This window comes from Lactuca sativa, chromosome 5, assembly GCF_002870075.4.
Source record: "Lactuca sativa cultivar Salinas chromosome 5, Lsat_Salinas_v11, whole genome shotgun sequence".
NCBI lineage: Eukaryota > Viridiplantae > Streptophyta > Magnoliopsida > Asterales > Asteraceae > Lactuca > Lactuca sativa.
Window position 1 is genome coordinate 188,358,964 of NC_056627.2, and position 72,089 is coordinate 188,431,052.

General features: G+C 35.2%; 2 protein-coding genes and 2 pseudogenes across 2 annotated transcripts; 1 reads left to right on the forward strand and 3 right to left on the reverse strand.

The window, feature by feature from the left end:
* Positions 1-1,873, reverse strand: part of LOC111882914 (F-box/FBD/LRR-repeat protein At3g52680-like) — a 2,691-nt pseudogene extending 818 nt beyond the window's left edge.
* A 32,232-nt stretch (positions 1,874-34,105) lies between these two features.
* On the forward strand, positions 34,106-41,449 carry LOC111882913 (protein XAP5 CIRCADIAN TIMEKEEPER-like; annotated as a pseudogene).
* LOC122198270 (urease-like) lies at positions 35,067-36,829 on the reverse strand. The gene is made up of 7 exons (XM_052764403.1): positions 36,659-36,829; positions 36,320-36,388; positions 36,195-36,231; positions 35,954-36,059; positions 35,764-35,878; positions 35,577-35,687; positions 35,067-35,501 (listed from the first exon to the last, which is right to left on the reverse strand). The coding sequence occupies exons 2-6, from the start codon at positions 36,349-36,351 to the stop codon at positions 35,645-35,647; spliced, it is 333 nt and encodes a 110-aa protein (XP_052620363.1). The 5' UTR covers positions 36,352-36,388; positions 36,659-36,829; the 3' UTR covers positions 35,067-35,501; positions 35,577-35,644.
* A 1,015-nt stretch (positions 41,450-42,464) lies between the features above and the next one.
* Positions 42,465-44,786, reverse strand: LOC111882912 (putative F-box/FBD/LRR-repeat protein At1g78760). Its single transcript, XM_023879283.3, has 3 exons — positions 43,725-44,786; positions 43,056-43,202; positions 42,465-42,839 (listed from the first exon to the last, which is right to left on the reverse strand). Exons 1-3 carry the CDS (start codon positions 44,610-44,612, stop codon positions 42,654-42,656), a joined length of 1,221 nt encoding a protein of 406 aa, XP_023735051.2. The 5' UTR covers positions 44,613-44,786; the 3' UTR covers positions 42,465-42,653.
* Between the last annotated feature and the right edge of the window lie 27,303 nt (positions 44,787-72,089).

Genomic DNA, 72,089 nt, shown 5'->3' on the forward strand with positions numbered 1-72,089 from the left:
CCACATCTATGCGTATATCAGGAATTTAAAATGCATATAAGACACCTAGGAAAGTGTGAAAGTGAGCCCATCTGCTTCAAGAGTGTGATGCATAAAAAAAAAATTAAAAACACCATTTGATATGCGAATACCTTTTTAATGGTCAACTTGAGTGACTCCAATTTGGGACAATTTTTGAGAATTCGGATGAGTTCACTGATGGTGAAAGCACCCATTGTTGTGGTTAGCACCAAAGTCTTCAGATTAGGTAGAGCCAGATCACATGCAGATTTAAAGAACTACGATAATTACAAAAAGTAAGGGTTTGAAGGTATTCTTCATGGTAAGATTTAAATCGGTACTCAAATGATAAAGATTTGATGAAAACCAATGATACATTCAGGCATCTCCAGTTATCCTACTCCTTTCTAGAAACTTTGTAAGGAATACGGAAAGAATCAAACGAGAACACCTAAAAGGTTGAGAACGCGAGAACAAGTATATTCATTCGTGATTCCATTATTCATTTGAGGAGAAATGATAATTTTTATGCACAAACAACATGAATATGTTTTTTCTCTTCAATTAAAATTAAAGGCGTAAAAATTTATCATTTCTCCACAAATGAATACATGGAATCGCAAATGAATATACTTTGTTCTCGTGTTCTCAACCTTTTTAGTGTTCTCATTTGATCCTACTCCTATATATATATATATATATATATATATATATATATATATATATATATATATATATATATATATATATATATATATATATATATATATATATATATATACCAAATTTGAAAAGAAAAAACGTAGACTGAGAAGGGTCATGCTGAGCAATTGGTTGCAATGGAATTTCCACATATTGCAGAAACTACCCTCCAAAAAAATTTGAACCAAAATGAAGAAAATTGAGCTGAAAGAGAACAAACGTTTACCTCACACAAGAAGTAAAGGTGCACCCACAAAGATTTGACATGAGAATTTCCATGAAACAACACAGGTACAATATTGCTCCTGCCCGATACAGGGTCATAAACAACTTTCTTCATGGAGTCTAAACGGTCACAGAAAACATTACAAGCCATAGAACCTGTCAAATTCAAATCCACCAGTTTTGGGCAAGAAATTTTAATGTCACAGCAGTCCCTATTTTCACAGTTAATACTCAGCCTCTTCAGCTTCGGACATGAAATACAAAGAAGATCAAGTTTGTGTAGCTTGCAGTCCAACAAATTCAGATCCTCGAGTGATGGACAACTTTGGAGAAAATCTTCTACCAAAACTCTGTCGTCCAATAAGTCAACCCAGTTCAAAACAAGAACCCTAAGTGCCGGAAACCCCTTAAACTTAGGCAAAGATAGACCAGGACTGATGACCCACTCCAACCTTAATACCTCCAACGAACTGCACGTCACCAGACAATGGGGCAACTCGATAGCTTTGGTCTTCTCCTTAGGGGAAAATGTCAAGTTAAGCTGTTTGACGTTTCTCGTAACTACCAGATGAATCCACCTCTCGACTGTTGACATACTGTATAAATTCTCACAACATAGACGAAAACTATCCAAATCTACGGTTTTGCTTGCTAAAGCCCAATAAACAAACTCTTTGAATTCGTTTTTTTTTGAATTCTTCTCTGCAAGGTACGTTTATTTCTAGAGAGGGAAGTGCAGTCCACAAAAACCTCCATCGTATGGATAAAATGCTGCTTCGTATTGCTTCTTCTGTGGATGAAAGACGTGAAAGAATCAAAACAAGAATAGCATCCGGCATGTTACTGATAAAATCGACCCCATCTTCGCGTTTTGATGCCTTTGGCCGCATTGATTTCTTCATGCCCTAGATGTGAATCATAAAGGGAGTAGGTTTTACAATCGAAATATCTCTCTTCGGTTCTTGTAGTAGTAGTTAATACAACAATTTTAGTAATATATATATATATATATATATATATATATATATATATATATATATATATATATATATATATATATATATATATATATATATATATATATATATATATAAAACCCTTACGACATCATCTTCAACGATAAAGATCATTCATTGTCTTTTTTTTATTAATTTCAAACCTTAAATTATTTGGATGATGTCATCCTAAAGTTAAATTAAATCAACACTACAAGAAAATAAAGTATTATCGGCGACAACCATTGCCGTTAAAAGTGGCATGTGTCGCCGCTGATAATCTAAATGTCGCCGCTAATAACAGTGGTCGCCGCTAAATGCATGTCGCACGCTAACAATAGGATGTCGCTGCTAAAGGTTAGTGGCCGCTAATAACCGGTTGTCGCCATTAAAGGCATCGCCGGTATTGTTATTTATTTATTTTTTATTATCTCTCTTTGGTTTCATTTCGTTGTGGCAACAAACAAAACCAATCGTCAAGTGCAGCACTACATTCCGGATCTTATAACATTGTTTGAAGCATTTTCAACTACAAATAAAACAACATAGTCTTATAAGTTAAACCAACATTATAACATTCTATATACAAAATATATATTCCACATAAACTAACAATTACCAAATTACACATGTTGCATATAACACATTATGGCATTATACTATAATTAACAATTACCAAACTACAAAATACCATTAAAGCATTGTACTTTCATATACTAACAATTACCAAACTACACATATTGCATATAACGCATTATAACATTGAACTTTCATAAACTAACAATTCCTAAACTACAAAATACCAATATATCAAACTATAACCAAACTAACAATTACCAACATATAAACTATTACCTAACTAACAATTACCAATATTTGAAACTATTACTAAACCAACAATTACCAACATTTGAAACAATTACCTAAATTAATAGTTTTCTCACCTGTGATTGTGGCGGTGGATGTGTCAGTGGTTGTTCCTGATCGTACATCGACACAATTGTAGAAGGTTTACACCCGATTCCTCTGATGTGGCCTCGTCGAACACCCAATATTCTTTCAAAACAATTTGTGTATCCTTTGGTGTTAAACCGCTGGCTTGTGAAGAAGCTTGAGTTTGTTGACTGATCTCAAGGAGTAAAGCATTCTGTATTTTCAAAAAATGATAAATATCATAAAAATTAGATTAATAAATACCCCTTGACGATATAAACACTTATATAAAAATACAAATTAACCACTTACGTATTGTTGCTCGACTGTAGGATTACTAAATACCCCTTGACGATCAGTATTAGCCTGACAAAATGCTTCAATTCGAGTGATGTCCTATTTAACATTAAAATTTAGATTAACTATAATTTAAATAAACAATTAAATGTACCATAGTTTACTTCTTTGAAATGCATTGCTATACGAGCATGACCCCCCTCTGTTTACAACTACTTGTTGTGCACAGACTCCTTTGTTTGACGCCGAATCCTTTGAAAATTCTGGCGTTTGAAAATGTTCAACTGCTTCTGCCCAATTTCCACGTAACATACCATGGGGGGAGGGGGGGTTGGCTAATGCCCTTGGGGTATCTGTAAGCCTCCCCGACATTCTGAAAATAAGTATGCGCTTTATTTTTCGGCCTCTATAAACTCTTTGTAAAGTCGCATCAATGCCCTACAACAACTGAGCACGCTCGGGATCCAAGTTAACCTAATCCAAATCAAACTTATTCTACAAATACAAAAAAGTTAGTTAATTAAATATCAATCACAATTAAACTTAAAATAATATCCAAGTTACCTTTAGATGCACGGCTGTGACATTCCTTAAAGCGGGGGAAACATTCTCCCAACCAGATACGTTTAAAGGGATATATACCTCCCAATCTCACGGGTAAACCAATTACCACGGTTCCCGGCAGGGGAATATGTGAGCTCTCTGTCGAAATCCAAATCTACGGGCTTTCCCTTATTTGCCCGTATCAGCTTTGATAGTTGGATGTTTTTGCTAGGCCTCTTCTTTTTTTAGGAAGCTCAGCTGAAAAATATAATTAAAAGTGTTAGTCACAACCAAAGCCTACTGGAGGTAATAAATATATCATAATGTGACTTACATATACAAAAATAATACACTTTCTATTATAGCACCCTACTTTGTTTTTTTTTTCATCTAGAACATTATAGTTTCCAAATGACATACAAATACACAAACTACATATGTAATTTTCTATACATACAAATACACATATAAAAAAAAAAAAATACTTGCCATTATAGCATCCTACTTTGTTTTTTTGTTTTTTTTTTTTCATTTTTTTCATTATAGCATTCTAGTTTCCAAATTGCATACAATACATACACATATTACATATACATACAAATTGTAAAAAATGAACATATTAAAAAAACTTATACATACATTTCAATTACAAATGGTAAAAATTAACATATTAAAATACACTTACACATACATTTCAATCACAAATGGTAAAAATTAACATATTAAAATACATTTATACATACATTTCAATCACAAATGGTAAAAATTAACATATTAAAATACATTTATACATACATTTCAATCATTAATGGTAAACAAATGTACATATATAAACATATTGACTTATACATACAAATTCATGTACACATATGGCAAACGAACACACGTACATAAACATATATATAATTTTTTCTGTTTTCACCATATATACATGCATTTATACATACATTACAAATATACATACATTATACATACTTACAAAAACACATACAAATATGTGACATCCCCAATTTCACAGCCAGAAAAGACCAATTTGTTTATGCTTTATTTTATAAAATCAGAGTAATCCTTTGATTAAAAGAGTTGCGGAATTCGTTCCCAAAACAAAATATAATAAAAATTATCAAAGCATTTCTTTAAAGAAATGTATTTTCATTTTATAACAAAATCTCGGGATGTCATGTTCAATACAGATCAAAAGCATAAACAGAACAAAATAAACCTTACAACTGTTATTCATAACTACCGACCTATAATCCAAAATCTCTCGTTAAGTCCACCAACTTATACTCTTGTGCCATTAACTGTAATGCAAAAAAAACTAAGTGGGTCAGGCTTGGGAGCCTGGTGAGCATATAGGATTTTCAACCCACAATAATATAATTATTATATTTAATTATCAAACAATCAATCCAATTACCCACCCCCATTATCTTTCTCTATTTCATAAAGATTTACCCTAAGAACCAATTACCCTTCTCCCATTTATTCCTAAGAATTACCCTAAGGAACTGGCACAAAGTCTAGTGTTGCCTCGGTTCTTAGATTACCTCTGGTGAACACTAAATTCACACTAATTAATAAACACCTAGTTCGAGAACACCTAATGAACACTTAGTCCCAATATCCCTGATGAACCTAATCATCTAAGGAACACAGAGTATGAAAGCTCTTAATTCCAAACTACGTAATAATAATGTATATCTCGATCCTACAAAACCACTAATATTCCAAACAACATAATAATAATGTATATCTCGATCCTGCAAAACCACTAATATTATTAACACATATAAACCATATTTCTAAAACAATTTATCCCATCCCATCGATCCCCACATACTGACCCTATACAATGATCTTACAAGATCTAGCCTAAGGAATCGATATGAACAACAACTGACGAAGCTGCTTCGGAAATTCCCTAGCAGCAAACGAGGATCAATAAAGACATCAAATGAGGGGAATGGAATAAGTTTCACCACGAACCTTCGTTCGTAAAAGAAAGAACCACATGACAGTTAAGTCAGGGGTAGTTATCTAGATAACAATGCCTAGGTGTGGTCCGACTATCATGAGATATTATACCTCCAGACTCAACCTATCCCAGCATCGAACTTTGCCTAGCAGTGGCCTGAATACATGAGGTACTTCACCCCCAAACACACCCTATCCAGTAATATAACACCAGACATACGTAGCAGTGGTCTATTACCGACACACTTTATTAGGCAGTCTACGAAGTTCCCTTAATTACTTCGTGAAAGAAAACACTGGCATATGAAGCTCGGTCGATCACTTCATAAAAGAAACGATGACTCCAAAGCTCTCTCAAAATTAAAGTATGGGGAAATACTACTAGAGTACTCCCGTACACTCCCATAACCGACACACAAAATTGTCAAAAAGACTTTGTACATGATAGTACTTCTGGCACATTATAGTACTCTGGTATGCGAAAGACTCGTACCCGAGAACATAATAGTACCCTGGCACAAGCAGCACCCAAGACACAGAGCTTTGAAAAGTACTTTGTACATAAAATGTACTTCTATACGTAGGAAGTACTCCACCGATCATCAATCTCGCAACGCACGTACTGTTAATAAGAGACTACCCAATGTCCAAACTTAATTGAACTAAACATCCCATTTAAGTCTTAACCCATCACTAGGCAAACCTACAATACATATGTAACAGCCCGGATTCCCAGGTATTATTCATTTATTCATTTTTGATGATTTGTGAGGAGACTCGGCGAGTCGGAGCCTAGACTCCCCGAGTATGATCACGGATTTGGACGCGGGTTCGCGCCTGGACTCGGCGAGTCCAAGGAATGGACTCGGCGAATCCGTGCTGTTTAATGAAACCCTAATTTCTTGGGTTTGGAGCCTATTTAAAGGGCCTTATGGCCGTCATTTGTGCTCACCAGTCCCCTGAGTGAAACCCTAGTGAGCTTGAGCGTTTGGAGTAAGTCAAGGAGCCATTATTGACCTTGGAGGTGTTATCTAGCAAGGGAAAGGAAGCAATAGCCAAGGGGAAACAAGAGGAGCCACTTCCTGAAGATTTGAGGTCCAGAACATCACGTTTGAGGTACTATCTTCGAGCCATTCTCTGTTATGTTGATGTTCATGTTGATTTAGGGCTTATTGAGCCCTTTTGTGGCTAGATCTAATGCTTCCTTGGACCCTTAAGCGAGTTAGGTTCTGGATCTGGACCCTTGGAGGTCCAGAGTGTCCCTTTGTCCAAGCTTTTTATGAATCCATGGGGGTTTTGGATTGGGGTCTTTGTGCTTGAGGTCAAAACACCATTTATGAGGCATGGGGTGTGTTATGAGCACCAATACATGAACTTTATGTGATGAATGTGCTTGGGAGGGCCAGATCTATGAGTTGTTGGAGCGGATCTGACCTCAGAAGTGAGATTGAGTTGGTGCATGGCATGGACTCGCCGAGTCCGAAGAACAGACTCAGTGAGTAGCATGAATTTTGTCCTTAACCACTCAGCGAGTGGTCTTGCCGAGTTAAGGGTCGACTCAGTGAGTCAGGGAGAGTTAAAGAGGGTTGACAAGTGGACTGAGTCGAGCTGGAACTCGCCGAGTTGTTCTTGAGACTCAGCGAGTTGAGTCGTGGTGGCCCCGCGATTCATGCCAGGTGGAACTCGTCGAGTCAGGGGAGTACTCGACGTGTCAAAAGAGAATCCTAGAGAGTTGGTGACCATGTATAGACTCGCCGAGTCGCTCTAGTGCACTCGCCGAGTCCGGTCAAAGTTGACCGTTGACCAGAGTTGACCAGTGTTGACTTGATAGGGGTAGTCAACCTTAGTGGTAAAAGTGTTAATTAGAGATGTATGATGTTATAGGAGGATTATAGCTCGGAGGATCGAGCACGAGTGATTTCCAGGATTCGCGAGTTATCGAGATATACGAGGTGAGTCTTCTTACTATACTTTACCTTGAGTAGGTAATGAGAGCTATGTGACAGAGTATGTGTATGTTATTTGTTGTACTGCATGATGTCTATGTGATTTATGTTGTGCATGTGTATAGAGTTGGAACCGGAAGGCTCCCAGAGTTAGAACCAATGGGCTCACAGAGTAGGGTCTACGGACCCACAGAGTTATAGCCTTGAGTGGCTAATATGTGTTATATGTGGTATTTTGGGGAACTCACCAAGCTTTGTGCTTACAGTGTTAGTGTTGTTTGTTTCAGGTACTAGTGATGACCGTGGGAAGGCGCCGGCTTGATCTGTACACACGCATGGGATTTTTATGATATGTGATCTTGGGATTTTGTATGATGTGAATTGGAGATTTAAACTTGATGTTTTATGAAAATTAAATGAAAAATGTTTTTATATTCTGCGAAAAATTATTGTGAAATTCACGGTGTTACAAGTTGGTATCAGAGCCTTGGTTTGAGGGATTCGAGTACACCTTCGGGCGTATTTGAACTCAAACTGAGGATTTGAGAAGTATGTTCAAAAAGAGTAAAAGATTTTTGAGAAACGCAGAGCAGAGTTGTGTGTGTACGATCAGTCTGCGCCCGAACGGTGATTTCCCAAAATACCCTCATGTTATGTGATATTGATACTGATATGATGTATTCGCATGCTAGAGTAGGCTAGGTATTCCTATTAGGACTAGAGTGGCCTGATTTGTGATGTCTTAGCCTAGGAAGAGGTGAGCTGCTATGAGATGCTTGAGAGTGAGTAGGTAGCAACGAGGGGCTTATGAGAGATCTTTTTTATGGTAGTCTATGCATGATAGAGTACTTCGAATTTGGGATCCGAAGAGGAGGACTTGGGGTGTATTCTGATACGGTGCGGACAATAGTATTGGGCCCGTACTACTGAAAGCACCGGAGCGGTGTACAACCCAAGTAAGAATCTTTGGAATACCAAGGATGAAGGAGGAATGAGTTGTCGAGTGTGAGTATGCTCGAATTCAGAGGTAGATCATGGTGAGGACACGTTTGATGCCTGAGAGCAGTGATGCTAGTGATGAGGAGATCCGCCGGATCATCCACGAGGAGGTGGCTACGGCCATTAGGGCAGAGATACCGGAGATGTTTGGGTCTATTAAGACCACGCTGATTGAGACCTTTGACAAGTGTTATGCCGCTCTTTCTGAGGCTGCTGTTGCAGCGGCCACCGCAGCTATTGCTGCCGCAAGGCCGCAAGGTGGTGATGCGTTGCTATTCCGGGAGTTCAGCAACACAAAACCACCAGAGTTTGATGGGACCCAGGATCCGGTGGTAGCTATGAGGTGGATTTCTGACATAGAGGGGTGTTTCTTCACTTGCTCATCTCTTGAGCATTTGAAGGTTCGGTTCGTGCTGAACCAGCTTCGCTTGGGAGCGAAGGACTGGTGGAAGTTTGTGACGGCGCATTTTACGCCTGCTGAGCTTGCGGCAGTGACCTGGGAGAGGTTCACTGCCATGTTCTGAGATGAGTACGTTCCCCAAGTGGAGAGGGAGCGTTTGGCCCACGAGTTTCTAACCCTCAAGCAGGGTACTGAGTCAGTTACAACGATTACCAGGATGTTCCATGAGAGGGCGATGTTCTGCCCTGATCACGTGTCCACTGAGCAGGCACGTATGAGCCGATATTTGAGCATTTTGAGGCGAGACATTTGAGAGTTCGCGGCGAACTCCTCGTACTGGACATTTCCTGAGCTTCAAGCAAATGCCCGGAAGAGGGAGATTGAGCTAGAGACTCAGGCCAGGGAGGAGGCGGAGTCTCATGGGAGGGATCGGCGACTGGCACAGTCTTAGCCGGCAGCCAAGCGGGCCAAGCCCGCTGATCCCAAACCAGGGAGACAGAAGGGCCGCACTTGTGGGAAGTGTGGCAAGGGTCATGATGGAGTCTGCAGAGCGGGATCTTGCTACAAGTGTGGCAAGGAGGGGCATATGGCCAAGGACTGCCCCAAGGGGTTTGCGGTGTGTTTTCACTGCAATCAGACCGGACACCGGAAGGCAGAGTGTCTGCAGTTGCGAGGATCATCTCAGGGAGCACCTCAGGGATCTGCCCTTGCCGCCATCAGAGCTACAGAGAGTCGGCCAGTGAAGGCCGAGGCGCCGAGGGCACGAGGGAGAGCCTTTCAGCTGACTGCGGAGGAGGTCCGCGCAGCGCCCGATGTCGTGGCTGGTATGTATTCTTTCATGCACTTATTTTGATGTTGAGATATTATGCTTATGTTATGTTATGCGTAGGTACTTTTCTTGTGAATTATGTACCTTCCTTGGTGTTATTTGACTCGGGTGCGAGTCGGTCTTTTGTATCTTTGGCTTTTAGTCAGCATATCGGTGTTAGTCGTGAGGCGTTGAGTCGGCCTCTGAGAGTTTCCATAGCTGATGAGAGGGTGATATATGCCACAGAGGTTCTACGAGGTTGCGTAGTCGAGATTTTCGGTGTTGAGTTCCCGATTGATCTGGTTCCTATTGTGATGGGTGATGTCTGTGTCATTGTGGGCATAGACTGGTTGAGCAGATTCGGTGCAGTTATCGACTGCGAGCGTCAGCTGGTGACCATACGAGACCCTAGTGGGGGAGTTCTTTCGGTGTACGGCGAGGGTACACGTTCAGGATCAACGTTTTGTTTGGCCGCTAGGGCAAGGCAGTGTCTACAGCAGGGCTGTAAGGGTTTTGTGGTGTATGTGATGGATACACAGGTGGATTCCGAGAGGCCGAGTTCAATAGAAGAGGTTCCGGTGGTGCGTGAGTTCCCGGATGTATTTCCCGAGGAGTTGCCGGGTGTGCCTCCTGTGAGGCAAGTGGAGTTCAGTATCGATTTGGTTCCGGGAGCTGCACCTATCGCTAAGGTGCCCTATCGTCTTGCACCTCCAGAGATGCAAGAGTTATCCTCGCAGCTTCAGGAGCTGTTGGGGAAGGGATTTATTCGACCGAGTAGCTCACCGTGGGGAGCGCCTATCCTGTTCGTCAAGAAGAAGGATGGTTGACACCGGATGTGCATTGATTACCGAGATTTGAACAAGCTGACAGTCAAGAACCGTTACCCGTTGCCAAGGATCGATGATTTGTTCGATCAGTTGCAGGGAGCATCTTGGTTCTCCAAGATCGATTTGAGGTCTGGATATCATCAGGTGAGGGTGCGGGATGAGGACGTCCAGAAGACAGCGTTCAGGACGCGTTATGGACATTATGAGTTTGTGGTGATGCCTTTTGGACTCACCAATGCCCCGGCGGTGTTCATGGATCTCATGAATCGAGTGTGTAGGCCGATGCTGGATCGGTCAGTGATTGTGTTTATCGACGACATTCTGGTATATTCGATATCTAGAGAGCAGCATGAGGAGCATTTGAGAGAGGTTCTTGGAGTTCTGAGGTCGGAGAGGCTTTATGCCAAATTCTCCAAGTGTGATTTCTGGTTGCGGGAGGTCCAGTTCTTAGGACATCTCGTTAACCAGGAAGGGATATTGGTCGATCCGGCCAAGGTTGAGGCGGTGATGAGTTGGGAAGTGCCGAGATCACCCTCCGAGATCAGGAGTTTCCTAGGGTTGGCAGGGTATTATCGGAGGTATATTAAGGATTTCTCCAAGATCGCAGTGTCACTCACCAGATTGACCCGGAAGGGTGTTGCTTTTTCATGGGGCCCCGAGCAGCAGGCCTCCTTTGAGACACTTCGCCAAAGGTTGAGTGAAGCCCCGGTGTTAGCTCTCCCGGAAGGGATGGAGGACTTTATGGTATACTGTGATGCATCGATTTTGGGGTTAGGAGCGGTGCTGATGCAGAGGGGGCATGTGATAGCATATGCATCGAGGCAACTGAAGCCTCATGAGACGAGATATCCCACCCATGATCTAGAGTTGGGGGCAGTGGTGTTCGCCCTCAAGATTTGGCGTCACTACTTGTATGGGGTTCGGTGTGCGATATACACGAACCATAAGAGTTTGAAGTATTTGATGGATCAGCCCAACCTAAATATGCGTCAGAGAAGGTGGTTGGATATGGTCAAGGATTATGATTGTGAGATCCTGTACCACCCAGACAAGGCTAATGTGGTAGCCGATGCATTGAGCCGCAGGGCGGAGAGCATCCCGCTGCGGGAGGTATGTTTCAGATTGACCGTGATAGCTCCAGTGTTGGATGCCATTCGTGAGGCACAGGCCGAGGCTGTGCAACCTGAGATGCAGAAGAGGGAACAGGTTGTTGGTTTGGTTTCAGAGTTTGTTACCGATGGTCGGGGGCTTATGACATTTCAGGGGCGTATATGGGTGCTGTTTGTGGGAGGAACGCGTACCATTTTGATGGAGGAGGCTCATCGGTCGAAATTTTCGATCCATCCGGGGGCCACTAAGATGTATTTGGATCTGAGAAAGGAGTATTGGTGGCCCTGTATGAAGAGGGATGTCGCGTGGTTTGTTGAGAGGTACTTGACCTGCCGGATGGTTAAGGCCGAGCACCAGAGGCCGCATGGTAAGTTGCATCCATTGGAGGTTCCCGAATGGAAGTGGGAACATATCACTATGGATTTCATCACCAAATTGGCAAGGACTGCCATGGGATTTGATGCAATTTGGGTGATTGCGGATAGGTTGACGAAGAGTGCTCACTTCCTTGCTATCAGGGAGAGTTCTTCAGCAGAGAAGTTGGCGGAGGTGTATGTGAGGGAAGTGGTATCTCGGCATGGGGTGCCGATCTCGATTGTTTCAGACCGTGATGTGCGTTTCACTTCTAGATTCTGGAAGAAGTCTCATGAGGAGTTGGGTACTAGACTGCATTTTAGTACCGCATATCATCCCCAGACAGACGGTCAGAGTGAGCGGACGATTCAGACGCTCGAGGACATGCTCCGAGCATGTGTGTTGGATTTCGGGGGTAGCTGGGATGCATATTTGCCCTTAGCAGAGTTTTCCTACAACAACAACCATCATTCGAGCATTGGTATGCCACCCTTTGAGCTGTTGTATGGGAGGAGGTGCCGGACCCCCATTTGTTGGGGAGAGGTTGGACAGCAGGTGATGGGCAACACAGAGATCATGCTTCAGACGTCAGAGTAGATTCAGCAGGTTAGACAGAGGTTGTTGACCGCTCAGAGCCGACAGAAGAGTTATGCAGACAGACGTCGGTCCGAGCTTGAGTTTCAGGTCGGCGACCTTGTACTCCTGAAGGTCTCTCCTTGGAAATGAGTGATTCGATTCAGGAAGAGGGGCAAGTTGGGGCCTCGATATATTGGTCCTTTCCGAGTGATCGCGAGGGTAGGCCGAGTAGCCTATCGTTTGGAATTGCCAGCAGAGTTGGGGCAGATTCACGACACTTTTCATGTGTCGCAGCTGAGGAAGTGTATAGCCGATGAGTCGGCAGTGGTTCAATTGGAGGATATTCAGGTGGATGCAAGTCTGGATTATGCTGAGAGACCAGTGGCCATCAGAGATCGGAAAATCAAGGTTCTGAGGAACAAGGAGGTACCCCTGGTTCTGGTTCAGTGGCAGCATCGGAAGGGGTCCGAGATGACTTGGGAACCGGAGCGTGAGATGCGTGAGCAGCATCCAGAGTTATTTGCGGAGCGAGACTTCGAGGGCGAAGTCTAGTTCTAGTGGGGGAGAATTGTAACAGCCCGGATTCCCAGGTATTATTCATTTATTTATTTTTGATGATTTGTGAGGAGACTCGGCGAGTTGGAGCCTAGACTCGCCGAGTATGATCGCGGATTTCGACGCGGGTTCACGCCTGGACTCGACGACTCCGTGCTGTTTAATGAAACCCTAATTTCTCGGGTTTGGAGCCTATTTAAAGGGCCTTATGGCCGTCATTTGTGCTCCCCAGTCCCCTGAGTGAAACCCTAGTGAGCTTGAGCGTTTGGAGTAAGTCAAGGAGCCATTATTGACCTTGGAGGTGTTATCTAGCAAGGGAAAGGAAGCAATAGCCAAGGGGAAACAAGAGGAGCCACTTCCTGAAGATTTGAGGTCCAGAACATCACGTTTGAGGTACTATCTTCGAGCCATTCTCTGTTATGTTGATGTTCATGTTGATTTAGGGCTTATTGAGCCCTTTTGTGGCTAGATCTAGTGCTTCCTTGGTCCCTTAAGCGAGTTAGGTTCTGGATCTGGACCCTTGGAGGTCCAGAGTGTCCCTTTGTCCAAGCTTTTTATGAATCTATGGGGGTTTTGGATTGGGGTCTTTGTGCTTGAGGTCGGAACACCATTTATGAGGCATGGGGTGTGTTATGAGTACCAAGACATGAACTTTACGTGATGAATGTGCTTGGGAGGGCCAGATCTATGAGTTGTTGGAGCGGATCTGACCTCAGAAGTGAGATTAAGTTGGTGCATGGCATGGACTCGCCGAGTCCGAAGAACAGACTCGGCGAGTAGCATGAATTTTTTCCTTAACCACTCAGTGAGTGGTCTTGCCGAGTTAAGGGTCGACTCAGTGAGTCAGGGAGAGTTAGAGAGGGTTGACAGGTGGACTGAGTCGAGCTGGAACTCACCGAGTTGTTCTTGAGACTCGGCGAGTTGAGTCGTGGTGGCCCCGCGATTCATGCCAGGTGGAACTCGTTGAGTCAGGGGAGTACTCGATGTGTCAAAAGAGAATCCTAGAGAGTTGGTGACCACGTATAGACTCGCTGAGTCGCTCTAGTGCACTCGCCGAGTCCGGTCAAAGTTGACCGTTGACCGTTGACCAGAGTTGACCAGTGTTGACTTGATAGGGGTAGTCAACCTTAGTGGTAAAAGTGTTAATTAGAGATGTATGATGTTATAGGAGGATTATAGCTCGGAGGATCGAGCACGAGTGATTTCCATGATTCGCGAGTTATCGAGATATACGAGGTGAGTCTTCTTACTATACTTTACCTTGAGTAGGTAATGAGAGTTATGTGACAGAGTATGTGTATGTTATTTGTTGTATTGCATGATGTCTATGTGATTTATGTTGTGCATGTGTATAGAGTTGGAACCGGAAGGCTCCCAGACTTAGAACCAATGGGTTCACAGAGTAGGGTCTACAGACCCACAGAGTTATAGCCTTGAGTGGCTAATATGTGTTATATGTGGTATTTTGGGGAACTCACCAAGCTTTGTGCTTACAGTGTTAGTGTTGTTTGTTTCAGGTACTAGTGATGACCGTGGGAAGGCGCCGGCTTGATCTGTACACACGCATGGGATTTTTATGATATGTGATCTTGGGATTTTGTATGATGTGAATTAGAGATTTAAACTTGTTGTTTTATGAAAATTAAATGAAAAATGTTTTTATATTTTGCGAAAAAATATTTTGAAATTCACGGTGTTACAACATATAATCAATTTCCGATACTATATTTGTTTAGGAAAAAGCTAACTAGTGTATACTTAACGCAAAGTTTTAAGTAATAATATCATATATATATATATATATATATATATATATATATATATATATATATATATATATATATATATATACATCTTAACACATATTGAACCATATCTGATTCATACGTTGTATATCATCAAATATATCTAACACGTATTTTGGACAATAACAAATACTTCACATACATATGTATATTTCATACTTTAATCAATTCTCGAATTAAAATCACGTTCCTAAAAGGGACTATACACATGATACCTTATCGAATGAACACGTAATTCAAAAATACATAATCCGTACTCCAGGTTCTAACACTAACCTCTTGATCTGATCCCTACTCTCGGATCTAAAACTAACCTCTTGATCTGATCCATACTCTCGGATCTAAAACTAACCTCCTGATCTGGTCCATACTCTCGGATCTAAAACAACTTTATCTCTTTATCTTTTTATCTCATGGTCCAACCCATATTTTATCACCTACCAACGATCTCATCTACCTATGTTCTACCCAACATATTTGTAGATACGAAATACATATACAATTTAACTCATTAAAAATTATATAATTCATTCATTCCACAATCATCTCAAATAAACAATAATATATTATACACATAGCACGTATTTCATAGCAAATACTTAATATTTATGTGTTAGAAGAAAGTGACCACACACTCACCCAAAACATACACTTAATACATTCAAACAATACTTGTGTTAAAATTGTGTTTATGAAAAGGGACTACACACTCACCTGATCAGAAGATGATCGGGCAGCACTACGGCTTGTAGAAGTAGTATCCTCCGGTGAAACTGTGATCTCTTCACACACCGGACTTCTCGCGGGCAGAGCTTCGGCTCAGAAACTCTTTTCTTCTCGGGATCTTCGGGCTTCGGGACTTGCTTTGGATCTCGGGATTGATATTGGGGCTTCAGTGGGTTAAAATTTCACGTAAAACGATGTAATATGGGCGAGAGAAGAGAGATTTGGCAACCACAAACGGCTGCCCCTTCAAATCTATTTATAGGGCTGTTTTCTCATTTTCCACGTCGTGGGCATTTCTCCCACGTCGTGGGCTTGAACGTCATTACATGCGTCATCATCCACTTGATCTGTCAGGCTCCAGAAGGCGTCAGAAGCCCTGCCACGTCGTGGTCTCTGACAGTTTTGGGGTTTCACGCCCCGAACTTCAGAAATTCATAACTTTTGCATACGAACTCCGTTTTCGACGTTATTTATATCGACGCGTAGGTAAAAACAAGATCTACAACTTTCATTTAGACTTTGTAGTCTAATTTTGACTTTATTTTTAATATATTAATAATATACTATTTTTAGTAGGCCGGAACAGGAAAACTCTATTCGAAATTCATAACTCCTTCATCTGAACTCCGTTTTCGTCTGACTTTTTATCGTTGGACTACTATTGATGAGATATTCAATTCTCGTTTAGAAAGTTTTGGCTAAATATCACTCGACCTCAATCTCAAGTTTCGGGATGCATACTGCTAATGCTGAAACTTCGATAAATCATAACTTCCTCATGCGAAGTCAGATTTTAGGCGTTCTTTTTATGCACGCTCTCGGTTTAACGTATTCTATGAATTTCATTTAGATCGCTAAAGCCAAATATCGCTCTAACGTAAATTCACTATTTACGTCGCGCTGTGTCGTGCTGGTTCTATCGCGAAACTTCGACAGGTTATAACTTATTCGTTATAACTCGGATTTCGGCGTTCTTTATATACACGGAAACCTTGTGACAAATACTACAACTTAGTTAAGATTAATCCTTCTAAATAATCTTCCATCAAAAATTCATTTTTGATGCTTATCGTCTCTAATTGACTAGCCCTGATCTACGGGCGTTACAAAATACATTTGTACATACACGTAATATAAATACAAAAATACATAAGTTATAAAGGAACCTGGTTGTGTAATCTAGTGGAGATGGGTGGTGATGACGTATTGACACAAGTTTCCGACAATCAAGTTTTTTCTGGCTGAATTCCGACAAAAAACAAAAAAAAAAACCCGCTAGAGATTGAAAAAATCTACAAGGGCTGCAGCAATACCACTCTTAAATCAGTAGGAGAAGAAAATTAAAACAAAAAACGATGGAGAAGGAGGCAAAAACCACCTGTGGTCGCTGGTTTTACTTCCTCGTCGCCGGTAGTATGATTCGTCGTTGCCGGTGAGACGAGTCTTTCGACGAAATTGACGGAATGGAGGTTGGGTCGGCGGTGTTGGCGGTCTTGTGGCAGGAATGATGGCTGGATGCGATTGATCGTCGAATGAAATTAAGTCGACTGGGAGGTTTCACAGACAAAACATGATACACAGAAAGGAATAGAAAGGAAGCTGGAAGGGGGGTTATCTGTAAAGGGATTTAGCGGCGATGTTTATTAGTGGCGACACTGAGGCATTAGCGGTGACACGGAGGCATTAGCGGCAAAGACCTAGAGGGAAAAGCCAACGCCTTTTCTTGCTGCGTTTAAACCCTACGAATGAAAACAAATCGAACGGATGGGGCTCGTTTGACGCAGATCGCTATTATGTGACTATTAGCGGTAACACCTTTAGCGACGACGCCTAGCATTACCGGCGACATGTAACGCGTCAATCATATGTCGCCGCTAATGCCCCCATTTCTTGTAGTGCAAATTAATATTGATTAAATTTGAATGTTTGACTAATTGATTTAATGTTAATATCATTTATAAAAGTAATGTGTTCAACTCAATTAAACATCATCATAATTTTTGAAAGTAATTTCGTTCCTTCCTAATTAAAATCATCTTCTTAACTATCACATTTCGTATATATTCTTTCAATTCATATCTATTACATGAAACGTATCTACAAGATTACGGGATATCGTTGCTCAATTTCAAAGAATCAAAGAATTCGAAATTTAATATCCTTTCCATAATCATTGTTGAAAGTAATGTATAAATCATATGCTACTGTTGGTATATTATGTTTTCTTTAGACCCTTTGTAGCATCACGTTCGAAAAGCATCACTCTTTGCAGCATCACGTTCATCGTACATGTTCATTCTTTAATATAATGCTCTTAATTTTTATTAATTGTATTTAATTTTTTGATTCTCATTAGTGTTGTATTTGACTGTGATCTTTGAATGCATGAATAATCTTGATTATAAATGTTAGTATTAGTTTTTCAATCTTTTACTTTTGTCTTTTTAACCTTTCATTCGATGTTGCACTATATATGTTTGATAAAATGCCCATTAGAAAGAGCATATTGACTTTTGATTAATTATATGTATGTATGTGTGTCTTATTTAATTAATTTTTTCTGAGATTGTTTGAATTGCACGATAGTTGATGATTAAAAACTAGAATTTACCATTCTATGTTTTTAATTATCAATATTACACTGCTATTAATTTGACATATTTGCCCATAATTCTTGGTTTTTAACATATTTAGTTAATAGCAATGTATTTTGACTTTAATCTATAATGTTTTGAATTGTAATTTCTAAATTTTTTTTGAGTTGTTGTAACTGTTTTCAGTGAATACAAAGTGCATTGTAATTTCTATTTTGTTTTTAACATATTTAGTTACTAGCAATGTGTGTATGTATTTTTTTTATTTAACAAGTCCTGTTTTTGCAAAAAAAAAAAAAAGCAATCTTTAAATTATCAAGAAAATTAAAAGCATGCATCCCAAACAATAATTACTTTGTTTTCCATTTCAACCTTTTTTGGAGTAACCTATTGTTTTTCTAGGAAACAAGAACATATATCATTTTCTCTAAATCTCTCTTCTGGCCTAACACTCTGACTATCATCGTCGTCATCGGCAAAAAATATCGTTAGATCAATCCTTCCAATTTGTGTTTCTTCTATCGTGTTTCGATTTTGTTGATGTTCATTTTAGCGGGTTGATTTTCTTGATGTTCATTTTCGATATTAGTTTTCATCACAAAAGAACAAATATGGGTCGATTTTGTTGAAATTTATTTTTGGCTCTCAATTTTGTGTTCATATCTTCTTCCATATCTCAATTTTGTTTTCTGATTTTTGTGTTCAAATCTTCAACTTCACATCTCTACGTCTAGTTAAATTTGAGAGATGTTGGTTATGTAAAAGTTGATTTTAAAATCTTCTTCCAGATTTTAATTCCAATCTTAATTTAATGTTTTCGTTATGTATAGTATGTAGAAGTTGACTTTCAAATCATTTAACAAATCTCAATTTTGGATTTTTTATTTTTGTTATGCATCTGAGTAAATCTTTATGTTGAAGAACATGGTGTTCATAATCTTATCATGTTCCTGTATTCTTCATGTTCATCATGTTATTTTCACCTTTTTTTGAAGATTCGAATAGCTATATGTTTTAATGTAGCTTTAAACATTTGTGCTTATAATTTGAAGCTTTAAATTGCTTTTAATTTTGGCTTGTTCACGATGGTGGTAAGGAAAGGTGATGGGTGCTGGACAATGATGATGGTATGGGAAAGGTGATGGGTGGTGAACGTTTGAACGATGATGTTGGTCATGGTCTAACCTTCTTCCTATCATCATTTAGAACAAAACAACAGTAAAAGATTTTGAAAAATAATATGAAAATACTTAAATAAAATAAAATATAAAAATACACAATAATTTAAATTAAAATTTAACATAAATTATGAGTCAATGACATGTGGAAAGTTTTGTTAGACCAAAATGCTACCTGACACACCAGACACACCACATAGTCCTGATGTTGCACATAAACCAACTAAAATAGGTCCCGATGACTAAAAAGGTAGATTGTTTCCGACCTTATGCCCCTATAAAGCTATAAAATAATTTCAAGGGCAAAATCGACCAACCCTAGAAATATTGTAGTACATTTATGTCATTTCCCCAATAAATAAACCATATTGAGAATTAAATTTTTTTGTGGCCTGACATTTTATTTTGCAATGAAAATTATAATCACTTTTGATCCAACTTCGTTAAATGTAATATAAGTTTTATAGTATCCTCTTTCATTGACATTTATAAAATATTTAACATTTTTGAACTAAATTGCCAAAAATAAATTTTGTGTTAAGGAAAATTTATGTGTGTAAAGTATGTAAGACGTAATTTACAATAAAATTAGATTAACCATACATCAAAGTGGTTTGTGAAAAAGAATATATAAAAAACTTTTTATATTTTTTTTCTAATTCAGAAGCATGAAAACGAATAAGTAAATATAGAAATTAAATGCTTTGCAAAAATAAAAAATTATTTGTAAAAATAAAAAAATGTAGAAAACATACATAAAAACAAAGATGTGACAATATGTAAAAATGTTATATCTATACTATCTTACATACTTATAAAGCTTGCATTTTCCCTTGATTGTCATGTATTTAAAACCCCCCACAATAATTGCTAAAACATCATGCATTTGAAACCCCCAAACATTTTCACATTCTTAATAATTAATCACACATAATCAATGGTAATTTATATGAGATAATAATTTGCAAAAACCTCATGCATTTTATGATATTAGAACATGTTTGAGTTTTTGGGTTTTAGACTTTAGTAAATGGGTAATCCGTTTGATACGTTGGATTTGAAGCTATCTTATTCGAATTACACAAAACAAGAGATAAATTAATAATATATGCTTATGCATGTTTTGTACAAGCCCCAATCAAAATACAATATATCATGATCATACAATTATGTGTCTTTTATTCCATTTTGGCGTTATAACAAAAGTTTGTTTACGTGGCGAAGAAAGAAAACTTGAACATGAATATTTAGGTTGGATGTTTATATAAGATTTGTTTTAAATATATAATATAGATATAAATACACAAATGTGTGTCAAATACAGCCCATCACAAATTTAGTGTTTTAAACTACAATATAACTCAAAGTGGTTTTCCAAATATAATGTTTATACTATAATATAATATATTAGAAGAATACCATATAGTAGACGAATCCCACATGTTGTGCAGAAATTTAGTTGCATAGATAATATATTATAGTTATATTTCATTTAAAATATGTTAGGGTCATTTGGTTATTACATTGTTGTATTAGGTACTATAGTCTCATATATTTTGAATGACTCTTACAAAAATGATGTCTGTAATTTGGATACAACGTAATATCTTATGATGTTTGTTGAATGATCTTATCTTCCATTGAGCACTTTTTAATTGGAGTCAACTTTATTATAGTTAAAAATTTTGGCTCTATTTTTTCTTTTCATTAGTTCTAGAATATGATTTTTTATATTAACTTAAAATATGTCACTATCTTAAAATAGATTGAGAATGAGATATTTATATTTACTTAAATTACGGCACCATTTTCTATTCAATAGTAAAACTAACAAAAGTCGTTAAATATGTATTTTTATGAGGTTCAATATAAATAGACGACCACAAATGAAAATCCATATTTAATCAGTCATCAACTAATTACGTTAGATACTAATGTGTACATAAAAATTACATTTAAAATTTTAAACTAATAGTAAAAAAATTTCATTATTTATTATGATAAAAAATCTGTAAATCAAAAAATATACATGCTATTTAATCGCATACAAGTTTTATGTATGGCTTATTCACAATACATTAAACCATATATAACCATATTAAACTACATAATTATCCCACTGCCCAACGCGCGTGCATTCGTCTAGTATACTATAATAGAAGTCATTTCCTTGTATCATATTCATTTGAAACTTCCAATACAACTCAAAAGTTTTTCTAACTAACTATACTATAATAGAGGTTAGTTTCCTTGCATCATATTAATTTAACTAACTAACTATACTATAATAGAGGTTAGTTTCCTTGCATCATATTAATTTAAAACTTCTGGTGCAACTCAAAAGTCTTTTTAACTAAAAGCTAAATCTTAATTATAATTCAAGATTTTATAACTACTTATGATTTCAACATTAAATTAATTTAACACGACAACTCAAAAGTTTTTTTTTTTACTTATGGTTATTAATTGATACTTATGATATATATATATATATATATATATATATATATATATATATAGAGAGAGAGAGAGAGAGAGAGAGAGAGACTTAGGTTATTGTATTTTGTACTACCTATTGTGTATCCGTAAGAACAAATTTGGACCACATGATGAAATTGAATCAAATGTTATGATCTATGAGTCTATAATATTACAATAGGGTAACATGCACTATATAATCACATAAATTTCAGCATAAAGGTATATTGGTCAATTAATCTATATTAAAAGATGAAATTTTCGGATTTAAGGGATATATAATTCACTTATTTTTTAAAAATCTGAATTTTTTAAATTAATTCAAATTTAATTCTAATATAACTTTTAATAATTACCGATTTTATTCCGTCAGAATGACAAAATCAACCATAAACTATGAAATATATTTTCGATTTTATTCTTGCAGAATATGGTTTTATTCAAGATATATTTTATATTTAATATCCATAAACAACATATTATCAAGAATAACATAAATTTGTAAAGAATAAGATTATAAATAATTAATACACAATCAGACTCTCATTCAATTTACCAAATGTCATTTTGTGATTATTTTGAATTTTTTTTTCCACATGTCATTTTATGAGTTTTTCCATTTTATTAAATTTGACATAATATTTTAATGTAATAATTGTAATAAATGTAGTAACAAATAGATATCAATTTCATTAATGAACTTATCTTTTAATTTTAAAATTTCTAAAATTAAACCTCATTGGTTTATTTATTTGTTTAAATTTAAAAAATAAAAAACATTTCTATTATAATAATTCATTATTTTTCTTATTTTCTTATAAATTCAAAGTTCTCAAATATTTTGACCTTTATATTTAACTTTTTTTTTTAAATTAACTCATGTAATGCATTTGTCTCACAACTAATGTATAATGTTTTTAGATTTACGCAACTATGAGAATTTCAATTGAAATTCTTACTAACAATTATCAAGTGGATTATTTTGCCACCAAATTTGATGACATAAACAGTGAAAGCATGTCGAATGAGATTGAGATGCTTTAACAAGAAAAACACTCTTTATCTTTCTTGATTTGTTATGTTTTGACAGGGTTAGAGATATAATATAATCATAATCATGCCCTTACATCCATTTTATTTAACCAACTCCCTTTTCAATTCCATTATAATGCTATTTAATCAAAAACTGAAACACACTTTGCCTTCTATACAAAATAAGATCATTTTTTGTTTACAAAAGCTCACAATATATATGTCTCCAAACAAGTCTCTCTCCTAAAATGAACTTCATTAGAGACTACGATTGTGTTAACTCTCCGTCCCTCTATCATACATATATATATATATATATATATATATATATATATATATATATATATATATATATATATATATAATAATTTTCATACATATATAATATTTGTTATACATAGATAGGAAGATCTACTATAAAGTCCTTACATTTTTTACAACATATTCAACTGAGTCATTGAAATTGTTTTCTAATTAAGTCCCGAATACCGGTAAATGTATTCACTTTTATCATTTTTCCCGGTTAACATGTCACCTCACTTTCAAAATTTATAATTATGGCCTAAATTTTAAATTTTATTACAAATTTGGTCTAAAATTTACACTTTTGGCCCAAATTTCAAAATTTTGTTACAAATTCATCCTAAGTTTAGTATTTTCACCTTTTTTTTTCAAAATATTATTTTAAATAAGTTATTTTTGCTTTATAAAACCATATTTATATAAAAAAACATATTTTCACATTAAAAGCCTTTTTTTCTATGTAAAACCTACTTTTACAAAGCATTTTTTGTTAAAAAATATGTGTTTTTTGTATAAATTTGGTCCAGAAGGTTTTCTGCATAGAAAGTTTTTTATGTGAAAATATGTTTTTTATACAAAAGCACATATTTTTACATAAAAATCAATTTTTTTAACACATTTCTTCACAAAAAAAAAAACATATTGTGGGTTGTGCACCTATTTAATTCGAAAATGAATAACATGTCAAAAATTATTTTCACATATGATGAAAAATTTAATTTCACATACTTTCATATAGGGTGAATTTTTTTTTGTGCACCTATATAATTCGACACGAATAACATGTCAAAAACTGTTTTTATAAATATCGTGGTTTTTTATGTGAAAATATATTTTTTATTTTAGTAAATATCTTGGTATTTTATTCGAAAATATATTTTTTAGTTTTTAAGAAAATTCTAGTCAACATAACCAACTTTAACGTTTTTTCTTATTGTTCAACCAGGGTTTTCTAGTTATTTTAAACTTAATATAAAGCAATATATTATAACACCCATTTTTACTTATAAAAGTTAATAAATATTAACCTTTGTTTATAAAAATGAAAGTTAAAATATATTGTAATTTTGGCTAAAATGATCAACATGAAAGATGTAGTAGTTGTCAAGACAAAATTGTGGATACAAAGAACGTTGAAAATAAAGTTCGTATGAAAAAATTATGATTTTTATAAGTTTTTGCAAAAATAACAACATATATAATGATGATAATAAAACAGTATGTCACCACTGTTTCTTGCTTATTTATTTTTATTTTTTAAAAATATTTCAACATATTTTTCACATATAAAACCCTTTTTTAACAAAAAAAAAATTAAAAATGTTTTTATACAAAAAATTTTTATGTTAAAAGATTTTTTTGTAGAAATATTATTTTATAAGGCAAACAAAAAACATATTCAAAACTAAACTTTGAAAAAATATATATGTAAAAATATTAAATTTAGGATGAATTCGTAAGAACATTTTGAAATCTGGGCCAAAAGTGTAAATTTCGGATCACATTTGTAATAAAATTTTAAAACTGGGTCTAAATTGTATATTTTGAAAGTGGATGACCTGTTGACCATGTAAAAATGATCAATGTGAATACAATTACCGGTATTCAGAGATTAATCAGAAAATAATATCGAGTCTTAATTGAATATGAGGTCAAAATGTTGACGTGTCGCCGGTAAAAGTATTAGTAGCAACTTTAGTGAGCAATAGCGGTGATTTGTGTCGCCATTAATACCTTTTTTTATAGTGTAGATTTCCTTTTATATATATATATATATATATATATATATATATATATATATATATATATATATATATATATATATATATATATATATATATATATATATATTAAGAGAGAGAGAAAGAGAAAGAAAGAAAGAAATGATCATTTAAGAACTTATAGATCCTGAGAACCCGAGAACCAAAAAAGGACCGTTAGATAAAAAATAATAATGCGTCAAGATGATCTATGACATTTTTCTAAAGGCTTGGAAATAAAAAGAACGGGGGTATCCTATTTCAATTAGTCGGAGGGCATTTTAGGGATAGATAACTTATACCTGATCACGTCAAACCCTTTCCTTATACTCTTTATATCTCTGTTCATCATCAAATCTTTCTCCCTTTCACGTTCTTCATTGACGATAAAATACGATTGCCTCCTCCATCATCTGTCGTCGATCGCCTCCCTCCTCCCTTCACCGGCCACCTCTGCCTCCATCGCCCTCCACTAGGGGTGCAAACGAGCCAAGCTACTCGTGAGCTACTCGAGATCGGATCGTTAAAAGCTCGACTCGAAATCGATTTTAACCGAGCCCGAGCCAAGCTCGAGCTTAATATTAAGCTCATTTATTAAACAAGCTCGAGCGCGAGCCCATGTCACTAAGCTCGATTAGGCTCGCGAGCCTAAACGAGCTTTTATATAATATAATTTATTATTATTTTTATATATTAAAATAAAAACATATTTCGGGATTAGGGATTTAGGGTATTAGTAAACGAGCTTCTTAACGAGCTCAAGTCGAGCTTAAGCTTACTTAGACACGTCAGACAAAAAACGAGCCAAGCCCGAGCCCGATTTGAGGTAGTATAATTATCTACGAGCTCGAGCCGAGCTCAGTACAAGAAGCTCGAATCGAGCCGATCTCGAGCTCGAGCCTCGTATAACTTAAACGAGCCCGAGCCGAGCCTGACCAGGCTCTGGTCGGCTCGACTCGTTTGCACCCCTAACCTCCACACTCCTTGATCTCACGTTCTTCATAGAAAAAACTTCACTGAAGATGCTTTGATTTTGAATCGTTTTTTCCACCATTATTGCACATCCACTCTCCCTTGTTTCTCTATCATCATTGGACTACTCCACTATAATCGAGATATCTCTTCTTCCTTTGTCGTTGTGCCATCATCACCATATATGTTTCTCCTACACATCTATCTGATTTGGTAAACACCTTCATATCTATTTCGATTTCTGATTTTTTGATTCAATCATGTTAGCTTTGATTTGACCTACTGCCTTTACTTTCTTCATATTATAAGTCCACTAGACGAAACCAACACCTATGTAAAAGGAGAAATAAAAGTATTAGGGAATTTTTTTTTGATGATCGATAAAATACCATATTGTCCTTCCTCTTGAGAAATCTATTCTTTGCAACTACTAGTTAGATAACAGAAGGAGAAAAGGAAAAGCGTTGTTCATTTATTCTCATATGTGTAGCTACCATTGCTTGTTTCCTATTTTCTTTCTCTAATCTTAAATACCTCATGGCTTTTAAACATTAAAATCATGTTTTACTTTTGCTTCATATGTGTTGATTTGAATTTCATAGTTGAATTTCAGAACAAAAGAAGCAGAAACTTTCTGAAATAATAGTTGTACTTGAACAATTTGAAGCTTTGATATCATATTTACATGTTATTGGCTTATTGATGTGAAAATAGTTTCTAAATTACTTATCTAGTTACTTGTTATTCATATTTAGGGTTCGTATTCTAGGGAGACCTACATGACCATAAAGTTGATCACATGAATATTCCTTCAACTATTAAGGCGTTATTACAAAAATACTGATAATGACCAATTTTTGTTTGACCTCCAAGTTCAGTTGTAATGACCTTATTGCTTCACAACAATTGTTTGGGATTTTTACTTTTGAATATTGTATTATTCCCTTTCACCTTGATGGATTTTCGACTGTTCGGATTTGGAAAATATCTTTTGTTTGTTTTTAGCACACAACGTGTTTGTGGAAATGCTTCAAATGATGTTTTCACTCTTTATCTTTGTTAATTGTGCTTCTTTATTGGTAATTTCATCCCACTGACTATGGTTCTTGTGACCTACCACCTGAGGATATTTCCAAACCAAATGATTGGCAAGATTTTGCTGACCAGCTAATCACTAAAGATGATGCTACAAAGCCAAATTAGGGAAATATTTGTTAATTATTAGAAGTTAACTTGGAAATCCACATTTACTTTCTCTGTTAAATCGTGCTTTATTTCATAAGTAAAGAATAAGTCGTTTGTAAGATAGTTTAGGAAGATTAAATATATAGCTTAATGTTTGATTTTGGAATCTAATTCTTTTGGCACGAGAACTAAATGTGAAAAAACATTGATTGCTTTTGTATAGCTTTAGCTCAATGTTTAATTTGGTCATTTGTTCTTAACAGGAAATAGTGAAACACAAGATGGAAATAGCACACCGAAAAGAAAGAGGGGAAGACTACAAAACTTACAATTTCAAACGCCAAATGGTTCATTAGAAGGTGTGATTAAACTTGTTATTCTCTTTCTAGAGCTTTAATCATCTATCAAAAAAAATATTTCTGATGCTTTATTGGGCTTAATGGGAATGCGACTTAATCTGGTAAACTTTATATGAGTGTTTCTTTTATACTTAACATAGAAAGAAGTTATAATAGAGAAAATTTGGGAAAGGAGGCTTTCCGCTTTAAGTCCTAAATGTTTTATGAATTTGGCCTTATTACTGTTTCCATTATTTTTGCGTTCAATTTCCCCAATATAGTCATCTTTTGGCACATAGACTTTTTTCTCTAGGGTTCTACGGTTATAAATGAGAGTATTTGGATGGATTATAAAGTGTGTATTCTTATATACCTCGAGCTTTTGATTGTGCATTTGATTTTTGTTACTAGGTAGCTTTTGGGATTCATCTTTTAGAATTGTTATGTCAGTAGCCAAGAAGCATCAACTCTTGTAGCTTAATTTCTACTATTTGTAAGTCACACTTTTCTTTATGTTATTGCATTCGAAATTACAAAATTAAGTGGATTTATTTTTCTAGATATAGAAAAATAAATGAGATATCAAATATTTTATAGAGATAAATTCACTTGAAATTCTTATATACATACATACATATATATATATATGTATATATATATATATATATATATATATATATATATATATATATATATCGTATATTCACATGGAAATATAATGTGGTATATTCACATGTTAACAATACATGATATATTCACATATCACCTAAAATTATTATTTTTACTACCAGAGATTGCTTTGTTGAAACAATCATCATGTTTCCTTGTTTGTTCACAATAAGTTATTTATTTGATCATCTTTAAAAGCACTAAACTTTAGTTTATATGTAAATCACATGTGAATCACATATGAATTACATGTGATTCATATGTAAATTACATGTAATGCACATTCACGAGTGAGCACATATGAATTACATGTGATTCACATTTAAATAACATGTAATTCACATATGAATTACATGTGATTCACATGTAATTCACGTATGAATATCACATATGGATTACATGTGATGCACATGCAAATGACATGTAATTCACATATGAATCACATGTAAATCACGAGTGAACATATATGAATTACATGTGATTCACATTTAATCACATGTAATTCACATATGAATCACATGTGATTCACGTATAAATCACATGTAATTCACATATGAATTACATGTGATTCACATTTAAATCATGAGTGAAAACATATGAATTAAATGTGATTCAAATGTAAATAACATGTAATTCACATATGAATTACATGTGATTCACATGTAAGTCACATGTAATTCACATATGAATCACATGTGATTCACATGTAAATCACAAGTGAATCACATATGAAGTACATGTGATTCACATGTAAATTACAAGTGAATCACATAAGAATTACGTCTATATGCACACATGCATTTTGTATGGGTGTTCTTCGATATTTTTTTTTAATTTCTTGTGATTCTTACATTTGAATCTTAAAAGATACAATCACATGTGAATATCACATTACAAGGCGAATCCCCGCGTATTGTGCGGGCATTTAATTATTTAATTAAAATAATAACTTTTAAGAAACTTTAATTTATTATTTATATATGAAAAACCAATGTTAGAAGCAAAACAAAACATATAGTTACCTTGTTTGTTTTATAAACAACCATGGTTTTATATCATTGGTTATTTCTACTATAAGTTTATTATTTTATAAAACGTTTAAGTTGTGTAAATTTGATATCAAACGTATTAAGTTGTGTAGATTGTATAAAAATGTGTGCTAATATCTAATATAACGAATAATAAATAGTATGGGAAAAAAAACTACAACTTTTAATTATATAAAACTTCTACCACATCTACTATAACATTTATATCAACAAAACTTATTAAACCCTTATAAATCAAATAAAAATATATAGAACTCAACATACATTTGGTATACATAAACATTATTATCCCCTAAAAAAATTGTGTTGTAATAACCATTGATGTGATAAAACTCATTGTTTCGACACTTCATATTTAAAATCACAAATCTCTTCAAACACATGATTTTTTCTATCACAACTTACTTGTATACTACTAATATAGTTATAATGTGTATAGGTAAGAGGAAAATAAAAAGACATTACATATTAATAACCATATGTTAAAAACTCTTGAATGTGTAAGTATTTAAATAATAACATGCATAAGTCTAATCTTTATATACAATTATAATAGCTCAAAATAATAATAATAATAATAATAATAATAATAATAATAATAATAATAATATCCTATAAATATAATGTTACAAATGTGTTTACACACACACATACACACACACACACACACACACACATATATATATATATATATATATATATATATATATATATATATATAGACACTCACACACATACAAACATTTTAGTCACCAATAACTTAGATAACCCATCTTCACGAAGTCTTCCTTATGGAAAAGAGAAAGAAATCCATCTTAAGTTATTTTCCAAACATAATGAAATAGTCTTCAATTATTGTGTTCGGATTTGTTCATCATTGATTAGTTGTTATACAATGAAGAAAATCATCTTCCGTTTACTTTTTCATATATAAGACAATATTACTTGTAAAAGAAAAATCATGTTAAAACGTTATTTTGTTTGAAGCTTCCAATCTACCATACAATCACCTAAAAAATTATAAATCCTACGAAAATAATCTACCAATGTGAAGTATATATATATACCAAGATTAATCAATTAGTTTCATAAGTATCATTAAGTATAAAACTCTTAAATGGTAATTAAAAACCATTATTACAAAGAAATATGAAAAGACATAAGTTTCAAAACAATGTAGTGCTTAGAAAACTGTCTCTATCATACATACTTATAAAGTTAGCATTTTTTTCTTGAATCTCATGCATTTGAAATCCCGATTTTTTAACATTCTCAAACCACATTCATTTGAAACCCCCTTTTTTAACTAATGCAATTCAAAAGTTTTCTTAATTATGATTTAACACTCAAAAGTTTTATAACTTATATTATGTTTAATTAGCATTTAGTGAAATGTTTACTATAAATAGGTCAATCTTTTTGTGTTTTTTGTGTTATATAAAATCTTACATGTAAGAAGGATGTCATACCATCAATGCTTTGCTTGGAATATCTTTCAACCAAAACAAATGAAGATTTTCTATTCTTTCTTTATATTTAGTTTCTCATTTAATCGTTATATGTGATTTGTATGTATTACTCAATCTTGAATGTGACTGTCCAAACATCAATGTTTTGCTTGGAATATCTTTATGATTCTTCTTTTTCAAGAAAAATATTTTGATTGTAGGTTAGTGAAGAATTATAATCAAGTTTCTATGGTTGAATAGTGTTAAATGAAGAAACAAGATTCAGAAAACAGATATAGTTTTTTTTTGTTTGAGCAAAGTTGATGAATATTAGTTTTTTCTTTTGATTTAAATGTATGTTTATGTAACATCTTTATTTATATATTCAACCACCCAATGCTCTTATTTATTGATTGTAGTTTTTCTATTCTGATTATGTTTATTTTCTATTATTTTTTTGTTAAGTTATCCTACACAACATATTTAAAAGACAATATTTAAAAGGATAACATAATTTTTAACATTTGATATGTAATAATTATGATAGACGTATCATGATATGTTCTTCATATGAAAGTAATTTATCCATATTAATACGAAAAGAATTACATATGACATTTACGAAAATATATATATTATATGTGATTTGTTTAACATGTATATGCACCTATGTATGTTATAAATTTATAATTAAATATCTTCATGTTTAATAATTGAAGGGATTAAAATGATGCATCAAAACCAATTATTTAGACGAATATAATAATAATAATAATAGTAATAATAATAATAATAATAATAATAATAATAATAATAATAAATACACATTTCCAAGTACCGCATTTATTTGAAACTCACACTACACCTCAAGAGTTTTCTAATTTATGAATATTTGTTAGTTACAACTCAAGAGTTTTTAACTTATGATTATGAATCAGTAATCACTAATAACTTTTTATTTTCCTTTCTTTTATAAGGTTGTAAAGTTTTACTCATTAAAAACATTAATGTATTTGAAGATATTTTTGATTTAAATATGAAGATTTAATATTAATGTTATAATAGATGATTTAGTGTTTTTATGTTATTAAAAGTTATAGTGTTTATTTTTCATATTTTTTTATTATTCGTTGTATATATATATCTTTTTTAATACAAATGTTATAATAGATGTTTTTCTATTTTTTATGTTTTCAAAAGTTACAGTTCATATTTTTGTTCATACATTTTATTACTTGTTATATTATCATTCATTTGATATATAATTTACACAATATTAAACGGTTTATAAATTTATCAAATAGTTGTATATATCACAATGACTTAAAAATTAAACTATAATGTTCAATAAAACTAATATGGTAACTATATATTTGCTTTACTACTAACATTTTGTTTCAAAATAGAAATATTAAATAATAATTTGGTAAAAACTATTATTTTAACTATATAATTCTATTATCGCGCAATGCGCGGGGATTCGCCTAGTTATAAGATATATGTGGTGTTGAACTTATAAAGTGTATGATTTTCTTGGAATGAGATTATGTGTGATTAATTACCTTGAAGGTGAAAGGGTGTGGGGTTTCAAATGCATGAGGTGTTGGCAAATTTTTATGGGGTTTCAAATGAATGAGATTCAAGAAAAAATGTTAGCTTTATAAGTATGTATGATATAATCACATGTGAATCTTACAAGATATATATATATATATATATATATATATATATATATATATATATATATATATATATATATATATATATATATATATATATGAGTGTTCTTCATTAATCATTTTTTATTATTATTTTCATGTAGACTTGGAATAATTTTTGAAAAATACTGAACAGGTGAAAAATGATAAATTAAAGAAAATATGTAAATATTCACACGAAGACATGAAAAGGCCTTGAAATTTTATAGCATTTTTGTTTTGTATATTTATTTTTATATCGAATAAAATATTTGTATAGTTGTGTTTATAGATTAGTAATAAAAATGAGTTTTTTATGATTTAATTATGAATATTATAGTATAAAAAATATGCATATAAGCAGTAGAAAAGATATGCATATATACACCTAAAATGTTGATTTTTTTGGTTAAAAAAATTATAGATTTTTCAAAATAATCTAGTTTTTTTTTTGTTTTTTTAGTTTACTGTTTTAAAAACATTCCGTTTTAAAAGTATTTTTTTTTCAAATTCATGTTTCCTTAAAAAATTTAAAAAATCTGCATTATAAAAAAAACGAAAATTACTATTTTTTTAAAACAAACTCCGAAAATTAAATTAATTATGTTAATTTTTAGATATTTTTATTAATATTTCTAAGAACACAAAGATTAAACATTAAATGAGATAGGTAAAATGATTACGCCCTTAATGAATTAATTTTGATCTAATGCTGCACTTTTAGTTCTTGCGTTCTTGGGAAACTATGAGTTCTCAACGGAACTCACTATATATATATATATATATATATATATATATATATATATATATATATATATATATATATATATATATATATATATATATATATATATATATATGCTTAATAAAAACCTCCCTTAAACGCCACGTGTCCATCTTATACACAAACAAGATGACACGTGCCATTTTCCACCTACTTACCCAATTTTTCCTGCCCATTCAATTAATTTCAGTTACATTCAATACCAAATCTTATTCCCTACAAGTTAGTAGCCAATTTTGGGCAATTTCGGTTTAGTCATCTCTATCCCTATCTCCATTTACTGCTTTTAATAGACGTTGCCTTCTCCTCCACAACCACCATAGGCTATTTCCTCACCCTTTATCTATACCTACAGGTTTTTATCTTTCTCAACCCAAAGATCTCAGGCAGTCGCAACTTAATTTTCACCTTTTTTCAAGTTTACACAAGGAGTAAAGGTCCGTCTGGATATTTAACTCCTACACGAACTGATTGGATGCAAGTTTTTTTTTTTTCTAAGTGAATGGTCATATGGAATCCAATTAAAGGTTTTGATTTTGGCATAGTGAATGGTTAGAGAGAGTTTGATTGAGATCGATTGAAGTTTATTTTACTTGTTATAATTTTTTTTTCTACTTTTCCATTCGGTGTAGATATGTTTTACATAATCATGTTCTATTCTTATCGATTTTCTTGATTATGTATTCCTATTGCTTTGATCAATACATTTGGGTCTATGAAATTTCAAGATTTTGGGTTTGCGATTTTTACTGTTCTTTTAATGATGTATAGGTCAGTGGGTGAATTCACTGAATGGATTTTCAAGTATGCATCGTATTTGAAAGAACTTGGCTGGGAAAGATGTATGTTAAAGGACCGTATACAAAGGTATCAGAATTTGATTCTTAAAGAATGTATTAGACACTATCTTAAAGGCTATGAAGTAGATTTGGGCCATATGGCCATGAATCAACACATACATTCAATTTGTTGTATATCCATGCATCTACATGTGCATCTTGCAATCAGTTGTTGTATATCCATACTGATTTCTATGACCTAATTCAATGGATTGCAATTTACCCTAGCTAAGGGTAGCATAAGCCTGTAAAGTGTAAATCTGACCGTCATGATTTTACTTTTATCGGTCAATTACCTGAGGTTCTGTAATGTGTTAAGGTCCCATTATATCTTTATCAGTGCCATCGATCTATTCTCGAGTGTTTTGGGGGTTAATTTTAATTTGGTTGACATTATAAATCTGATTAGATTCATAAGACTGCTTTCAAGAAGGAAACAGTTGGGCCTGTCATAAGGGAGCAATATGTTGAAAAGGTTAGTCACCGATTCAAACATTCTTTCTCCTTTCACTCTACTTACTACTTACACTACTAGAAACATGGGTTTTAGAGACGGACGAATCCATCGCTATTCCGTCGCTAAATGTTGTTTGCGATGGATCAGCGACGGATTCACTCTATAGGTAATTTAAATGTGGCTAATTTCTCAGCGAGGGTTTTAGCGACATATCGGTTTTTCCTTGCGACAAATATAGCGACAGAATATCTGTCACTAAATGTCACTCAATACATTTACTCAGGACATTGGCGACAGATTTTGATAAAGTCATTCCGTCGCTATTCTGTCGCAAATTTCTGTGATCAGTTTTTTTTCCGTAGCTAATCCCTTGCAAAATTCATATACTTATTTTTTTTCCGTCGTTGATCCGACGCAAACTTTAGATATGATTTTTTTTCCCATAGCTAATCCCTCGCAAAATTCATACATTAATTTTTTTTTAATTCACTGATCTGTTGCAAACATGTAATATCATTTTTTATTATGATTCTAAACAAAAAAAAAATACTACAATCATCAAATTATTATACAAAAAAACATCAATAATGACACAACCAAACATTACAATACCAAAACTATCAAAGTTCCCCAAAGTATCATTCAAAAAACATTCAAAACCAAAATTTTATATGCTAGTGGAGATCCTTCTATAATGATACCATTACTGCAAATTAAATAACACACACAATTATTGTTTATACAGAAATACCAAAAGAAACAGGTTTTGATAACTTAACTTGGTACTAGCTTTGGAATTGCCGAATCCTCTTGCACGTACTGATTCCATTACTGTTTTGACATTGGAATCAGTGACAGGGTTGTTTGCAATTGCATGTACTGATTCCATTACTTGCATGCCACCAATTTTTACAAGAGTGACAGATTTTGCATCCCCTGGCTGCAAAAGTAAACTTAAGTGCATATTTATTTTTAATTTACATAACATATAGTGCCTTAAGGTGAAGTATTTGACCTCAAATCTAGTAGTTGTTCCTGTGGGTATATTTAGTCTCATGCCATATGTTTTTCTTTGATCAAAAATTAAACTTGGATTGACCTCGATAAAATGGTAATGGCTTCCAACCTATAAAAATAGTATTTATTTAAGTAATTATATAAGAGAAAAATATTAAAATGTGAAAAGGAAAGTAGGAAGCCACCTGTATTGGTCTATATATCCATTGTTAGTTACTTTAAGGACTACTGCTTCCTTTCCAGAATTAAGCATTATATATCTATGTCTGAAGTTTAGTTCTCCAGGAATCTTACAACTTTCTACAAATATCCATCAAATTTGGCACCCAAGATAAGTAAAATGGATCTGAAAAGATGAAAGTACAGATTGCTGACCTGGAAGAAAAGATCCATGTAAAGCTATTTCAAGATTTCCATTTTCACAAGATACTGGATCATCTACAGTAATTAACTTTGTTCCATCAGGAAAGGTTCCCTCTACCTAAACATAATTTAAGCATCAATGAAAAAGAGTTGATGCAAATTGATCAACTCGGGTAGTAAAGTGGGACAGATTTTAGTGCTTATGTAACAGATCACCTTCTAGTTGACAAAAAAGTCTAAAAAATATACGTACATCTATATCTTCTCTCCCAGTAGCATGAAAGTTGTAGCTATCACCATTACACACAGGAAGAATAAGCTTCTAAAAAAAATTAAAAAATGACCTGTTTTGCAAAATGAAAATTAAGCGAATACTACCTCAACATATATCTCTCCCTTCCTTTCTTCATCAATTATCCCACAGGTTTGACTGACGTTTCATGAGAACTAATAAGAAAAAAGAGCAGACTTATTAGTAATATTAAGTATGTGTATCATTAAATCAACTAATTAAGTCAATAAACAACATTCACATGTAATCCAACGCTTAGTGTAAATTAAAGGTCTTAGTAGTTTCAAGAATAATGTAAGAGTGTTCTCTAGTATTGATGCAGCAACCTGTGATATGGTGAAAGTTCATGTAAAAAAGCATTTGGATTTTTCTCAATATGAAAAATAATAGATGAAAATGATAAATTTATAATGGAGATAAGATACCTTGTCAGGGTTATTTTTGTTAACTACAACACCAACTGCTCCACCAAGAGACCTTCCAAAGGCAACTAGTTGAGAAGTGTCAATGTCTGTCCTCTAGCTGAGATGATCTGGAAAAGCCTAGTTGAAATGTATGTGATTGAGTTTGAATAAATTAAATAAAAAAAAGAAAAAAGAAAAGGAAAATCATTTTAATGGATTATGGCTAGAATGAAACCTGAGCATCCCTAATGATTCCTTGTTGAGAAGGATAACCACCACTAGCACCATATCTATTTATTGTCAACAAGATAAAGATTATAATTAACTGCATCTAGAATTAACTCCAATCCCTACAAGTCATTATCCATCTATTTGTTTAAACGGTTTCCTTTAGTTTTATGGTTAATTATTATCTAACACCATATTCAATTAACTTTGGATCCAAAACATGAAACTTACTTGACCTAAAACAAATAGATCCCCATGGATGAGATCCCTTTCTCTATATAGTACAGTTTAGTGTTCAAGTTGAACTTATAGGAACGAAATGAACTCTCGTATGAATCATTTAGGTAAGCTAAAACTTAAAATACTTTCAAATATCGATCAGCAATGAAGATATGTTAAAACTTAAATTACCTTCAAATATTGACCGCCAATAAAGATAAGAGCCCTAGAACAAACCCGTGTCATGTGACAAGGTTGATCAACCTAAGAGAAAAGAGAATAAGATAAGATAATGTTTTCCAGTTGCCTCTCAAGTTTTAGCTCATTTGACCTCAATCTGAGTGCCTACAAAAGACACCTGTTTATGAATATACTATCTAAAAAAGATATGACATTGTATTTTTAACTTAGTTAATTAAATTTATACCTTCTCTTCTAATCCAATAACTTCATAAGCCAATAGCTTGGAACGTTCATCAGCTGCACTACATTCTAACTGAGGATTTCCATACCCTGTACTCATAGCCTCAAGTCCCAACTAATCACATAAATAAATAAAACATATTTCAAAATTCAATCACCAAGTTAATGTTTATTGCATCTTATTAGATAAGATACTAACCACTTAAGCCTTAATTTCTTCCTACAATCTCTCCATATCCAACTTTAACTAGTTCACAATGCCTCTCTGCAAAAGAAACAAAAAAAGATTTACAATAATTAAAATTTTCTTTTTCTAAATGATTATCTTAGAAAATCAACAACCTGTTGGTTATAAATGTCAGTAAGTGCTGATCTTTTCCAGAAACTTATTCAACAACTATATTAATCAAAAACAATTATATATAAGGGTATTAAAGGGAAATCACAATGTCATTGTCCCTATAGTAATGAGTAAGATACCTGAAATACCCTGGGCACTTGCTGCATGAGCAAGCATCATCTTTCCATTAGCATCACCAATGCAATACAAGTGAGGGACCTAAAAAGACCAATATTTTATCATTTTATGTTTAAAGAAATAAACTTAAAAAAAATCCAATTAAAATTTTGATGTCAATTTTGAGTCAATACTAGTTCTCCCTTTGAGACAATCACTCTCATGCGTTCATCAACAGGAATAAAACCACATTGTGTTTGAACATTCACCTATAAAAATCAAAAAAGACAATAATGCCCTCTGTATTTTCATCATCAAAAATATCCTAAAACCCTAAACCCTAAGAAATGCAGCTTTGTAGATGTATTGATGAGTTCACTTACACTCTCAAGACCAAGCCCTTCTATGAATGGAGCTCTTCCAGTTGCAATAAGAGCATCATCTACCTGTAACAAATAATAAATTCACAGAGGTAAAATGACCTCCTGATGATCACATGACCATATCCTGAAAAGACTACTATATAAGTGGATAAAAACATGTAACAATACATACCAGTTACATCTTTCTATCTTGAATTTGCAAGCATGCAACAAAGTCTTTGTATTTATTTATCTATTGATTTGAAGTATGCAGAGTATGCTCTGCTAAAAAATGATGTAGAGTTCGTTGCTAAAGAGCCACATTCAACTTTTCTTTTCAACAACTATTTTCAACAAACAGTAAATTGCCAGTTGTTTTCTTTTACGTACACACTATTCATCAATTGTAACATCAATTTGCAGCTAGTACTATCATCTAACACATAACATTGGCCTAAAATTATGCATATCATCCATAAGGTTCAAAATTACCTTCTAAGTTAATCAAATTTGTAAGAACAAGATCTTGGAGGGGATAACCACCATAGTTTTCAAGCAACCAATAGATCGAACTATGTTGGCAGGAAACATCGAGTGGACGAGGAAAGGAGACGAACCAAGAGGAAATCCAACGAGAATGTTCCTTAGCGTTGCTTCAACTCAACTTCAAAGAGGGGATATACAGGTAAGAGAGGCGATGCAGGCGGATGGTGGTGGAGGTTATTTCTAGGGGGAGGAGGGAATTGAGTCGACGTACTATGGTTTAGGGTTTTGAGAGGAAATCGTGTTTAGGGATTTTGGGGGGAAATTTAGAGAGGATGAAAATAAAACGAGGGAACAAAGAAAAATTTAGCGCATAGTGAAAAAAAGGGAGTGGGCCTTTCAGCGACCGATTGGCGATGCCCAAGAAAAAAATCCTCTGTTTCTAAGAAATCTGTCGTTGTTCCCTAGCTAAAGATCTTTAAATTTGCTACAAATTAGCAAGGGATTCCTTTTGTCGAAAAAAAAGACCAATCTGTCGCTAAGCCCTCGGTAACCCCTCACTAAAATTCTGAAATTAATTTGGTTGAGGTATTTGTGAAATCTGTAGCTGATCCCTCGGAAAACCTTAGCTAATTAGCTATAGAAAAGTTCCGTCGCTGATTCCGTTGCTGAAAGTCAGGTTTCTAGTAGTGTTACAAAACTAACTTTGAATTTCACTAAACTATACTTGTATACATTGGGTTACCATTCGAGTCAAGATTGAAGAAGAAGAAAAAGAGAAACTTAAAGCTACAACAAGAATGAGTAACATTAAGTCATTAACATTTGTATATTTTCATGTGTACAGTTAATATTCATTCTTAATTGCTAATTTTATATTTTTCTATTACTATAGGGAAGAGGAGCTTCAATTACAAAAACAAAAAAGTGGAAAATCAAAGCTAACCCATAGCTATCTTTTCTGAAGATATTGAAAACGAGGAAGAAGAAGAAGAAGACAGGGAGGATAGTAAGCATATGTTTAGTTTATTTTTTGTTATTTTAAGTTCATTTAATAAAATACTTCTCTTTTTTATACGCATTAACTTAAATTAATGTTCTTATGTATATAGAAAAACAAAAATCAAATACATTTGGTTGTAGAGGCTTTGGCAAAGATCCGACAGTAGAAACTACCTTTTTGCTTGATAGGTTTGATTGAAAACTCTCAAAAAATAAAATAAAAACATTTATAAATCTTATATTTTTTGCTGATTAATTGTCACCATCATAGTGTGAAGCATACCTGGCAGAGGAGCAAGCTAAACGTGAAAAAGTAATTTAATATTATAAAATTTTATCTTGTATTTTATTAATTTAAAAAAAAAACTATGTGCTTAATTTCTAAATCATATGTTAATTACATTACAGATGAGGCTCTTGAAATCACTTATAGTTAGTGGGATGGTGCAGGACATCGAAGAGTCATGCAGGTAATTCTTAATTTCTTATGTTCTAAATATGGATAAATTATCATTTTACCCCATCCTTGTGGTTTTTAGGTTAGAAAATGGGATACAATTAGCGAGTTTTTACAAGCTGTTTAGCAATAACTTGCACTTGAATTTAGAGAAATATGAATAGCTTCAGTTGAAAATCTTTCATATGTGAAAGAGGATCTCATTATTCCACATGTATGTAATAATGTAACATTCACCATTTTAAAAAAATTAATCCAAATTAAAAAAATTAAGATGATACTAATAGATAACTATCGTCTATTTTCAGCAACACGATTTCTATGAGTTGATTGTGAACAAAGCTAGGGAAAAAAGTGGGTGAGCATTTTTTTCATTTTTTATATATTATTATTATTATTATTAATAATTGGAGTATGAAGTTTGCACTTCTTACAATAATTAATGTTTTTTTTTTATTTACTTTTTAATATCTATAGTTTTTCCACTTTGATATGCATGAAGATGTGCTAACGATTGTTGATGCAACCATAGAAAAAGATGAGGTAATAATGTTTAATTTGATTATCTAGATTTATAATGTAGCCAAAATCCACTTTGTAGAAAATTTAGTTATAGAAAAAAAAAATTAATATAGGGATTAATATATGGTAAATTTTATATATTGGCTTTGTTTGATTGATAGTCATATATTGGTAAAGTTGTTGAGAGTGGCTGATATGAGAAGAACAAGCACATTGTGCAAAAAGGACGGTAAATAGGATGCAAGCGAACCAATTATGCATTGTATTTGTTGGCTGTTTATCACATCATACTTTTCTGTTGTAACACTTTTATAAAAGGAAGTTTATTTTTTTCATTTATTTTACCTCTAATAGTGGATTATTTGGTGCAATTAAAATAGATTTACAAAACTACCATGAAATTTTTTTCATTTATTTATGCATCCCTTTAAATGCAAAAATAGCAATGTACTTTTGTAAATATCTAATTAGCATATTATAGCATCATATTTTTCTGTAGGGGTGAGCAAAAACCAAACAGATAAATGAAAAACCGCAATAATCCGCAACCGAAAAACCGAAACCGATGGTGCGGATTTTATGTTTTTGAAAAACCGAATTTATTGGTGCAGTGCGGTTTTTATTTAGAAACCGGACCACCAAAACCGAACCGCACCGCAAGCTTATTAAGGATAAAATAATTAGGTATTAAGTTTAATGTGTGAGTTTGTCACTTTGTGTTTATAACCTAATGATTATGTGTAAAGTGTCAACACTATGTGGGCTATAACTTGCAAGTTTGTAACTTCTAAGCACAAATTAAATAAAAAAATGAGTTTGAGAATATATGTTGCAAATGAAGTGATCAAGTAAACAACATAAAAAACTCTAAGTTACAGATTCTAAATGTGTGAAAACAAAATGACATCATATCATACAATCATAAATCTTCACATGAGCACCACGGTTAAAAAAAATTATACCGGTGAACATAAAAAACTGCACCATATGTTTGACTCGGTTTAAAACCGACACCGAACCAGTACAAACTGAAATCACAATCAAAAACCGCAAAACCGAACCACTGAAAATTTACACCCAACGGTTTCTAGAATTCAAAAACCGCACCTTGCGGTTTGCTGTTCGGACCTAAAACCGCACCATGCTCACCCCTACTTTTCTATTATAAGAGTTTTATAACATATAGTCTAATTTTTTTCATTTTTTTTACTTACAGGGCAAAAAGGATAATGTACATTTTTTATTGTCTTATAAGTATATTATAGTAAATTATACTCAGATGACAGAAAATCCAAAAAAAAAAAAATGTCTGCTGCATCATAATCTCATGGTATATCTCTTGCATATGTTATTCATTTTAACCAATATGGTAATAGTATTAGTTTATTGTCCATATGTAGTATGATTTATTTATTTATCAACCTTTTATATAGTAATGTTATCATTATATCATCAAATTATCATGTAAAATTTTACCATTTGAAGTGAACAATTTTGTAACTGTGGTTCTCACGAGTTACAATTAACCTTTTATACCTTATATATATATATATATATATATATATATATATATATATATATATATATATATATATATATATATATATTACAACTGGTGGTGTTGTGGTTACATATTTGTATAGTTTTTATAGCAGAATATGAACAAAATTGTAAAACCAAACAAGTATTTTCTAGTTAACGTTGAAAATGAAACAAAAATCCAAATCCAAAAAGCTTACACATAGGACCAGGAAATCTAGGTACTAGATCTATCACATGGATAGGTTGGTACTCCTTACAATTTACCAGAACTCTCGTAACAATAGTTCTTCAAAATAATCAATTTGACAATTACCTTCAAAGTCAATAATCAGAGAACCCAGCTTGGTTACCCCAAGTGAAAGAAAAATACAATATACCTTCACACCAGTCCATAACAAGTTTTGGCTTTTCTCTATTCAATTCCAAAAACGCCACCCTTTTTACATCAGGAGTCATGATTCTTCTTATTCCATCTTCATCCAAAAACTCGTGTTTTTCATTAAAATCCTAGATCATGGAACAAAAGCATAAGTTATTCATGCTGAGGTGCAAAAATCCAAACAAAGGTCTTGAGCTCTTGAAAAATATATTTATGGGCTCAATTTAAGCTAATGTGAGCAATTTAAATTGCACAATACATCAAGGAAACAGGAAAGTGAGCCACCATGCTTCAAGAATGTGATACATAAAAAAATTAAAAATGACAATTTGATATGAGAATACCTTTGTAATGATCAACTTGAGATTCTCCAGTTTTGGACAATATTTGTGAATTTGGATCAGTTCATCGACACTGAAGGCACCCATAGCTCTTTGAAGCACCGCAGTCTTCAAATTAGGTAGAGCCAGATCACATGCACCATCAATGCACTATAATAATGACAGCAAGTAAGAGATACAATCAGCATGTAGGTACTTGATTAAGAGTATATATAAATACAAAGTTTCGAAAGATCAAGAAATGTATAAAAACTGAGCCATGCCCTCCATCTGTCCAATAAAATTTGCTAACATATTTCAGTTCTTGGAATACTCAAGGTAAAAGTACATATTTCAGCCCTTATAAGGTATAGATTTTGACGTACAACATTCCACAACTTTCTTTGGGTATTTCTACATTAAGTAAAAAAGAAACACCCATATAGTTTTTTTTTACTATATTAAGCTATGATCTCATTAAGAAAAAACAGAAACAATACTTGAAAACTTAATGTTCTAATCTTTTTATAATATAGTTATCTATTCACATTTTCAGTTACATAAAATGGATACTTAAGAAGGGTCAAGCTTAATTAAAGGTTGGCGCCAAATGAAACTTCCACATTTTGCAGTCTTTTCTGATTACACTTTAACCGAAATGAAGAATTGTGTATAAAGAGAATAAGCATCTACCTTACACAGGAAGTAAAGGTTCTTCCAAAAAGGTTTGACATGAGAATTTCCATGAAACAGCACAGGTACGCTGTTGCCCTCGAATGTAGCGTCAATCATAGCTTGCTTTAAGGAGTCTAGACGTTCAAAGAACAAATTACATGCTATATCACCCTCTAAATTCAAAACCACCAATTTTGGGCAAGAAATTTTAATGTCACAACAGCGCCTGTCTTCACTGTAAATATTCAGCTTTTTCAGCTTCGGACATGAAATACAAAGAAGACCAAGTTTGCTTAGCACACAGCCCGACAAAGTCAGATCCTCAAGCAAATGGCAGCTTGCGAGAAAATCTTTTACAAAATTAGCATCTTGCAAGAAGTCAACATCAGACAACGCAAGAACCCTAAGTGCCGGAAATCCCTTAAACTTCGGCAAACTTAGATAACAATAGCCCAAATTTAGCTTTAATATCTCTAAGGAACTGCAAGTTACCAGACAATGGGGTAACTCGAAAGCTTCATCATTCTCCTTAGTGCAAACCGTCAAGTCAAGTTGTTTGACGTTTCTTGTGACTGCCATATGAATCCACCGCGAGACTGTGGACATGTTGTAATAACCATCACAACATAGACGAAAACTATCCAAATCTACGGTTTTGCTTGCTAAAACCCAATACACAAACTCTTTGAATTTACTTTTTTTTAGTTTTCCTCCGTCCTGTATGTCTACAGATGGAACTGCAGTCCACAAATTCCTCCATCGTCTGGACAAAATGCTGCTTCGAATTGCTGTTTTTGTGGATTTAAGACGCGAAAGAATCAAAACAAGAATAGCTTCCGGCATGTTACTGATTAAATCTACCCCATCTTCGCATTTTAATGCCTTTGGTGGCTTGGGTTTCTTCATGCGTTGATGTGAATTAGAAAGTATTCAGAAGAGTTCAATTGATATCTGGTCGTAGGTGAAAGGGTGTAGGTTTTGCATTGAAATCTCTCTCATAAATTCAAGAACTATAAAAACTCTTTGGTGTTTGAATTTTTATTTTTTTGGTAAGAAGTTAATGTGCCAAACCATTTTGGTAAGATATATTTAAATGATATTACGTTTATAAAAACTCTTCGTTGTTAGGATTTTTATTATTGGTAGGACGTTGAATGCGCCAAACGATATGGTATGATAAATTTAAATGATATTATTTAAAGAGATTTTTACATCTATTTCTCTTTAAAAATTTTATTTTTGGTTTGTCAGAGATTTGGAATATTTATAGCAATTTACATAAATGTTCATATCTTAAAATCATTTTTCTATAAATAAAATATTTTTAAAATCATGCTTGTTTTGAAAAAGATTTGAAATATATATTTCTTTAAATAAAACCTTTTTTTTAAATCATTATACTATATACAGTTGCCACCCTTTACTTTGTGGAATGACAATTTCCACCTATATACTTGGCAAAATGTTATTTTTACCTCTCAAATTTGACCATCAATATTTTCACCCCTCTACTTTTTAAAATATCAATTTGCACGCCTATTTTTTTTTAAAAAAGGTCGCTTTTACCCCCTCAAATTAGAACTTCCTAAAATATCACTTTCACCCTCTCTATTTCTTAAACTTTTGTGTTTCCCTAGTAGTATATATAATTATTTTTAAATAAATAATTATAACCTATGCAACATACGAATATTCGTCTAGTTTGAATATATAACAAAAAAATTAGAGATATTATTGACATTGATTGAGCTAAAATATGAAAAGATGAATTAACTTTAATATTTTTGTGTATTAGGGAGGACGGAGTCGAGGTTGGGTTCGCCGACGATTTAGGGCGGTACCGTCATGACCCCCTTCGATGGTGGTTTCCAATTGTTTAGGGAGTTGCGAGCTCTTGTGCAGTTTGTCGAACCAGCTTCAACCTTTACTCATCATGCGTTGACGACATGGAAAGGAGATAAGACGAACCTTTATCAAAATCTTCCCCATATTCGATTGCTCCGACCTTATCAAAGAGTTCTCCAATCTCTTTTGAACTTTCGATTGAGAACTAAAAAAAAAAAAAAAGTAACGAGTCATTATCTTTAATAACCTTTTGGTGAAAATAAAGTTATCATTCCAAATCTTTAATAGCCTTTTGGTGTTTGAAATTATTTATTTCAAATAGTTTGTTTTCTTATATAAGTGTTCATAAATTTATCTGGTATTAATATGCATTTTCTGAGAGGGTATTTGGATTACAATATTAATGTAACGTCCTAAAAATGTAAGATAAAAATTAAATTTTTATTAAATTAAAACCCATCATTCGTTCATTCATTTCAAAAGATTGGAGTATAAAATGTATTCCCAAAACATAATGATAATCAAACGATCAGGCAGAATAAAACTTCAGGGGCATGCCATGCGATCAAGTCGAGTTCTTCCCCTTGGAGCCGATAGTACATGAAACATAAACATAATCTGTAAGCATAAAGCTTAGTGAGTTCCCCAAAATACCACATACCATACTTAGATATCAACACAAAACTATAACATCTCTATTTAACCCATGGGTCTATTTTACCCCCGAATCCATATCGACTCAATTGGTGTTTTTCAACCGAACGGGTGTATTTCATCCCCATGTCTATTTCACCCCGAGTTCATATGGCCTCAGTCGGTATTTTTCAACGAAATGGTCTATTTAACCCCCGGGTCTATTTCACCTCATGCATATACCATATAATCATAACAACAAGATTCACAAAGACAACAAGCACACAAGGACACCTAGTGTCCTACAATAGAATGAGAAGACTCACCCCAATCAGTAAATAGATAGATCTCACACACGAGCTGCTGGTGTTAGAATCCCCCCCCCCCCCCACACACACACACACTAAACATATCCAAAACCAAACCCTGATAAACAATTAAGGTAGTAATCTGAAATCAGGGGCCCTATTTCAAAATCACATTCTCTTGTTCTAGGGTAAAAGACCATTTTACCCTTAGAAGGATAGACCCACTCTTCTTGTCCTAATATTCAATTTGGATCAAGAATACCTTCTGGTGCTACGCCCAACATACATCATGCTCTATGCCCAACGTAGAGCATCCCACAAGAGAGTCGCAAAATCCTCAGGCTACATTAAGTGCAACCCAATTTACGCCAAGCGTAGGACGTTGTTAATCCATTTCCATTTTTGGATCTTAATCCTTAAGGATCACCCATCTGTTGCTCAGATCTGGTCCTAATAACCATATTAAGTGATAAAGTTTCTAACGCTATGCCTTTTCATGGCTAAATAGAGCTCAAAGTCAAACCATAGACCCATAACACCATCTAATATCCAAAAACTCATGAATCAATGAATGAAAGCAGCCAAGATCCCGTTTTTATGACTTATTAACCTCAGAAACATCAAGCAATTACAACCATAAGGTCTGGAGTAGCTTATACTCACATGAACCAAGATTATGGGACAAAAAAAAAGCATTAAAACCAAGAAGCTAACAAGATCTAACACATGAATTAGCAAGGTGCAAGCTTTATACCTTATGGAGCTGAATAAAGTAATGTAGACTCTGGATCTACAAGCTTTAGCTTCACCAAGCTTCAAGGATGGAATTCTCTTTCTTTAATATGCACCACAAAACACATAAAAGGCTTAAAACTTGGTCAACAGGATTAGGGCTTCGAGATGGGTATATATGGGAGTGGAGGTTGAACATAAGATCGGTCTCAAAGAGTTAGAGTCCTTAAATAAGGCTTACAACCCCTCATTTAGGGTTTATGCGCCTCTACGCCATGCGTACCCTGATCTATGACCATGTATATCATTAAGATCCCCCATACACAATACACTTACTCCTTGCGTATGAGGCTATCCTACGCTCAACATTGGGCATCTTAAAAGCATAACTTATAAAAGTAACAACTTAAGAATTATACTTGTTGAGAAGTTACAACTCTCCCCCACTTGATTCAGACTTCGTCTTTAAATTCCACTGCTACAAATAACTCAAGGTAATGCTCCCTTATCTCTCCCTCATGATCCCATGTCCACTCCGAACCCTTCCAGTACTGCCATTGCAGCTTCACCAAACCCATTTCCTTGTTTTGCAGAGTCGTCGCTTTCCTGTTAAGGATCGCAATCGATTTCTCTACATAGTTCAGGCGCCCGTCTACCTAAATATCCTCCAATGGAACTACTATGGAGTTATCAACCAAACATTCTATAGTTGAGAGACATGAACAATATGTGAATTTGACTCAGCTCAACGGGTAAATCCAAACGGTATGCAACCCTCCCTATCCGGGCAAAAACCTTGAAGAGACCAATATACTTGGGACCTAGCTTGCCCCTCTTCCGAAATCGGATGAAGCCTTTCCAAGGTGAAACCTTTAGAAGCACCATGTCTCCAACTTGAAATTCGAGATCGAAATTTCGCCGATCTTCATAGCTCTTCTTTCGACTCTGTTCGGTTTGCAACCTTCTGCGCACCTGTTGAATCAAATCGGTAGTCTGGAGTACCACCTATGTGTTTGCTAGGACTCGCTGACTAACCTCACCCCAAAAAATCAGGGTCCGACACTTTCTCCTATAAAGCATCTCGAAGGGAGGTCAGTTGGTACTAGTGTGGTAGTTGTTGTTGTAAGAGAAATCAATTAATAGAAGGTACAAATCCTAACTCCCGCCAAAATCCAATAATCACGCCCGGAGCATATCCTCTAGATTTTGAATAGTCCGCTCACGCTGGCCATTAGTCTGCGAGTGGAAATTCATGCTAAAGTGCAGTCCAGTACCTAAATCCTCATGAAATCTCTTCCAGATTCTAGAAGTGAAGCGAACATACGGATCTGAGACCACTGATATCAGAATCCCATGAGACGCAACCATATCTTGGATATAGATGTCTGCCAATTTCTCCATAGAGATGATATCTTGAATAGGGATAAAATACGCACTCTTGTCCAGTCGATCCACAATGACCCAAATCGGACCCACCCCTCACATTTTCAGCGGTAACTTCATGAGGAAGTCCATAGTGATCTCTTCCCATTTCCAAACGGGAATACCCAGACCGTAACTTTCTATGAGGCTGCTGATGCTCAACCTTGACTTTCCTGCAAGTAAAGAACCCTTCACATACGAGGCCACATACTGCTTCGTGCATGGCAATCAATAATCAAGTCTGAGGTCTCTATACATCTTTGTCGCAGCCGAATGAATAGAAAACATCAACTTGTGTGCCACCTCCATCAAAATCTACCATGTACCGCCTAAATATGGGACCCAAACCCTCTGATGCAAATTCAACAATCCCTAGCTATCATAATCAAAAATGAAGCTTGACCAACTATATGATCACTCTTCCGGTGCTTCTCCTTCACCTATACCTCATGAATTTTCTCCGACAGTGAAGTAACCACTGTCGTCCTCAAACATAAATCTCGGATAAGAGTACAAGTCATCTTGTTGCTCAAGGCATCGGCCATTACATTGTCCTTCTTGGGATGATAAAAGATCTTGCAATCGTAGTCCTTCACTATGTCGAGCCACCTACGCTGCCTCATATTCATATTCGGTTGATCCATTATATATCTCAAACTCTTGTGATCCATGTAAATGATAAAACAAACCCCATAAAATAATGACACTAAGTCTTAAGGGAAAAAACTATAGCCCCCAACTCCAAGTCCTGTGTAGTGTAGCTCGCCTCATGGGGATTCAACTTCCTCGAAACGTATGCAATTATATGACCCCTCTTCATCATTATTGCACCCAATCTTGTAATCGAAACATCATAGTAAACCACGAAGTCCTCCACGACCTCAGGTAGAGAAAAATCGAAGCCTCACACAGCTTATATCTCAATGACTGAAATATCACTTGCAACTCAGACCCCCAATGAAAAGTAACCGTCTTATTTGTCAATCTTGTCAACAGAACATCAATTTTGGAGAAATCCTGAATGAATCTACGATAATAACCAACCAACTCTAGAAAACTCGGAATCTCAGATGGAGACCTTAGAACCTCCCACCGCATCACAGCCTCGATCTTGGACGAATCAACCAATATACCATTTTGGTTAACAAGGTGCCATAGAAACTGCATCTCGCGCAACCAGAACTCGTATATGGAGAACTTGACGTATATCCTCTCCCTCCTTAAAATCTACAAAACCTTTCTCAAATTATCCTCATGTTACTCCTTGGACTTTGAATAGACCAATATATCATCAATGAAGACTGTCACCGACCGATCTAGCATCAGCCTACAAACCCTGTCCATGAGATCCATGAATGGCCCTGGTGTATTAGTGAGCCCAAAAGGCATCACCACGAACTCGTAATGACCATAAGGTGTCCTGAAATCTATCTTTTGAACATCCTTATCCCGAACCTTCATCTGATGATATCCCGAATGCAAGTTAATCTTGGAGAACCAAGACGCACTGACACACCCCCGCCCAAGGCAGAACATACTAGGAGTGGGACTAAGTTCATGGATCATAGATAAATCAAATATATAGCACAAGTACAACGATAAACAAAATATCATTTATATTTCATCATAAGTTTTGAATGTAAGGTTCTTACTAGTGATAATATATAGTAATTGCCTTAAACAGGTAGGAAGATAACAAAACTAGATAGCTAAGTCGTCTATAACCCATGACTAATCTTATGTCTGGAAGCTTGTCTAATGATCTCCTGAGAATACATTTAAGTTTGAGGGTGAACACAAAGGTTGGTGAGTGTAACACCCGTAGATCTGGACTAGTCAATTCAGAGGTAATAGGGGTCGAAAATGACTTTTCGACAAAAGATTATTTAGAATAAATAATCTTCACCAAGTTTTAGAATATGTCTCAAGGGTTCTGTACATATAAAGAACGCAAAAATCCGAGTTATAACGAAGAAGTTATGGCCCGTCGAAGTTTTACGGCAAAACCGGCACGACACTGGGAGACGTAAATAGTGAATTTATGATGGAGGACTTTTTAGCCTTAGTAATATAAATAAAAGTCATAGAATATGTTAAGCTGAGAGCGTGCATAAAAAGAACGCCAAAATCTGACTTCGTATGAGGAAGTTATGATTTTTCTAAGATTTAGCATAACAATGCACAACTCGGAATTCAAATTTTAGATCGAACGATTTTTGGCCAACGCGAACTAAATGAAAATTGAAGATCTCATTAATAGGAACTCAACGACAAAAATATAGACGAAAATGGAGTCCGTATGTAAAAGTTGTGAATTTTTAAGGGACCAATCCTTTCCCGGCTTGTTAAAAATATAACTTTAAAAATAAAGTCAAAATTAGCCGACGGAGTCTAAAGGAAAGTTGTAAGGTACGGTCCCGCCTACGCGTGGATATAAAAAACGTCAAAAACGGAGTCCGTATGAACGAGGTATAAAATATAATAACATATTTACGTATTAAAATAAAGTATAAATCATATATATGTATACATATATATACAAATGTATATATCATTAGAAAGATATCGACGATGCGGTCATTATAAGACTATTGTTATGTATTTTCGACATTAGTTTAGTACAAAAATCGTTAAATCTATTTAAAATAGTATTATGAAGGGGTGTTTAGTCATTTATATAACTATAAGGTCGTTAAGTAATTATGGAAGGTAGTTTTTGTAAATCCAATTACTATAAATAAGAGGCTTGGGCTCTCATATTTCTTGCACCATTCTCTTGATTCAAGAGTCTTTCTCTTCTTATCCCCCGAGCATTTCGGTCCCTCGTGATTCGACTTCTCTTTCTGTAGTTTTAGTATAGTAAGGTGAGCGCTGAAGCACTGCACGAATCTTTTTTAGAAAGATTCAGTGACGAAGTTTTGCCCCTGCAGAGCTTGACTCCTAGCTAAAATGCCCTTGTAAGTAAGTTATGCTTACCCTATTTTAAATATAGTTTATATTTAAAATTAGTATTGTTATTATAAATTTATAATAAATATTTGAGATACTATTATGAGTTATATAAGTGTCGTTATAATATCTTTTTAACTACTCGCGGTACGGGGAATCTGGTTTAATGGGCCGCATAGGGTTGTTGGATTTCAGAAGTGCTATATGCCAAAATGGTCCTGTCCTCCGGTGTTTTATGTCTGCCCCTGTCTGTACATAGTGGTTGGAAAGTATTGTTTAAACGCTTATATAATAATAATAATAATAATAATAATAATAATAATAATAATAATAATAATAATAATAATAATAATAATAATAATAATTAGTCATGGTAAATATTAGACTAAAATCTAGTGGTAATAATACTAGGTTTCGTCGAAGGAATTTTTTTTTAAACTAAACGAAGCGCTGTCCGAGTACCGAGTCACCACCTTCTCAAGTGAGTGCATGGTCCCTTTCTTCTTACACATAGATATGAAGTATTTAATATATATATTATGTGTTGTGAGTGCATGGTCTCTTTCATCTTCCACATAGACATGAAGTATTTAATATATATTACGTGTTGTGAGTGCATGGTCCCTTTCATCTTACACATAGATATGAAGTATTTAATATAAATTACGTGCTATGTGTGCATACTATCTGAATACTTGATGTCTATGTTGGGTGAAGGATTTTATACATGTTTTAAACTGTATACGTATTTTATATCTACAAAATGTGTTGGGTAAAACATGGGTAGATGAATGATGAGGGATGAAAGCTGATATAAAGGAACTCTAGTAGTATGGACCTAGTGCCCTATAGGTGAACATTGGCAGCAATGGACCTAGTACCCTATAGATGAGCACTGGTAGTTGCGCCACAACCTGTAGATGTTTATGATCTACGGTAAACGTCCTAGCAGTTGCGCTCTAAGGACAGTATCGGCAGTTGCGCCTAATAGAGAGCCTTATGACCATAACGATAGCGTTTAAAGGTCAATACTGACAGAAGCGCCTCATAGAGATGTCACAATTCTGGCAGCTGCGCCTAAGTGATAATATTAGCAGCTGCGCTCGACCACTGTGTCATTGGCAACAATGGAGTTCATGTCGTTTCCTTAGGATGATCCTTAGGAATGAATGGACAAGGATTAGCTGACTCTTAGGGTAAATACTTAAGAAGATAATGGGAATGGGTAATTAGGTTGATTGTTTGATGATTAAATATAATAATTATATTATTGTAGGTTGAAAACCCTATGTACTCGCCAAGTTTCACAACCTGACACACTCCAGCTTATTTGTATCACAGGTGTCGATACAAAGCTACTTTACACCGAGAGATTTTAAAGAGATGTAGATCACTAGTGTAAATAAATGTAAGTTCTGTTTATGCTTATGTTCCTGTATTGACGATGACATCCCAATGTTTTAAAATGAATAAAAAAATACATTTCTTCGGAAATGCTTTGATAACGTATTTATTGTGTTTTTCTAGGAATAAATTCCGCAATATTTTTAATAAAAGAGGTACTCTGATTTTCATAAAGCAGAAACAAAATCAGTCTTTTCTGGCTGTGAAAATGGGGATGTCACAGTGAGTGTCACAGGTTTTCTACTTAACTGCAGTATAATACTTTTAAAAAGTCTAAAAAGTATTACCTTTGTAAGAAAACTATGTTTGGAAGAATGCTTGATAAAGATAGAAATATAAACCATGGTTGCTAGGTAATAAAAGTCTAGTCCAGTTTATAGTAAAGAATTTGTACGAATAGACATATAAACTATGGTTTCTAGGTAATAAAAATCTAGTCAATTTTATAGTAATGGAATGGTACGGATAACAGATAAACAGGCGTGTGGATATACGGATAAAGTTATCTGCCAAGGTTGTACTTAGCAACCGCAGACATAGATAAACGGATGGATGACAATATATTTGATAAGTATAAGTGTAAGAAGTTGTGATACTTGTTTAAACAGTTGATAAAACTTAGAGTAGAAGCACATAAATGAGCCTAAGATACGAGTTCTATAACTCGTATAAATATATAAACTTATATATTTTTGTGTATGTATGAGGTATATTGAAACTACCAAGTTGATAACAGGCTATACAGTCATAACACAATTTTAATTGAAATATATATGCTCTTTTTATTAGTTGTATTATCTTAACAACATAACATGTGTAGCTATTAAGGTTTAAAATGATTTTGTATACTTAACATGGAAGCGTTTAAACAGTTATTTCTAAAACTGGTAGAGTATTTACACAAAACAATGATATTTTTTGTATATTTTGTATGATAAATATTACTTAGTACACATACTACCATGTACAGACGAGGGCCAGACATGAAACACCGAGGGCAGGACCATTTTGGCATTATAACACTTCTAAAATCCAACAACCCATGTGGCCCTTCAAATCAGATTCCCCGTACCATAAGTAGTAGCGTAATAAATAATATTTTTTTGTGATTTATATTGCATAACAATGGTGGTGTTGTTTGTTTAAACAAAGTATTTAGAAAATAATATATAATATATATACAAGTACCACATGTATTCCCCCCGAAAATACATAAAAGTGGGGCGTAACACCTACCTTAAAGTGTGGTTGTCGTGTCTTTTCGAAAATTGATGCGAGAAAGCCGAGATGTATTGTCGTGAATTTGAACTTTCGGGCTTAATTTAATTCCCTAAGAAAGTATCACAATAGAAAAATCGATGGGTGGCAGGATCTCCGACAGTGGGTGGCGAGGGATGGCAGTGGATTTTCAGTAGCCTCCTGCTATCGTTTCCTGGCTTCGTTTGACAGGTGGTCGATGAAAGGGAGAGAGAGCAGCTGCAGGGGGTGATAAAGGGTGTGTTTGGTGGTGATCTTGATCAAGGAATGTGGGTAAAGGTGATGGAATAAGGTGGTGAGGTGGTGATTTAAATCAAGAAAAGAAGAAGAATGGAAAGAGGGGTGAAGAGAGATTGAAGGTTGTGATTTGAGTGCGGAAATGAGGAAGAGAATAGCTCTTTTTATAGTTGAAGAAGGCACACATAAACCTTGAAATGCCATACCCCCAACTCACTCTTGTACCACTTTGGTGAGACTTGTACACAAAGAAGGAGAGGGGCATGGGAATGAAAACGTGGGATGATTCAAGGAAGGAAGAAATCAAATTTTTTTGAGCTTCTTAATTCACATGTGGGCCCCACATGGGTTATTCCTCCATTAATTGCCCAAAACACATAAAACTAGGTGCCTCGAGATCCATGCATTGAGAATATTTTTCAAATGTACCATTAGATAGAGTTTAATTCAAGAATTCTGGAACATCAACTGAATTAATTCTTGGAGTTACGAATCTATGGGAAATTGCGTTAGAAGTTTTGCGTCTAAACGACTCGCAGTGTCAGTTTTCGCGACTTTTGTGAATATTTTCATTAAAAATATTTCAAGTGTGAAATTAAATAATAGATTATATCCTGAGTCCAAAAACGCTCTCAGAAATCCTGTCGGAAAAGCGTAAGTGCTTGAACGGATCGATTCGATTTTACGCAATTTTACTGTCTGTTTTCATAAAACTGCCGTATCTTTTGCATACGAACTCTGTTTTGGACCTTCTTTATATTTTTGGAAACAGGTAAACATGTACTATGAGACTAGAATAATTTAATTCACTTAAAATCATTTTTTTAATAATTTTTTGTTTTTCAGACGTATTCCTAAGGTTACAGTTTGTGCGGTTCGATTCGTTATGCATTTGAAAGCATAATATCATCAGGTATCATATAATAGTTAAAATGAACATATTTATTTTACTTAAGATGCACTAAATTCAGTAATTCGGATTAACACAAGATTCACTGATAGATTGGCAGTTATAATAATAGCCCTAAATTTTGGGTTGTCACACGCACCCTGTAGCTGGTCAAACAAATCGTCAATCCTCAAGAGTGGGTAACGATTCTTCACCGTTAACTTGTTCAACTTCCAGTAATCAATGCACATCCGGTGTAAATCGTCCTTCTTATTCACAAAAAAAAAGATTAGTGTTCCCTAGGGTGAACTACTATGTCTAATAAACCCCATGTCTATCAGTTACTATAGCTGTGTAGACAACTCTTGCATCTCAGGTGGTGCCAACCGATAGGATGCCATGGCTATCAGAGCCACACCTGGAACCAAGTCAATCTGAAAGTCGACCTACCTCTCCGAAGGCACTCCTAGAAAATACTCAGGGGACACATCGGGATATTCTCGGACGACCAGCACATCATCAATTTTCCCCTTTCCTTCCTTGCGAGTATCCAACACATAAGCCACAAATCCCAAACAACCCTGCTAAAGATACTTCCTAACTCTCGATGCTAAACAGAGAGCTGGTCCATGCTGAACACCTTCACCATGGACAATTAGTTCTCCCACAGTTTGTGACAACCCGAGCCTTTTTCCGTTAAAGTTTGCCATTTTCCGTTAAATAAATTTCACATTTTTATTTGTTCTGTTAAATTTTTATAGTTTGGAAAATCATTTAAGTTTTATATAATTAAATTTATATACGAGTCGGAACCAAAATCACGCGAAAAATTGAGTTCCCTTCAAAAATCATCAAAAATCGGTCTGACTAGTGTTCATGGTCGTGAACCCGTTCACGGCCGCAAACCTATTTACGGTGGGTGGACCCCACCACCGACCATACTCCCAGGCTATATATACGTAACCCCTACCCTCATTTACACTTTTCTGACCGCGAACACACTCCCTCTCTTTAAGAACCCCCACCTGAAAACCTGAGATTTCTCAAGTTTTCTCTTCATCTAACACTCCATTCACCTTAAAACACGTTTGGGAGCATCTAACACCAACCTTTTCGTCGATTCAAACAAAGTTGTTCTTGAGTTCACGGTCGTACACCCTTCAAATCTTCAAACCTTCAAGGGACGCAAACCGTTCACGGCCGTGAACCCTTCAAAAATTCATAATTCCTTCAAGAACACCATTCACAGCCATAAAGCCTTCAAGGGGTTGTTCACGGTCGAGAACAGTTCACGGTCGTAACCCCTTCACGGCCGCAAACCTTCCTAAGTGGTGAACTTGGCTGAAAACCCGCTTTCCCCGATTCAATCGAGTTCTAGTAACATTCCTAAACCAAAAGCAAGTGTTTTTCCAACACTATAACTAATGGTTTCGCTAATAAAAATTCATAAATGTATTTAATTGATATTAGATTTCTGTTAAGTGCCACGTAAACCAACTCGATGGTCGTCATTTCCAGTTTCGTTGTCCGACATTTCATGCAACCAACTGTGAGTTCATACCCCTAAACTTTCATGATTTTTAATGTTTTCAGGGGGAGAATACAAGCCAAACACAAATGATTTGTGAATTTATACAAAAGGATTTCAAAACACTGAAAACCGATGCAATGGATATAGTCACACGGTTTCCACCTTTCATAAAAATATTTAGATACTTTATCCCTTTCGTATTATGCTGAGCATAAGGGACGTTTTCAACCTACTGCCAAATTGCATAGTTTTCAGATCAATTCCTGAACCAAATATATAATATTCATGCAAACTATAATAGGTATAGTTTGGGGTTTCAGTGTACAGTATTACAAATTCAGAGCTTATACATTGCTAAACATATAAACTATGATAGACTTACTTTATGATATTTTCGGGTAACAAGGATACTTTATTACATAATTATTTAAGTATAATTATTACTCTATAAATTATACACTCGGGTTCAAATACGATAGATCAATACAGAACTGCACGTAAACTAGATTATACAGAATTGTGAGACTCTACTTCAAAATTGTACCCTTTGGTGTACTGAACTAAATCCTATCATAGTATAACCAGAGTCTCTTGGAGGGAGAGTGTGAGATTTGTGAATAGATCTATTCGGGACTGAGAAACCTACACCTAAACTGCTAGCTACAGTTACGCAGACATGCCTGGGGTGACAAATGTCATATATCCAACATTTGAAGAACGTCGTAAAGATCACTAGGTCATATCAAACATGGTTATACGACTCACAATAGTATAAACTAACCTTCTGTTTACGGGATTTCATTCTTCTTTAGTTTTATTTTCATTAATAGAACTATTTTATAATACAACTGGAGGATTCCAGGGATTTCAACTCGTAGTTTTATTTTCAGTAATGAAATTACTATACATACCGGTGATAACCTGGGTTTTTCATATAAAAAGGGTTTTACATTCAAAACAGTCTTATACAATTCATCCGGTGGTAAACAGATAATCAAACTAGTACTTTATGGAACGTTGTAACAAACTCATATGTTAGAAAATATTGGATTTTCTTGGAAACATGTCAACATTTTTCACTGAATCATTAACATAATTTCATTACAAAAACATGCTTATGAACTCACCAGCTTAATGCTGATACTCTTTTCAAAACCGCTTGTATTATTAGGAAATCAGTAGACAGGTACCTCAGCAGACTTTTGAGAAGACGGAGCCTGTAGACTCACGTCTTTATTTTGTTGCTTTTGATGTATATAAATATGAATCAAATAGATGTAAATACCTTTTTTATATATTCATTGTAATGGTTGTGTTTACTTTGATTACTATGATGCAACTGTTGTGACACTACATATGACGTCATCCACCCCCAAACATTTTCCTCCATTCCGGTTTAGAGGTGTGGCACACTTGGGGTTTGATCCCTCACTAACTGGTGCTCATACTCAATCATTTCCCCATTAGGGCTCAACCAATCCATACCCATGATGACCTTGCTCTCATGCAAAGGGATATAAACCAAATCAATTGGATACCTCTCACAAAATAACTCTAGAATACAAGCCTGATGATCCCTCAACGCTCCCACTAGACGATCGTCAGCAATCTCCATGGATAATCAAGCTCCCTAGAAGCATCATTGAATCTCTTGTTGAGCACAAGAGATACGACCGATCGAGTTGTGCCAGAATAAAAAAGAACAAAATCTGGAACATTGTTCACTAGGAACGTTCCTAAATAACAACATACACAATAACCATAAACATCAAAACAATAAATGAGATAAAGAGAAGATACATAACAGTAACCGCATCTGGTGCTGCATGATCCTCCTCGGCTATTAGCTGAAAAGCTCGACTCCTCACAACTGGCGCCTCCGCCTTGCCTTGGCGGCCTTCAGTGATCCTCAACGTAGCTAGGGCGGGTTCTACAACCATGCCTCCTGCCAAAATCGGACAATCTCTGCTAATGTGGCAACTCTTGTTGCATTTGTAGTACCCTAAACCACCAATCCTACAAACCCCATTGTGCGTCTTTCCGCACTTACCGCAGTGGCCCCAACCTTGTTAGCCTCTCGATCGCGAATCAAAGTATTAGGATTCTTCACTAAGCCCTCGGATATATGAGCCTGAATTGGCTTTTGCTTCCTTAGAAGCTCCAAATTAATCTCCCATTCTCGGGTCCTAGCTATCATATCATCCAGGGTTTGCAGTTTGACATACTCACAAACACCCGTATGTCATCCTTCAGCATGTCATGGTAACTCACCTTCTTCATGATGGGTTTTATGCATAAGAAACATTCCTATGTGCTCATACAAACCCCAATGCTGGGATCTAGGTTTCTCTATTGTACATGCTTTGATTCCAAGACTTACAAACCTAGATCTATGATATATATATATATATATATATATATATATATATATATATATATATATATATATATATATATCGAAATTATCATAAGGAAAACAGATCTAAGTGCTTTACCTCTTCCAAGTAGCTTGAATCCTTGTAGTCTTCTTGATCTTGAGCTTAGAGTCACAAATGCAACTCCTCTAATGGCTCACAAACCCCACAAGCAAGAAGGAAATATGAAAGAGGGTGAGAGATGCTAGAAATCGGCCTAGGGTTCTCTTAGACTCAAGTGGTATCCGATTTCAATGCCCTAGGGGTCTTATTTATACTTACAGGCTACTAGGGTTTCAGTCTAAACCCTAATGGACAGCTTAGCCACCAAGCAGCCCAAGGAACCTTCTGGAATAAGGCCTTGGACGAAAGTATGATGGATACCCATCATAATTTCGTCCCCCCTTAAGTCTATTAGGTTTCCTTAACCCAAAACTCAACTATCATACATTTGGCAGTTTATACCCCTTTTTCAATTAATCTCTTTTGGTCACCAAATTAATTCCTAATTAATTTATGACCAATACTAATTAAATAAATATGATTTCTCCTTTAATATATTATTCTTATAATATATTAATAAACCATAATATTCTCTCTTTCTCCTTAAATTACCTTGTCAAGTTGCTTTGGAGAAGGCAACCCAAAAGGACCATGCACAACCGGGTAAAGTACATACCAAATATAGTTACGGGCTTAGACACTATTCCAACAGTCTCCCACTTGGATAAGTCTAGTAACTATATCTCACATACGACTTCAGAATCCGATTAGCAATCGTAGCTCTTATACTTCGCTATCAACTCTGATCAACTTGTCCTTTAGATAAGGGATCGTATAATCCTCTGTTATGGATATCATGCTGACAATGCTTATTGTCCAGCAGGTATTCCTTGATTTCTGATTTGTTTGACATATAATTTAGTTGAACACATCAACTTCATTCTAACCGGGCCCGACACATAAGTCAAACCAAATCATCAAGTGGCCAATATATCACTTTTATTCTCATAGAATAAAAGGAACAGATCAACTTCGATTCATATGCATCCATTACTCACTGATTAAATTACAGACAATAATGCATTTTATAACATCAAGTTACTGATGCGTTTACACATTATCAATGCATAATCAACCAGCAAACAACAACCATATCTCTAAGTTTTAAGACTATATGATGTTATCGCTTTGCGATCACTTAAGGTAAAACACCACGAAGTGCTACAGCAAACTCAGGTTTATTCCAATGCTCAAATCATATTCATAAGCACTCATGAACTTTGCAACAAACCTTTGCTATGTCCAAAACCTTTTAGACAATCTACAAACAATTCATGACAGTCTTCATTTATATCTACTTCCAAAATATGACTGACTGTGGACTTTTTGAATAATCCTATCATTCAGGAAGTCAAAACATGCAAAAAATGGAAACAATAGATAAATAACCAACACAAGATAGTAGCTTTACTCATAAATAACACAATTTTATTTATTCGTCAAATGTCAAGTACAAACTATCTATTACACGTTTCCTATCTAATCCAAACTCATATCATCCTTCAGCCCAATGCTCCTAGCGTGCTGCAAGTGTTTGACCCTTCTCAGTCCCTTCGTAAGGGGATCTGTTGGGTTTTCTTCGTATGATACCCTCTTCACAACGAGGAGTCCCTTTTCTACCCGATGTCTGATAAAATGGTATTTCCTGTCGATATGCCGAGATCGACCATGATCTCTTGGTTCCTTGGTCAAGGCAACCGCTCCTTCATTATCACAAAAAATTTCCATCGGCTCCTTTATGGATGGCACAACTCTAAGGTCTCCAATGAAGTTCTTCAACCATATAGCCTCCTTTGACGCATCGCTCGCCGCAATATACTCTGATTCTCACGTTGAATCAGCTATGGTTTCCTGCTTGGAAATTTTCCAAGTCACTGCTCCTCCATTCAGGGTAAAGACCCAGCCCGACTGCGATCGGAAATTATCCCGATCCGTCTGAAAACTAGCGTCACTGTACCCTCGTACCCTTAAGTCATCACTCCCACCGAGGACTAGAAACCATTCCTTGGTCCTCCGAATGTACTTAAGAATATTCTTAACTGCAATCCAATGAGCTCTACCAGGGTTCCCTTGATATCTGCTAACCATGCTCAAGGCGAAAGCCACATCATGGCGAGTACAAGTCATAGCGTACATGATAGAGCCTACTGCGGATGCGTCAGGTACTCGGCTCATATCAGCTATCTCTGCCTCTGTACTCGGGCTCTGATTCCATACTAAAACGCTTTAGTACCTTTTCCAAGTATGTATCCTGACTGAGTCCTATCAGTCTCTTTTCCCTTTTTCTTACTATTCTTATTCCCAGAATATAAGCAGCCTCTCCAAGGTCCTTCATAGCGAAACATTTCCCAAGCCAGGACTTGACCTCCTGCAAGGTTGGGACATCGTTTCCTATGAGCAGTATGTCGTCAACATACATTACGAGGAAGATCACTATACTCCCACTGGCTTTGACATACACACAAGATTCATCTTCGCTTCGCAGAAAGCCAAACTCTTTAACCTTCTCGTCAAAACAAAGATTCCATCTGCGAGACGCTTGTTTCAATCCATAAATGGATTTCTCAAGCTTGCATACTCTATTTGGATGCTTCGCATCGACAAAACCCTCTGGTTGATTCATGTAAACATCCTCAGCCAACTTTCCATTAAGGAAAGCGGTTTTTACATCCATCTGTCATATTTCATAATCATGAAATGCAGCTATTGCAAGCATTACCCTAATAGAATTTATCTTCGCAACTGGTGAGAAGGTCTCATCATAGTCAACTCCGGGAGTTTGGGTAAAGCCCTTCGCAACCAATCGCGCTTTATAAGTATGCACTTTCCCATCCATGTCCGTGTTCTTCTTGAAGATCCACTTGCACCCGACTGTCTTACGACCCGGTACATTATCAACCAAATTCCAAACTTGGTTGTTGTACATGGACTGAATCTTGCTGTCCATCGCCTCTTTCCATTTAGCATACTTCGGGCCTGCCATGGCTTCCTTATAGCTGCTAGGTTCATCCAAATTTACTAGTGTACTATCACAAATAAATGTATCCCCTTCAGTAGTAATATGAAAACCATAAAACTGGGGTGGAACACTAGCCCTAGTGGAACGTCGAAGAGGTAAGGACTCGTCAACAGGTTCAACAGGAGTTTCCTCCTCAAGTTGAGTGCCAGTGTCATAGGTTCCTTCATCTCTTTGATCTTGAATTTCTTCAAGTTCAATTTGCCTCCCACTGTGTTCTTGACTTATCAATTCCCTTTCTCGGAAAAATCCTCTTCTAGAAACGAAGACAACATTGCCACTCGGTCTATAGAAAAGGTAGCCAAAAGACTTCTACGGATAGCCGATGAAATAACACTTCTCACTACAAGGTTCTAGCTTGTCCTGAGTCTCTCGTCTTACGAAAGCCTCGCAACCCTAAACCTTGATATACGCCAACGAGGGAGCCTTCCCTGTCCACATTTCGTGAGGAGTCTTGGAAACCTTCTTGGTGGGAACTAAGTTAAAGATATGGGCGGCAGTCTCTAAGGCATACCCCGAGAAAGCTATTGGTAACGAAGTCCGACTCGTCATAGAACGAACCATGTCCAAAAAGGTTCGATTATGTCTCTCAGCCACACCATTCAATTGTCGCGTCCTCGGAGGCGTCAATTGCAAAACGATTCCGCATTCTTTTAGATAGTCATGAAACTCAATACTTAGGCACTCTCCTCCTCGGTCTGACCGAAGCATCTTGATTTTCCTGCCCAACTGATTCTCTACTTCATTCTTAAACTCTTTGAACTTTTCAAAGGTTTCCGACTTTTGCTTGATTAGGTAGATATATCCATATCTACTATAATCATCTGTAAAAGTCACGTAGAAGCGGCAAGCATCCCTTGTGGTGGATCTAAAGGGCCCACACACATCGGTGTGTATGAGATCCAATAAACCCTCACCCCTTTCACAAGTGCCAGTAAAGGGTGACTTGGTCATCTTCCCAAGTAAACAAGATTCACACGTGTCATCGTCCCTAAGGTCGAATGACTCCAACACTCCATCCTTTTGGAGTTGGGCTATGCGTTTCTTGTTGACATGGCCCAGGCGAAAATGCCACAAGCATGCTTTGTCTAGACTAGTAGACGAATCAATATTCAAAACATTATCTCCTAAATTATCAACAATCATCACAGATTCATAAATCCCATTACAAGGTAATGCATTGAAATAAAAGACACACTTCAAATAAACGTTAATAGAACCATTACTATTATCAAAAGAATATCTGAAACCTTGTCTAAACAACCCGTGAAATGAAATAATGTTTCTTGCCATATCTGCCGAATAACAGCAATTGTCTAAATATATCCCTAACCCATTACTCAACACTAAAGAATAAACACCGACTTTGGTCACAGGCGTCGATCTTTTGCTTCCCATAATCAGGTTCATCTTTCCATGTTCCACCTCCCTACTTCTTTTTAGGCCCTGCATATTAGAAAAAATGTGGTAACCACACCCTGTATCAAGAACCCATGAAGTAGCAAATGATGAGTTATTAGATTTAATAGAATACATACCTGCAAAGGTGGGCTTAATCTTCCCATCTCTTATGTCTCGTAGATATTGTGGGCAGCTTCGCTTCCAGTGGCCCTTCTGGTGGCAATAGAAGCATTCTGCTTCTTTTGGATCGGAAGAGGGTTTAGCAGGGCCGGATTTGGTCCCACTTGAGGAAGAATCATCTTGGGGCTTCCCCTTATGGTGGCTCTTACATGGAGCCTTCCTCTTTTTACCCTTTCCTTGAACTATCGCCATCACAGGAGCGGCCACAGCAGGGGACGGTGCAACGGATTTGTCTTTGAGGTTGCTCTCAGCAGTCCTCAAGATTCCTTGGAGCTTGCTCAAGGAGACCTCCTCTTTGTTCATGTGGTAGGTCATCCTAAACTGGTTGTAGCAGGAGGGCAAGGAGTGGAGGATTATGTCGATAGCCAAATCCTCATCAAACTTAACATTAAGTTTGAGAAGACGATCAACATACCTCTGCATTTTCTGCAAATGAGAGGTTATGGATTCTCCACTCCCCATCTTAGCGGTGATCATGTTAGTAATGATCTCATAGCGCTCTTGCCTCACGCTCTGGTGATACCTGTCCAGCAAATCCTGATGCATTTCATACGGATACATGTCCTCATAGGACTTTTGGAGTTCTAGGTTCATGGTTGCCAGCATGATGTAGTGAACTTTCGTAGCATCACGCTCGTGGGCCTCAAAGGCGGCCAACTCTTCAGGACTAGCAACATCTGGGATGATCTTCTCAAGCTTTTCATCGAGGACATATTCTTTGTCCTCGTAGCGTGTGATCATGCGAACATACCTCATCCACTCGTTGAAGTTTGAACCATCAAATGTCACTTTCTGACACAAGTTCATTAACAAGAATGACCCAGAAGCGTTGTTGTTGTTGTTGTTTGCAGACATCTAAAAAAGGAAAGGAACAAAGTTTGATTAGAAATGAATCCCTAATTAAACACCCAAATGAGAAATTAGGGCTAGGATCCAACAAAATTATTTACAACTTAGAAAGGGATGTCGTACTCTAAAAGTAAATAATTTGAAGGTAAGTGAATGACGATTCACTAATTCTAATCATGAAAAACGAAAAGACAATTTAGGTTTTAAATGTATTGAAAACTCCTAGATCTTTGAGATTCATTGAACATTTCAATGGCATGTTTAAATCTCGATATGCATTTCAAATTTGCGACTGGGATACCGAGGATCGCAAATAAATTGTGAATAACCATGCGAATCAACATGGTGCACTCAATGTCTCTATCACCTAATCAATGTGCCGGTAAACCACACACGCTCTATTGATCTATGACAAACATCGAGTCACCCTTCGCTACCAATGTCATCCCCAAATTTATGTGCCGGTTAACCACACACGCTCCATCAACGTTTGACAAGGGTACGAAGTGTAATTCCATGGATTAGGATCATTTTCACATTTTATCCTAAAGTAACTAAGATTGGGAATTTGAAAAACATGTAGTTACTTTGTATCTTACATTATACTTTTAATAAGGAGAGGGTTGCCCTATCCTAACCGTTCGGCTAACGACCCTCCACCAGTCAAACAAGCGGTAGGTGTGAGTGTACACCCATTAAGCGTTATTTTATAGGTAACAACCTTATACCAACCTTATAGACTGGCTTCATGAATGAGGCCTACTAACGGTAAGACTAGCATTTTAAGTTATACATATATATATATATATATATATATATATATATATATATATATATATATTAAAATTGCAATAATATATAGTAGTATAGGGTTGAATTTTAAACTTGTAAAATTCTAAGGGTTTGAAATTTAAATTATTCAAAACTGAACTTTTAATCACGAATTTAAATTTCAAAACTTGAGGGCAACTTTTGAACTTTTAAAAACATAAGGGATCAAATAACAAATAATTCAAATTAAACAATTAATTTCATAATTATCTATATTTGACCTAATCTTATTTTAATCATTAGATAATTACCAAATAACTTTAAATAATCCATATTTATCACATAAACAACCAATATTTAAAAGATTTGAAATTATCTATTGTTTTGGCAAGGATAATCATGCAAATATTATAAAATTCGGATTTGATACTTCAAAAATGATTTAGGCATTAATCCTATGACAAAACAGCAAAAAAATCCCGAAAATCTTTTTCTGCCTGACGTCGAAACTCGTCGAGTCCACTTTGGAACTCGTCGAGTTCCTCATGGAAACTCGTTGAGTTCATCAAACAGATTGCACCAAAAAACGATTTTCAACAAGTAAACAGTTAAAGCATCACATACAATTGAAACCAATCAAGGCTCTGATACCACTGATGGGTTTTATGCATAAGAAACACTCCTATATGCTCATACAAACCCTAATGCTTGGATTTAGGTTTCTCTATAGTACATGATTTGATTCCAAGACTTACAAACCTAGATCTATGATATATATATATATATATATATATATATATATATATATATATATATATATATCAAAATTATCATAAGGAAAACAGATCTAAGTGGTTTACCTCTTCCAAGTAGCTTGAATCCTTGTAGTCTTCTTGATCTTTAGCTTAGAGTCACAAATGCAACTCCTCTAATGGTTCACAAACCCCACAAGCAAGAAGGCAATATGAAAGAGGGTGAGAGATGCTAGAAATCGGCCTAGGTTTCTGTTAGAATCAAGTGGTAGCCGATTTCAATGCCCTAGGGGTCTTATTTATACTTACAGGCTACTAGGTTTCAGTCTAAACCCTAATGGACAGCTTAGCCAGCAAGCAGCCCAAGGAACCTTCTGGAATAAGGCCTTGGATGAAAATATGATGGATACCCATCATAATTTCGTTCCCCCTTAAGTCCATTAGGTTTCCTTAACCCAAAACTCAACTATCATACATTTGACAGTTTATACTCCTTTATTCAATTAATCTCTTTTGGCCACCAAATTAATTCATAATTAAATTATGACCAATACTAATTAAATAAATATGATTTCTCCTTTAATATATTATTCTTATAATATCTTAATAAACCATAATATTCTCTATTTCTCCTTATATTACCTGGTCAAGTTGCTTTGGAGAAGGAAACCCAAAAGGACCATGCACAACCGGGTCAAGTACATACTAAATATAGTTACAGGCTTAGACGTTATTCCAACACTTCATCTCCTCGTATGCCATATACTTCGGAACCAATAAAGCTCTCTCTCGAAACATAGCGGTGATCTTCGCCACGGTCTCAGTAGTCTGACAAAGGTCCCGGAACTCCCTCGCCAACTGTTGATCGTCAGTCACTGGTGCAAACTCAGCTCTGAATATCGTCACGAAATCATCCCAAGTCATTGTCTCAACCGCCTCGCCTCCCAAGGCATAGTCTAGCTCCTCCCACTAATCACGTGCTATGTACTTCAGTATACAGGATGAAAACCTGAACTTTAACCCATCGGGGAAGAAGCACTTCTGAAAAGCATTCACCATGTCCGCCAACCAACTCCTGCTAACAATCGGGGTTTTCTTCCCGAAGAACTCCGGAGTCCCACATGCACCAAACACTCAAAAAGTCAGAGTATGTGTACCGGCAATAGCCAAAATCTCGGTAGGGAAAACGACTAGATGCTCATCCTAAATCTCCTTATACCCTCATTGATCGTACCAAAGATCACGAGAATCTGACCAAAAATACTGCAAATGATCTCTGACAATATGAACTCTCGCATCCGTTCATCCATCGTTTTGGCCTAAGTGCCCAAACCTGAACCATCGCCATAACCATAACCAAAACCACCTCGAGTGACCAACATACTGAAAAATAAAAAATGCAAACCATCATAAAACACTCAAAAAGAATTCCACACTCTACAATTCCTTAGTATTCTCATGAAAAATACTACCTACCACACCTATCTGTACTTTTCTCAAGGACCGTCTTGAACCCTCCAAGTTACTCCTTACGACCAATACACTTCTCCCGTAAGATGGGGCAACCAACGCTCTAAGATACTTCCTAGGCTTTCCTTGAATTCCCTTTACCCTCTCTTTGCCATTAGCTGTAGAAGAAACTCCCACTAATACCTACTAAATACCTTACAAATACAATTACATGCAACAAGCACTAAATAATTCTTCAACTGAAAGGTCTCACACTACAATGGTTGGGCTTAAATAAGAGTTGTGCAATTGAGTTAAACCTAACCTTCGAAAATTATCTAATCCTTGTAACATATAACAAAATATTCGCTTAATAGTTAGCTGATATTAATGGAGGTCTCTAAAAGTATGAAGTAAGCAACATTCGAGCATCAAGTTATCTAAACTAGTGCACCACCTAAACTGGCAATCCTATCCCTCAACTTCTGAAATACATATTAGAATTCAATTATAAAAGCTCAACAACATCCATATAAAAGGAATCTCTCCTAGTATTCTATCATGTAACCCTAATCTGAGAAGATCTGTAACCCTAATCTAGCATGCAATACTCATATACAAATACTAAAACAATAAGCATATATAAAACATATATGAGTATTTTGGGAATACTTACTTGAGCTCGGATGATTGCATGCATCACACTCCTTTTCTTTTATAAAACCTTTTTATAAAATCATTTTTTAAAAAGATTTATCAATTCCTCATTTTAAGTCCAGACACACTCAAGAGTGTACATGAATCCCTTAAACCAAGGCTTTGATACCAACTTATAACGTCCCTAAAATGTAAGATAAATATTTCACTTTTATTAAATCAAAACCTATCATTCATTCATTTATTCATTTCAAAATATCATAGTATAAAATGTGTTCTCAAAAGATAATGATAATCAAAAGATCGTGCAGAATAAAAATTTGGGGGCATTCCATACAATCAAGTCGAGCTCTTCCCTTTGGAACTGTAGGTACCTGAAACATAAACATAAATTATAAGCAAAAAGCTTAGTGAGTTACCCAAAATACCACATACCATACTTATATATCATCATAAAGCTATAACGGGTCTATTTCACTCTCATGTCTATTTCACCCCCGAGTTCGTATCAACTAAAACGGTGTTTTTCAACCGAAGAAGTTTATTTCACCCTCGGGTCTATTTCACCCCCGAGTCTGTATTGACTCAATCGGTATTTTTCAACCGAACGGGTCTATTTCACCCTTGGGTATATTGCACCCCCATGCATATAACATACACATATAACATCAAGATTCATAATGACAACAAGTACATAATGACACCAAGTGTCCTACAGTAAAGTGAGAAGACTTATGTCAAATCAGTAAACAGATAGATTTCACACACGAGCTACTGGTGCTAAAATCCCCCCTCACTAAACATATCTAAAACCAAACCCTAATTAACAATTAAGGTGGTAATGCAAAATCAAGTGTTCTAGTTCAGAATTACATTATCTCGTTCTAGGGTAAAAGACTATTTTACACTTCCAAGGTTAGACCCCCTTCTTCTTGTCCTAATATTCAATTTTGAACAAGAACACCTTCTGGTTCTACACCCAGCGTATACCATGCTCTATGCCCAACGTAGAGCATCCAATAGGAAAGTCACTAAATCTTCAAGCTACGCTAAGCATAGCCCGATTTACGCCCAATATAGGACGTTGTTAAGCCATTTCCATTTTTGGCTCTTAATCCTTAAGGACCAACCATCTATTGCTGACATATCGTCTAATAAATCGTATTAAGTGATAAAGTTTCAAACTTTATGCCTTTGCAAGGCTAAATAGAGCTCAAAGTCAGAACCTAGACCCATAACACCTTCTAATGTCCAAAAACTCATGAGTGTGTTAATGAAAGCATCCAAGATCGCATTTTTATGACTTACAAACCTCAGGAACATCATAAAATGACAGCCATAAGGCCTGGAGTAGCTCATACTCACATGAATCAAGATTATGGGACAAAAGAGCATGAACACTAAGAAGATAACAAGATCTAACACATGAATCAACAAGGTGCATGCTTTATAACTTCTGGAGCTGAATAATGCAATGTAGACTCTAGATCTACAAGCTTGAGCTTCACCAAGCTTCAAGGATGGACTTCTACTTTTTTAAGATGCACTAGAAAACACACAAAATGCTAAAAACATGCTCAAGAGGATTTCAGTTTCAAGATGGGTGTTTATAGGATTGGAGGATGAACATAAGAAGGACCTCAAAGAGTTAGAGTCCTTAAATAGGGTTCACAACCCCTCATTTAAGGTTTAGAAGTTGCATCTTTACACCCTGCGTACCCTGATCTATGCCTCGCGTAGATCATTAAGATCCCGAATACACAATATACTTATGTCTTGCACAAGAGGCTATCCTATGCTCAACATAAGGCATCCCAAAATCATAACTTGAAAATTTTACAACTTAAGAATTATACCAAAGAAGTTTATTTGTTCCTTTTTCTTTAACATGAGAAGCGATATCTATGGGTCCCTTGATGATTTGGTGTTGACATCTAAAGTGCTTGGCCGAGCCCTAACTAGAATTGATGTGTTTAATTTAGTAGCCAGATGCAGTCATCAGAAATCTATATCGGAAAACATAATCTTGAATTATGAGATTGACCATTATCCATGTCTCAAATTCATACTTATATCATAGAACGAAGGATACTTGATCACTTATTTAAGGGCAGAATCTTGATTAGATCAAGAGTTCGGTAGTTGCATTAGATGACTAACTCTCTGTTGATTATTGGAGAAATATTGGACCTTGTATATAGTTGATGAATTCTCCAAGTGCGAGACAGTTGGAAAGAGTGTCCAAGGTCATTAACTATTGGTAACATTTCTAATAACAAGAGGGTCGTTTTGGGTTGCCCTCAAGACACAAATTGATTAGAATAAGTAAAGGAGATATTGGTTTATCAATTATTATGGCTAACAATTTATTAGAAACTAATTAGAAATATATTTTGGGTCTTGTCTTGGAAGGGTGAAACGGTATTTTTCCCTAAATAGAGTAAATATGAACTAAGACCCTTGAGTATGGATTATTACCTTACTTTTTTATTAGGGTGTTGTTATGAATATGATTAGTATGGGGAGTTCCAGTATCGGCAGCTCGAGTGTGAGATTTGTATGTCTTCATATTAAGGTGAGTCTTCTCACTATACTATGTGGGATGCTAGCTGTCTCCGTGACTCTTGAATTTGCATGTTGCGCTAGGCCCATTTATATGTATGTTGGGTTGGGCCTATTAATATGTATGTTGGGTTGGGCCTACTAGTATGTATGTTAGGTTAGGCTCATAAACATGTTGGGATGTGCCCATGTATATGGTATGCGGTATTTTGGGGAACTCACTAATCTTTGTGCTTATGGCTTGTAGTTTAAACATTTGTTAGGTACTTCCAGCTCCAAAGAAAAGGGCCCGACTTGACTGCACAACATCTCCTTGATTTTTTTCCACACCAATGACTGCTATTTTTACTCTGATGATTGTGATAAATTTTTAATATGATTGGTTGAAAGAACATGATATATGATTTGGTGGTTTTAAAAAAATGAAAATTGTTCTCTGTATGTTTGGGATGTTAGACCTCTCTTTTCCTATCAAAACCTAATTTCTCATATTGATGGATTAGCATCCCCTCCCGATCTAAAAATTGCCCAAGGCGACTAACTAGTCCCTAATCCTCTCTTTCCTTCCATGTATTTGGTTGACCAGAGGGTTGTTATTATTCTTAATGCCTAGCTAATTGAGGAACCAGTTGTCGAGATTATTGGTTTACAAACCGACTAGATTATTTAGTTGGCCCTGGAAGCTGCATGTAACAATTCATCGGTCGAACGCATTCAAAATTTGAGGGACCAACTTTGCCTGTGGTCAAAAGGGTCTGCTCTATTCTAGATTTTATCTGAAGGTTTACAATCCTATGTGATCAATTGGATGCGGTTAGGGCTCCGGTGGATTTTTTCGATCAATTACATTGTTTTTTGTGTGTTATGGGTCCATCTTTTAAGACTTTTTCCACCTCTGTGTGCACCTCTCAAAAAGCACCGGTTTTCAAGGACCTTCTTGCCCAAGCAAAAAGTCACGAAATGTTTCTCAACTCTCTTCATGGATCTGCCACACCACCAATCACCTTTATAACAGACACCACTCACCATTAACCTTCCTCTCCATGTTGTAATCCTTCCCGG

What these genes read in the sequence shown, in the direction of transcription:
- LOC111882912 (XM_023879283.3), bottom strand. Translation starts at nt 44,612, where the DNA reads ATGAAGAAACCCAAGCCACCAAAGGCATTAAAATGCGAAGATGGGGTA. An exon ending in ACCTTTACTTCCTGTGTAAG is followed by an intron (nt 43,203 to 43,724) that starts GTAGATGCTTAT and finishes TCATTATTATAG; the next exon opens with TGCATTGATGGTGCATGTGA. An exon ending in TCAAGTTGATCATTACAAAG is followed by an intron (nt 42,840 to 43,055) that starts GTATTCTCATAT and finishes TCCATGATCTAG; the next exon opens with GATTTTAATGAAAAACACGA.
- LOC122198270 (XM_052764403.1), bottom strand. Translation starts at nt 36,351, where the DNA reads ATGAAGAAAGGAAGGGAGAGATATATGTTGAG. An exon ending in CTGGGAGAGAAGATATAGAT is followed by an intron (nt 36,060 to 36,194) that starts GTACGTATATTT and finishes AATTATGTTTAG; the next exon opens with GTAGAGGGAACCTTTCCTGA. An exon ending in GGATATATAGACCAATACAG is followed by an intron (nt 35,688 to 35,763) that starts GTGGCTTCCTAC and finishes CTATTTTTATAG; the next exon opens with GTTGGAAGCCATTACCATTT.